This window comes from Phoenix dactylifera, unplaced genomic scaffold, assembly GCF_009389715.1.
Source record: "Phoenix dactylifera cultivar Barhee BC4 unplaced genomic scaffold, palm_55x_up_171113_PBpolish2nd_filt_p 000113F, whole genome shotgun sequence".
NCBI classification, from domain to species: domain Eukaryota; kingdom Viridiplantae; phylum Streptophyta; class Magnoliopsida; order Arecales; family Arecaceae; genus Phoenix; species Phoenix dactylifera.
In genome coordinates, this window is record NW_024067685.1 from 556,476 (window position 1) to 628,564 (window position 72,089).

At 37.9% G+C, this 72,089-nt stretch overlaps 1 non-coding gene across 1 annotated transcript; it reads left to right on the forward strand.

Moving 5' to 3' along the window:
- The first annotated feature begins 27,169 nt into the window (after positions 1-27,169).
- On the forward strand, positions 27,170-27,275 carry LOC120104811. The gene has a single exon (XR_005507175.1). It is a non-coding gene; the product is annotated as a small nucleolar RNA R71 (small nucleolar RNA).
- The last annotated feature ends 44,814 nt before the right edge of the window (positions 27,276-72,089 follow it).

Genomic DNA, 72,089 nt, shown 5'->3' on the forward strand with positions numbered 1-72,089 from the left:
TGATGAGAGAGGGATCTTTTCCTCTCTCTCTCTCTCTCGTTCACCCTTTTGGTCTTTTCACCGGGACCGGCCATCGTCATCGGCATGGCGGCGGCCACGGCTGGCGACGACATAGGCCGGTGGTACAAGGATGGGAGTCGGGCCACCCCGACTGCCCTAGATTTGGAGGGATTAAGATGTTTGGAGATCTGATGATGGACCCCATAGTAGATGTGAATTATGGTTTAGAATATTTAAATATTAAATAATTTATTTTGTAATTTATAATTGATGTTGTAGGGGAAGAGTCAGTGGTGCCAGAAGATTTAGATCAGGGGACTCAGCACCCCCAGCGCGTAGGTTGTGATTCGGATCCGTGTTTGAGTCACTCTACAATTTCTTGTAAGAATCACTACATCTGAGCACCTCTATGCATATATTTGATTTATCGTTGGATTTATTTTATAATTATGCTGTTATTTATTTTATGAGTTGATATGACACATATGAGGTGTGTATTTTGTTTAATATGAAAATATTGAAATAATTAAATTGGGAAGAAATAACATATTTTTGAGAATTTATAAAAATATATGATGTGATTGGAATTTGATTAAACATGTAAAACTAGACATGTAAAATGGGTTGGACTAACCTTGTCACGAGATAGCCTCTACGAGCTTATGCGTAGGATAGCTGTCACGAGCTGATGCGTGGGATAGCCTCCACAGGCTTACGCGTGGGATAGCCTCTACGAGCTTATGCGTAAGATAGCCTCCATGGGCTAACGCGTGGGATAGCTGCCACGAGCTTATGCGTGGGATTTGTGCAGTCTTGGATTAGGTTATGATCTTGGTTTGTCCAAAGCCAGAAGTGAAAAATTTTAAAACTTGAAAATCAGAGTAATACGAGAATGGATCACATAATGTGAAAAAAAGATTTATGTATATGTACTGGTTATATATACTTGTTGTTTGTTGAGCTTTTTGAATGATGAAATGATATTTATTTGTTGCTTTGATTATTTTATTATTATTAGTGTGTGTGGCTGTTGGGATTCTTACTGGGTTGGAAAAGCTCATACTACACTTACTTTCTTTTTTAGAGGCACTAAATTTGTAGAGTCCATCGGGTGGGACGAGAAGTGAGATTGATATGGAGTCAGACTGCTAGATAGTTAGAAGTTAATTTATCTTTTGCTTATAGATATTTAAAATTATGTAATCAATCAGTACATTTTAGTTGGATTGATTTAATTTCATTAATCATTAATTTTGGCATTTTTGTGACTATTGTACCTTTTTAGGCCTTACATGATCTCTAGGGTTTTACTTTAGGGATTATGTGGCCGTATCACGTGGTCGACCCGAGTGATGGGTTTGGGGCGTGACAACTAATAAATTGATTTGTATTGATTTGAACTCTTAGTTTGACAAGGACGTCAAAGCTTAAATGGAGAGAATATATAAGAGCTCATTCGGGCATGCGATAAGTTTTACATCAGTTATGCATTAGAATGAGATTCTAGATTGTAATAGAACGAGATTATAAAAAAAAAGGAGAAAAATTCGGAGGATAGGAAGGACTTTATTATGTTAATAGTAAGTCTTTAAACCAGCCAAACCGGTTAAAATTTAATATTCTATTTTGTCATATCAATAAAATAAAAAAAATGAATTGAATTTTGATTAACTAGTTGATATTGCTAAAATTTTTTGTTGGCCTGAATTGTTACATATAAATATAATTTGACGTACTACTTCGGCTACATCAATTGAACATTAGGATCTTGATGATGGACCTTAAGATAAGACATTTCTAACGATATTCTTCTTTTAAGTTCATTTATACTGAGTCTTGGAATTGGCTTGGTAGAAAAGACCAGTTTTGAGGTGCAACACCAAAAGTGGCGCTTCTCTCAACTAAATTAGGATACATCTTAATTTTGTGTCCAAAAAAAAATCATACTGGGGAAAAGATGCTTATTTTTTCAAAATATTAAAATATATTATTTGAAAACAATAAGATATCTTCGAGAAGCACAAAATAAATCTTTCCATTTTTTTTTTTGGCTAGTATTATCAGATTTAGGTTTCTTGTTGTACTCTTGAATATCTTCTTTCTCATTGTAGCACAATTTTTTTGTCGGGAATCTATTTACATTTAAAGCGAAAATTCTTTGTTATAACCTAAAAGTATTTTTGGTTCAAAGATGGCGGAGGGAGATTGGAGAGAGGAGAGGAGAGGAGATTGTTTCAATAATCTCTCCTATGAGATGGTTAGGAAAGTTTTGGAAAGCTTATGAGAGTTACTAAAACTATACCAAGTAATTATCATTCTATAATAACTCTCGCATGAATCATGGCTAGAATCGGTATGGTCATGCCCTTATGGGCATCCAACCTTGGTTGCTAATATATTCTATGCAATTTGGATTATAATATACTTTTATGTTCACCCTTAAGGCACTTGGGATGCTTACTTCTAGTAGTGGTGTTCTATCAAATTGCCAACATGTAGCCTTGAAAACTATTGTGTCAAAATGTCAATTTGCTATGTATCAAATTAATTAGTTGGATGCCACAGGCATCATAGGAATTTTTTTCTTTTATGTTTTACTAAACCAAAACAAAAAGAAAATATTGATTTCAAATGATAATTTCATTTTGGCATATCTAGAAACTTTTTTTTTTCATTTTTAATAGCTAAGAATTATCCCAAAAGAAGCTTATTTGATCTCAAAAGATACTTTAAGATTGATTTAAATATCATTGTCTATGAAAGAAGTTCCATCTATAACAACTTGAATATCAATGGTTAATGTAGCTAAGAAAATTTTTTCTTCTTTAATCTTGGAAGCATCTAATGTGTTTTAAAAAAAAAAAAATTGAATTCAAGCAATCTTTCTATGTCTCTGTGGTTTTCTTGAATCCTGAAATTATTTTTTAAAAATAAATAATGCAATTATGACATTGAAAAATAATTTTAAATATCAATGATTTAAAAAAGTAAAAACTGATCAATGTGATGCAGTCATGGATTCCAATATCTACTAGTTTTTGAACCAAGGATCTGGATGCCTAGAATGAGGTCTCAGTAGGGTAGCCCATGGAGGATCATCAAAGTTTAAAAGAAAAGCATGGCTATATCAAAAGTTGTGTTTGAACAAGCTTTAATGGTGATCCTTTGAGATCCGTGCTAAGTAAGATGATGGGATGGAGCGTACTTTGGAAGACCTCTAGAATGATATACACTCCTTCAAAGAAGAACAAAAGGTGCTCCTTTACTCAGAGGTGTCTAGTAGCTTTAAATTCTAAAGTTCATGTCCAGTGGTATTAAGAAAAGTAGTCCAGCACACATCAATCTAAAAGTAAGCTTCCCCCGAGTTATCTTTCTAATACATCTTAAATCACCCAAAATAAAGGTCCTATGTGCAAGTTATTGATGTTTTATAGAAGAGATATTAGTGCTGATGAACTTCCCGAAAAGTACGAAAATACTATTTTGTGGTCCATAACTTTTGCCCAAATTTCTTTTTTTTTAAGAAACTAATTCTTGATGAATTACAAGTGTATAAGAAGTTACAAGTCTATTTTTACTATTTATTTAAAATTTATCTCTTTATTTTTTAGAAAATCTATATTCCTATGAGAGCTAGGAAAACCTATTGACTTTAGGAGATCTCACCTATAAATTGATCCTAGCTATGCTCTCTTGACATTAAGTAACTATCAAAATAATTTTGAAGTTCTTCTTTAATTTCTTTTTGGAATGATTCCTTGCTTGTCGTGGTGTGAGATTGCGATCATGTGAGAGCTGATTAGTACGAGGCTCGAAGCTTTTAGCATTTCTTGAAGAGATTAGAGAAGTGAGCCCAAAGATCTTCAAGGAGTTATTATGATACTATTAGTTATCCCATTTTTAGGTTTGTTTCCATGATTTCCATACACTAGTGCGTGCTTTCCAGAATCAGATTTGGCATCAAAGCAAGACTAGGGGCTCTTTGTAGTATTTTCAATTGAACTATGACTCTTTCTGTCATAGCCAGTTGCTCTTGACCATACATGCAACCTGTGAAGTGGATGAATATTTCGTATAACATGAGAAACCAAACAGGAGTTAGTTTCAATCCTAGGGCAGATTCATGGGAATAGTAAATGCAAGAACTCTGAGAATGAACCAAACAACTAAAACTAATAGCACAATTTCATTCGAAGTAGAAAACTTCTACAGAGACCTAGCTCCAGATGTCTTTCTTAACTGGCTCTTTTCCGTTAAATATTACTTTTCCTACTATCACAAGAACGGATGAATTTCTGTGGAATTTATTAAGAGCAAGTTCAACTGTGAAGCCAAGATTGTGTGAAGATAGTTAAAGACTATAATCGGTGCTACACTATAATATTAGAACATGGGCTATGATCATAAGTGAAATAATAAATAAAAAAACACTTCGGGAAGCTGCAATATCTAAACTTAAAAAAAGCTCCTCTAAGTAAGGTGTTAATCCTAAAGGATGGATTTTTGATGTTCACAAAAATAATTGAGTTAAATATGTACTCTGTTGGCTTAAGTATGAAGGGTTAGATCTCCAGACGAAAATTGCACCAAAGAATCAAGAAAAACAAAATCAAGAAACTTGGAAATTCTGTCTGTAACTGAGTGAGCCGACCCTTGTATTAAGGAGTTGACCCCTATGTAGTTCAAGAGAAAACAGAGAAGAATCACCGCCTGAGACTAACTAGATGAAGCCGACTCTGTGTTTAAGGAGGGCGACCCATTATCAACATGAGTCGACCCCAATATTATCAAGTCGACCCTTGAGGCCAGCATAGGAACTTATATGCACTAAAAAAATGAGGGCGGACCTTTGTGTTTAAAAAGCCGACCCCCATTATCTACACGAGTCGAACTCCCGACTTTGACGAGTCGACCCTTAGGCAAGCGTTAGGAACTTTGTATGGATTGAAAGAAAAAGAGCCGACTCTTATGACTTAGTGAGCCGTCTCCCTTAGTACATGAGACGACCCCGGAAACCTGGTTGATTGAGTCGACCCCTGTTATCCTGACAGCTCCATGACTACTTTCAATGGTTACTTCTTCTGGGGCCAACGGATATTCCTTTGGTGTGGACGGCTATTCTGGTAACTTCCTGAAAAAGTATGTTTGCCTATAATTCAAAGAAATACCAAGAGAAAAAAAAAGACAAGGAGAGGATCAAGTGAGAAATCATATCACTCAAAATCCAAGCTTCGAAAGATAAAATCCTCACAAAAGAGCTTTCCAGAAAAAATCATATTGTGAGAAAATCAATTGAAATATTTCAATAGAGGAGTTGTAGCCGTGCTATCAAGATCTTCGACTGCAGCCAACAAACCATCTTCAAATCTTCCGATCCATATTTATATTTCATTTACTTTGAAGCTTTGTTTACATAGTTATAGCATTATTACGTATTCTTTAAACTTTATTGGTAATAGTTTTATTTGCTCTAAAACTGATAAAGGTCTTCCAAACTTAATTGGAAGTTGTTGATCAGAAAATTCAATAAGGTTTAAAGGTTTTGGTGGTGAGCCTGTGAAAACCAACTGGACTGTTTGTGAACCCGAAAAACAATCGTGTAAAGGTTTCGGTTGGTGAGCTATGAAAACCGACTGGGTTGTTTTGTGAGCCCCAAAAAACAAACGGGTTAAGGTTGTGGTTGGTGATCCTGAAAAAATTCGACCAGGTTCGTTGTGATTCCGGAAAAAATAGCGAGTTGGGATGTGAGCTATGTTGGGAGGAAAACAAAACCAGGGAGGGGTAAAGGACGCTTGCGTGAAGTCCCAGAACCGGACAATATCTGGCAGGGGAGCCTTGTTTCCTCCTCAGTGGCCCCCATGTGGGCACTGGGTGCCTCACGTGCCCCGCGCAGGCAGGGGCGTGACAAGCTCGAAAAATAATCATACTGTAAATCAGGATGATTATAGTGAAATTGTTCAAAAGTCTTGGAAGTGGATGTAGGTGTGGGTTACACCGAAGCCAGAAGTAAAAAATTTTAAAACTTGGAAATAAGAGTAATACGAGAATGGATCACATAATGTGAAAAAAAGATTATGTATATTGACTGGTTATATATGACTTATTGTTTGTTGAGCTTTTTGAATAATGAAATGATATTTAATTTGTGCTTTGATTATTTATTATTATTAGTGTATGGCTTGGATTTTATGGGCTGGAAAAGCTCATACTACACTTAACTTTTCTTTTTCAAAGGCACTTGAATTTGTAGAGTCCATCTGGTGGGACGAGAAGTGAGATTGATATGGAGTCAAGACTGTTAGATAGCTAGAAGTTTTAATTTATCTTTTGCTTATGAACATTTGAAATTATTAATCAATCAGTACATTTTAGTTAGATTTGATTTAATTTTATTATTCATTAATTTTGGCATTTTTGTGACTATTGTACCTTTTAGGCCTTACATGATCTCTAGGGTTTTACTTTGGGGATTATGTGGCCGTGTCCGTGGTCGACCGACTGATGGGTTTGGGGCATGACCAGATTTGGTATCAGAGCTAAGGTTTAGGAATCCATGATTTTAGGCTCGAGTAAGCCTAAGTGTGGGAAAATCACTAAACACGTTGTTGTTCCCAGTAGATACAACCCAAGAGTGGGGGGGGGGGGTGGGTGAATGATCTTTTTAAAACTTTTAGAAACTACTTCTAGTACTTTTTGATTAATTATGCTAAGTTGTATATATGCGCCAGTGAAAGTTAAACTTAGCAACAGTTTGATGTATAGAATGTGACTTGATTAATATTGCTTGCAACTAAAGGATGTCCAGATAAAGAGTTAAGCAAGCAGTTTATCTAAGTAAGTGAGTGTGTTAGTTAGACAATAAGCAGAAGCATTACAAACACAACAAACATATAGTGGTTCGGTGCACCCCAGCACCTACATCCACTCCCCAAGAACTTCTTGGAATTTCACTATAATCCTACAGATTACAGCCGGTTGTTTTACAAGCTCACAACCCAACTTGTTGTTTTACGAGGTCACAACGAACTCGGTCGGTTTTCTCAGAGATTCAGGCTCACCGACTAGAACCACTCCGATTGTTTTCCCGGATCACAATCGAACCCTACTCGTTGGTTTTTACCTCGGCTACCAACAAACCTAAACACAGTTGGTTTTCTTTGGCTCACCAACAAACCTTACACAGTTGGTTTTCCCTTTGGCTCACCAACAAACCTTAACCCCTCGATTCAATCCCTTGATTGAATCAAGTTACAAGATATTAAAACAAAGTATAAAAAAAACAAAGCTTCTTAAACAAGCAAATATGACAATATATAAACAAATAGAGTAAAGAGAAGCTCAAACGAGTTTTGAAGATGGAGGAGCTCGGCTTCTTCTTTACTTGATCCTCCTCTGATTTGGCATGAAGTAGAGGATCCCCGAGGCAGCACACGGATGGAGAGGAAGCTTTCGGATTCACTTGGATGCTCTTCTTCTCTCTATTTCGTTTTGGATGGCCCTTTTGTGCTTATGGGAGATTTCCTTTGTAATCTCTTTGAGATCTCTTTCCTAGATGATCTCTCCCACTTCCATTAACATCTCCCCTAGCTCTCTTCTTGTTTTTATAGCTTTAGATAACGTGGAAACAAGAATATAGCCGTTAGAGACAAAAAATAGAGCCGTTGGACACAGTCTGCACTTCCTGACAATATTACCGTTGGGATCGGAGTCGACTCGCGCGATCAGGAGTCGGCTCGCTGTTGCAGGAGTCGGCTCGTGTTTTACGGGAGACGACTCGGCCACTGTTCCAAATTTGAATTAATGTGCTTGCCTCGACTGGGAGTCGACTCGTCTTAACCTGGAGTCGACTCGCCAACTTCTGGAGCTGACTTGGCAATTTCGGAGTCGGCTCATCCACTGAAGTCCGTGGATCCAATTTTGAATTTTGTCCTCTCGAGTCGACTCGACTGTCCTGGGAGTCGACTCGAATCTCAGAGCCCGAACTCCCGATCCTTTGTCTTTTGGCTCGTCCAGTCTTGGAGTCGACTCGAACTTCCTCGGAGTCGACTCGGCTCTCAGAGGCAGTAACTTGGTCTTCTGTCTGTTGATGGTCGCGGAGTCTCGGAGTCGACTCGTGCAATGCGGGAGTCGACTCGAATCTCAGAGTCCCCAAAAATGCTCTCTGACTTTTCTGCCTGTGACTCCTAGGAGTCGACTCATACTCTCCGGAGTCGACTCATACTTCTCCGGAGTCGACTCGAATTCCACTGGAGTCGACTCGAAGACTGTTCTTTTGAATTTTTCCTTTGATTTTACTCCTCCAATTTGAATCCTTTGAACTTTAAACTTGGGCCAATAAATTGTAGCTTTCTTCCAACTTGAGAGCTTTGGAGGCCTTCATGTGTTCTTCCAACTTGCTATGTTCCTTGCAAAATAAATATCTTTCTCCTTGCAACATAAACATTAGTATCTATACTTCAAGGTTTTGTGATCATCAAAATCAATCTGTGAATCAATCTTTGGGTCATCAATCTCCCCCTTTTTGATGATGACAAAACTTGGAGTATATGCCAATATAAAAGATATGTTTTCTAGAAGTAATACATAGCTAAGTTGCATGAAGTAGAAGACATGTATATTTAAAACATACTTCATGATAATGCTTTAGATTAATCAGCTTAACACAATCAACATATTTAAATTTTAAGCTGATTTGTATTCAATTCAAAGTAATAAAGCATTCTGAGGTATATAGCATATACTTAGATATTTCTCCCCCTTTTTGACAACATCAAAAAGATAGTGAAACATTAAGCACAAAGATCAGAGCAGAACACATCGGAGTGTGAATTCAAGAGGTTTTCTAATTTGATACCACAGATAGTTTCTAATCAAGTGTAGGTGGAATCTTCCTTAGGTTAATTCAAGAAGTACTACAAATGATATTCAAGGGAAAAACATGAGTGGAAATCTAACCTCTCTTCACTGAGTATGAAAGCTTGTTCATTTAAGACCTTTTGCCCAATCTATTAAGTATTTTATCAACCATGAGAGCAATTTAATTAATTTTCTTAATGACTTCAAAGTTCTTTTATGATAATAGGAGCATTGGGGCACAAATATCAAAATATACATTCATGCCAATTTTTGATACATCTTAGAGCTCTTTTAAAGACTTTCTTTTATTTCTTTAGAAAATAAGCACAATTTGATACATAAAATAATGAATTTGCACAAAATTGAAGTTCCAAAAAGCAAGCCAATTAGAGCTCATTTAGTGAAGTTCCAAAAATAGATTTTCTAAGAGATACTCAAGAAAATTTAACACATTATTCTCCCCCTTTTTCATTAAATTAGAGGCTCTTACGATTTGCAATTTGGTTCAAGAGTGATGCATGAGATATACTAACCAAATAACACGCCTCAAGGTGTATCATACAGATTTTCAGATTTAAATTTCAGATGATACATATTGGAGAGTATTAGAATCACTTTTCATTTAGTGTTCTTTCTCTCTCCTTTAGTTATAGATTTATGCGATTAAGTTCCATAAGACCTCTCCTTCTGGAATTTTCTTTCTCCCCCTCAATTGATCATTCCATTTAAGAGTTTAGAATCCTAAGATAATGTTCAATAAGATTGTCAATCTCAAAATATATTTCAGCTTATTTTCATAAGACTCAAGGTTTGAGATAAGACAACCTTTATAGAACTCATCTCAAGGAAATTAAAGCATGTCTTGCAATATAAGGAGGTTCATCAAAATCAATCCATAAAATTCAAAGTATGCATCAAAATAAAGTGTCTTTGGGATAGGATATTGAATATCTAAAGCTCCCCCTCAAAAGATGCATTCTTCTTTAATCATTTTAATTGTTGAATTTCAGATTTTAGTGATAAACGTGAATAACACTGAAATTCTGTAATATCAAGAATGTAGAGTAATCTAGTATTATTCCAAAATTTGTAGTAATTACTCTTTCTAATCCTTTACGAACAAATTATGCTTTCTCATAATCTTAGAGAAAATGTATAGAAATATTAATCAGAAAATGATTCATTTGAAGCTTAGTTTCTTTCAACCGCATTTACATTTTCTTTCTTTTAGAATCATTTGAGTGAGCTGAAATATTTCTAGCTTTAAGATCATTCACTCTATTGATAGAAGTGTTTAATAATGTAGGAGAGAAAAACATATAGATGATCATTGAAATATATATATTTTTAGAACTCAATTTCTTAATCATAGTTTTTCATGAAGCACAATAAATCTTTTTAATATCAAAATAAAATCATATATTTAGAAATTTTTGTTTGCAATCAAGATCATCGAAAGACACATCATTTGAACCGATATTAGTATACTTTGAAGATAAGAAATGATATGTTTCGGATGCGTATCGGAGCAATCACCAAAGGCATCAAATTAATTCTGTTTTTCTTAAAGTAAGACTTTATTTAAAAATCACATTTAGTTTAAGCTTTTATACAAAATCAGATTCTGAATTACATAGGATTTCAATAGAGGCTCTCAAACTCATACTTTGAGATATGTATCTTCCACATTATAGCTCATCTTAAATGATTACGATTGAAAATACATATTTCAAACATATAAGAGCATATTCAGAATCTTTGTATTAAATGTTGAGTTTGGTACGAATTTGAACATTATATACCAAATTTAGGCAAGTTGAAGGATAGAATAAAATTTATTTTCCCTAAATAGAGATATCCTTCTCTTCTTCTTTATTCAACTTCAGATTTTAGAGATGATTGCTAACAACAAATCTGAAATTTCTTTTCAATAAAACTAAGCAAAAATGTTATGTAGTATTTCAAACATTCAATCAAGTTGTCCAAGTATGGGGTACTACAAAAGATATTGAGAACCCATAATTTAAAATATCATGCCACATGCAAAAAATATAGTGTGTGTTAAGTCATACATTAAAATATTAAGAACAAGCATGTCAAGTATCAAAATCAATTCTTTTCAAATAAACTCCCCTATTTAAATATAATTTTGCAACTGATTTCATCCTTAAAGTGTGTTTCCATGTGACTAAAATTGAATTGATTCTTTCTTGTATACTTTCATTTACTTTGTCTTTCATTTTTACTTTCTTATGCTCTATACTCTATTTACTCCCTATCCGGTGGAGTTGTGAAGGGGCACGAGGTACTACCACTAGCCTCCCTCTTGTGCCGTCCCTAATATGCCCTACACCGAATAGTTGGGTCAAATAGTGCCGGGTACTACCACTAGCCTCCCCATTGGCACCATCCCTATGATGAGCAATATAGAAAGGTTAAAATGTTCACTCCAAACTCTCCCTGTTTGAGTGTAATTAATTATAGATTTTATCCCTTCCAAATGTGCCGAATATATTATGCTTGTTTTGCTTTTCCTTAAGATTGAAGTACTTGCCTTTGCTCAGTTTTTTCATCTCTTGAACAATGTCCATTTTCTTTTCTTTATCTCTCTCTCTTTTTGTTATTCTCAAGTAATCTACATGAAAGAGCTGAATAAAGAAATAATGAAATGTATCGTATAGAGGTATATCATGCAAACACTATTTTCATTATGCCCAAGAATTCGTAGCTTCTCACAAGTCATTCTAAATCAGAGTTTTAATCATATACTTGTGTATTTCATGGTTATGATACAGCCATAGAAATATTTTAGATTGAGCAAACCATGAAACAATTTCTAAAAGTATAAGTCAGTCAATACACATATAGACATAATATCAAAAATTAATAATTAAAGAATTTAATCATGCCATAATAGGATTTAAGTTATTGACTTTGCTCAATTAATTTGTGAGAAAGGTATCTAAAATTACCTATTCATTATATGTTCTTCAAGCCAAACTAGATTTCTTATGTGTGAACTTTTGGCTGAAGAAGATCCTCTCTCTTGTTTGCATGTGAATGTTTAGTGTATCTTACATGAAGATATCCTTCAAGTTGAAATTTCTCATTTTTCTTTCTTGAAGAAAGGTCATTAGTTTCTTTAAGATACAAAGCATTCATCCAACATATATATATTTTTTTTTTAACTAGATGACTCAATATAAGATATGACAATAGTTGCATGTTGAGTCACTTTACTCAAGAGATTACCTAAATATAAGCAAGCACATATCATTTGAACTAAAGAGATAGATTCATTAACCAAGATAGTTTAAGTCAATTTAGTTTAGATTCTATTTGCTTAAGATAATTATCAATAAGATATGTTAACTATGTTTTAATCAATTTATCTTAAACATTTGTTTCTATCAAAATTCAGATTATGATTTATTTGTTATCAATAAAATATGATTAATTAAAGTTAGATTGAAGTCTTGCACAAGGTCACATAATGAGCATACAATCTGGTCTACTAGCTGTATGATAAAATAATTATTCTATCATGCTTCAATACAGCTTTAACACAATAGATCTACTTTGCTCATCCTTTTCAAATTCTACAAGATGGTCATAGATACCTTCTATCGCCAATCTTCTATACAAAGAGTTTTCTTGTGGACAACTACGTTGGTCATGAAGATCCCCTTTCCTGTTTGTCTTAATTTGGAGTTTGAGAGAAGATGTTAATTCATTCATCATATTTCAAACTCACTTTGCAATATAACTCTTCATTAGTAGAACCAAAAATGATGTCATCAATGCATACTTTGAGCAAATAAGATATCACAAATTCATCTTTTTGATGCATAGATTTATCACTATTACTTTCTATCAAAAAGGTTGCTTAAGCTTTTATATATCATGCTTTTGATGCTTGTTCTAAATCACATATTGCTTTATCATATATGTAATGTGTATTTTTAAATATGGTGGTTATTTTTCATAGATCTCCTTTTTAATAAGTAACTACATAGGAGTGAATTCTACACATTCATTTGACAGAATATAAAGCTCATGAAGCAAGCACATGATAATGATGATCTTTACTTCTAATCATGCAAGAATCTTTATCAAGATCTATTTCCTCTTTTCTTGATTTAGTCTTTTAGTAGTCATCAATTTTTCTTCATTAAGTGCATATGTAAAAGATTAACCATATAATTTGATTTTAGTATTTTGATAATAAATCATTAGTCTCATAAAGAATAAAATGAATTGATACTTCTACAACTAGAATTTTTCATGAATATTCTATATGTATTGCTTGATGAATGATATCCAAGGATAGAAGTATCTTTATCAGATTTGGCATTATTTTCATAATAACATGTACGACTGAAAAATATGAAAGATATGCAATGGTTCATTTTCCATTTTTCAGAAGATCAAAATTTTCATCAAAAATAGAAATCATATGTATGACAAGCAGTGATGATAGTCTTTTAAAAATTATTTAAGTAGATGACTATCATACATAATTGTCTTTTTCATTTCTTCAAGAATTCTATTAATCCTATTTGCTTATGGTGTCCTTGGTGCTGAAATCATTGGATTTAATATTATTTTCTGTATAACCTTTATCAGGATTTTGGTTTTCAACACTGTGCCATGATACTCTTTATCTTCACAGTTTGGAAACCTTTATCATTTGAACCACTTTTACAAGATTTAGTAAATACAGAAAAATACTTCAGTTTTATTTTTCAAGAATAAATTCAATGTAAGCTTTTGAAAAACTTGGAGATGGAAACAACATCTTTAGATTTAGAAATGATTTTTGTTTGTTTCCTTAGTTAGCATGCATAGCAAAACTTTGACCTTTAAGTAGATAATCTAAGTAAGCCTATGGCAAGGTCTTTTGAGATTAAGTACATACTAGCATGAGTTGATTTTATATGCCAAGGATGGTTTCTTGGTATTCATAGTGCATATATTCAAAAGCATACCAAGTACACATTATCATATCTATGATCAATAAACAATAATGCCATGGATAATAACTCTCAATCAAGCATATAGAGAATTCATAGAGTTATTCTTAATAAATTGATTAATCATTTAGCAACTTATCCAATAGTGAGTAAAGTATACTAAAAAATGAAGAGATTTGATTATATTTCCAAAAGTATTTTCTATATCACAAAATTGGTCACTAATAGCAAATCATATCAGATACTAAAGGACAAATAATGATGAGATGCAAGAATTACTGATTTCATTATTTTTTTTTTAATAACTTTTTAAGTTTCTTTATGTTCCATGGGTACCTTGGTACACCTATGTGTACATCCTCATTTTCTCATTTTGGGTACCCAAGCTTGCTTGAGTCCTTGAGAGTTAGGACATATGGTTCTTTTGGAACCCATATCTGTTTAATATTAATAACTTTACCATTTGATTTAATTATACTAGAACGATAGGTAAAGTTGTTATTCCCATCCTTTTCATTTTTGAAATAAGTTATCTTATTTAATGGTTTGCTTGATGAATTGATAACCTTTTTCTCTAGAGATTATTGTTAAGTAAAGGAATCAAGCCAAGTTTTGATTTATCACAAGCAACATATTGGCTTTCAAACATCATTTTTAATCGTTCTGAACTTACGGTGAATTTGTTAATAAAAGATTTTAATTGATTAATTTCTTACTTAAGTTTTGATTTTCTTTAATTTAAGCTATGATTTTTCTGAATCAATTTTTCTGAAAATGACCTTAAACTTTTATTTCAGAATTTAGTTTGTCTTGTATTTCAGTAATAGAATTTCTTTCTTGTGAAATTTCCAAATTAGCTTTTTAAGATTTTTATTTTCCTAGCTAATTTTCTACATTCACTATACAAATCATGAAAGCATTTAAAAGTTCATCATAAGAATATTTTTCATGAAAGTCATTTGGTGTAAGATAGATTCAGATTCTACTTTATCTTCTTGTACCATAAGACATAAGTTAGTTACCTCTTGTAGTTCATTGTTGCTCCTAACTTTCAATTCCTTGTCTGACTTTCTCTTGGTCAAGGCTTTCTTGCGCTTTACCTCTTTCTTCCTTTCTTTTGCTTCCTCTTTTCTTTGTCTTTAGGAAGCTGATTTGCCTCGGAGTCGACTCGGACCTTATTGGAGTCGACTCGACTAACTTGGGAGTCGACTCTGAGCTACTTGGAGTCGACTCGACTGAGGGAGATTCATCACCTTTTCTGCAGTCTCATTGTTAGTATATAATTGAAGCATATGAGAGCTAATCTGAGATTTATCATAAATATTTCTAAAGTATCCCAGATCTCCTTAGCAGATAAGCATGCAGAAATTTCATTAAACTTTGTTTCTTGAATAGCACAATATAATATGTTCATAGCATTAGCATTTAATTGTGCTAAGTCCTTCTCATTAATATGAGAGAGTGTGTGAAGGTCATTTATTATGATTTTCCATAGATAATAGTTTTGTGATTGAATGAAAATGCGCATGCGTATTTTCCAATGTGGGTAGTTTATACCATTAAACAGTGGAGGTGTATCAATTGATTGTCCTTCTCCTAGAAAACTATCTATTTGAGTTGTCATGATCTTTGGCTCTAGTCGGTTAAGACTACAAATAATATTTGAGCACCTGCTCTGATACCACTTCTTGCCCAGTAGATACAACCCAAGAGGGGGGGGGGTGAATTGGGTCTTTTAAAACTTTTAAACTACTTCTAGTACTTTTTGATTAATTATGCTAAGTTGTATATATGCGCAGTGAAAGTTAAACTTAGCAACAGTTTGATGTATAGAATGTGACTTGATTAAATATGCTTGCAACTAAAGGATGTCCAGATAAGAGTTAAGCAAGCAGTTTATCTAAGTAAGTGAGTGTGTTAGTTAGACAATAAGCAGAAGCATTACAAACACAACAAACATATAGTGGTTCGGTGCACCCCAGCACCTACATCCACTCCCCAAGACTTCTTGGGAATTTCACTATAATCCTACAGATTACAGCCGGTTGTTTTACAAGCTCACAACCCAACTTGTTGTTTTACGAGGTCACAACGAACTCGGTCGGTTTTCTCAGGCTCACCGACTAGAACCACTCCGATTGTTTTCCCGGGATCACAATCGAACCCTACTCGTTGGTTTTACCCTCGGCTCACCAACAAACCTAACACAGTTGGTTTTTCCCTTTGGCTCACCAACAAACCTTACACAGTTGGTTTTCCCTTTGGCTCACCAACAAACCTTAACCCCTCGATTCAATCCCTTGATTGAATCAAGTTACAAGATATTAAAACAAAGTATAAAACAAAACAAAGCTTCTTAAACAAGCAAATATGACAATATAAACAAATAGAGTAAAGAGAAGCCCTCAAACGAGTTTTGAAGATGGAGGAGCTCGGCTTCTTCTTTACTTGATCCTCCTCTGATTTGGCATGAAGTAGAGGATCCCCGAGGCAGCACACGGATGGAGAGGAAGCTTTCGGATTCACTGGATGCTCTTCTTCTCTCTATTTCGTTTTGGATGGCCCTTTTGTGCTTATGGGAGATTTCCTTTGTAATCTCTTTGAGATCTCTTCCTAGATGATCTCTCCCACTTCCATTAACATCTCCCCTAGCTCTCTTCTTGTTTTTATAGCTTTAGATAACGTGGAAACAAGAATATAGCCGTTAGAGACAAAAAATAGAGCCGTTGGACACAGTCTGCACTTCCTGACAATATTACCGTTGGGATCGGAGTCGACTCGCGCGATCAGGAGTCGGCTCGCTGTTGCAGGAGTCGGCTCGTGTTTTACGGGAGACGACTCGGCCACTGTTCCAAATTTGAATTAATGTGCTTGCCTCGACTGGGAGTCGACTCGTCTTAACCTGGAGTCGACTCGCCAACTTCTGGAGCTGACTTGGCAATTTCGGAGTCGGCTCATCCACTGAAGTCCGTGGATCCAATTTTGAATTTTGTCCTCTCGAGTCGACTCGACTGTCCTGGGAGTCGACTCGAATCTCAGAGCCCGAACTCCCGATCCTTTGTCTTTTGGCTCGTCCAGTCTTGGAGTCGACTCGAACTTCCTCGGAGTCGACTCGGCTCTCAGAGGCAGTAACTTGGTCTTCTGTCTGTTGATGGTCGCGGAGTCTCGGAGTCGACTCGTGCAATGCGGGAGTCGACTCGAATCTCAGAGTCCCAAAAATGCTCTCTGACTTTTCTGCCTGTGACTCCTAGGAGTCGACTCATACTTCTCCGAAGTCGACTCATACTTCTCCGGAGTCGACTCGAATTCCACTGGAGTCGACTCGAAGACTGTTCTTTTGAATTTTTCCTTTGATTTACTCCTCCAATTTGAATCCTTTGAACTTTAAACTTGGGCCAATAAATTGTAGCTTTCTTCCAACTTGAGAGCTTTGGAGGCCTTCATGTGTTCTTCCAACTTGCTATGTTCCTTGCAAAATAAATATCTTTCTCCTTGCAACATAAACATTAGTATCTATACTTCAAGGTTTTGTGATCATCAAAATCAATCTATGAATCAATCTTTGGGTCATCAACGTAAGATATTAAAATGGTGTGATTAGCATATTAAGGATGCAAAATTATCTCAATCTGATAATCTTGATGCTGGAAAAATTGTGTAAGTTGATATGGCGCGAGGGATGGTCGAGGGCGTGCTAGAAGGCCAACCCGATTTGCCGACGGCTCCACGGCTTGGGCACCCTCTGGACAGTAGAAAGGTACCTTATCCACGCCGACTCGAGGTGTGCAACAGCAGGAGCACACTATCGACCCTACTGGCAGTACTCCAGAGATGGGAGCTCCGGAGATTGGGACATCCGAGGGACCAAGTATTCAGCTCAGGGAGACGATAAGTGCTTCACAGTTGATGCAAATGATGGTGCAACAGCAAGCTGCTGCTAGGGCAGACATGATGAGGATGGTAGAGGTACATCAGCAGTTTTACAGCAATAGTTGCAACAGCAGCAAGCAATGTATGAACAACAGCAGCAGCAGCATCAACAGTTTCAAGGCACTACAGCTCAGCCGGAGCACCGGATCAGTTTGTTGGATTTTCAGAGATATGCATCCCAGCTTTTAAAGGTACGGCTGATTGATGGAGGCTGAGAGCTGGTTGAAATAGATAGAGAAAGTCTTTCAAGCCTTGAGGTGCCCTGATGAGGAGAAAGTTTTTTTGCCACCTTCATGTACAGGATGAGGCAGCTGACTGGTGGGAGATGGAGAAAGGGAAGCTTAGTCCGAATGATCCCCCTTCATTTGGGAAGAATTTAAAAAAGATTTCTATGAGAATATTTTTTCCAAGGTATCCGATTCCAGAAATATAGGAAGTTTGACTGACTGAGCAGATGATATGACAGTTGCCCAGTATGCAGCAAAGTTTGAAGAGATGTTGCGATATGCTCCGACCTTGATATCAGAGGATGGTAACCGAGCAAAAAAATTTGAAAATGGACTCAGGGGATGGATTCAGCAACAAGTTACTGCTTTTGAACTGTCTAGTTATAAAGATGTGGTTAACAAAGCCTTAGTGATAGAAAAAGGACTTGATAATGCCAAGCTACCAGAGAAAAGAATGTGAAAAAAAGGTTTCGACCCACTGATTCTCCGAGCCAAAATAGTAAACCTTTCAAGTCAAAGGATCAGAGACCGAATCAAGTTGTCACCAGAGATAGAGGTCAAGCCCGAGGTGCTATTAGATGCTACCGCTGTGGAGGACCTCATCTCAAGCGAGATTGCATTTGGGTTGGAGGGACAATGTTTTCTGTGGTCAAGAAGGGCATAAGGCTATTGTTTGTCCTAATGGAAAAGAATCGCAGAGGCGACAGGCACCTCAGTCCTCTCAGAGAGCCCCTGTAAACCGAGCACCACAGGAAGGACAGCAACAAGAGGGCCCTGCTGCAGAGGCCTAGGACCTAGGGCGGGTCTATGTACTCACCGAGCAGGATGCCAAGCTTCTAATTCAGTGGTGACAAGTAATAAATCCATCCCTAGCACTCTCTCTTGTTTAGCATGTCATAAATTTGTTAGATTATATATGTTTGTGCATGTATGGTTAAAGATTGTGATTAGTGCCTTGTGACTATGTGATCGGTTCTTTCAATTTCAAAAATAAACCACGCAATAGCACGTATCCTGTAGGATAGTGATTACGGATGTCGGTCCACAGGATTGAAGAATAATTATTTTTTTTTAAAAATAACTCAAGAAGAAGAATTTGCTAATTTGATTTAACTAAATTAAACTATGAGTGCGAATTAGAATTTATCAGAATAAATGGATCTAGGGTTTGGAGTCCACCACATAGCATTGCATCAGGGTTTGTATTCTTTATTTTTTTATCTTTTGGGAGGCATGCAATATGGCTACAACCTTTTAAAATAAAACATAAAGAGTTTTAAGAAAATCCATCTTCGGTATAGGCAAAAGTGTCTACCTAATTATGCTAACCTAGGGTGCAGTACACCTCATCTTCCTAGGCATGGATCATCTTAGACTACTTTAGCAAACATGAATAATAAATAGCATGCTCAAGTTTAAACATCATAAAAGATTTTCATTGATAATAAGAATTTAAACCAAGCTCCAAAATAATAAAGAAAATAAGAACTACAATGCCCTGTAACATTGCTAGGGCTTCATCCGGCCCTAGACTAGATGTTTAGCCGAGCATGGCTTCCGGACGACCCCCCATCTTCAAATGAAATTGATCAACTCCCATTATTCCCCAAAATATCAAAACTATTCTCTTTCCCCCTCCTTTCTCTCTTTTTTTTTAATTTCTTTTTCCTTTCTTCCCTCTCGGCTCTCTTCTTCTTTTCACCGAAACAGAGGGTCTCCCCTGTTTTCTCAACCGAGCTCCCCCTTCCATCGAACGCCTCAGCCCCCTCCTTTTATAGCTGTCCGGAGTGCTCGCTCGGGAAGGAAGAAGAGATCACGGCCGGCTGATTTCGGGGCGTGATGCCGGAAGGCAGATCGCGGACGAAGAGGATGAAGGGCCGCGGGATCAGCGGAATGGAGATGGGGGGAATCTGGTCGCCGGCTGCACCGCGGGATGAGAGGGGATCTGGGAGATAGCTGGGTGCACGGAAGGCAGCTTGGTTCATCGCGTGATACGCTGGGAGCATGCGTAGCTTGTCTCGGACGCCCGGAATGGCAGCTGTGCGGAGGTGGGGATGCAGGCGGATGAAGAGGCGGAGGATCTGGTCGTCGACTGCACCGCGTGGAGGATTGGAGCGTCGGCTGTGACGCGTGGCTGGAACGGGCAGGGGGGAGGGGGAACGGGATAGAGAACGGGAGAAGGAGATAAACAGTGAAACAGTTTTAATAAATTCTTTCTTTTTTTATTATATTATTTCTCACTGTTCATATGAACAGTGTTTTTACGGGACACTGTTCATATGAACAGTGAATAAGTGATTCTCCTCGAAATTAATTTTATTTATTTTATTATATTCATTATTTTCTTTTTTTTTGTTGTTTTAAATTTATAAATTTTATATGAAGGCAAGTAAGGAATTGGTTGGGAATTGACTTTGGGTTTGAGGTGGGTCATGATGGTTGACTTGTCCTTGAGCCCATTGTCATTTAAATTTAATTCTTGCTAAGCTGCTTCAGATCGAACTCGACCAACCAAGACTAAAAACAGGACCGTGACCTAATAAAAAGGGTTAATCAAACCTCTGCCCCATACAAAATTAATTATAACTTTTGATCGAATCAGGACCAAAACCCATTTAATTATAATCTTAGCTTGACTACAATTCTATCAGGTTACCAAACCGGATCAACACAATCTCCTCCTTATATGTTTTGCTGTAATTTTCATGAAAGATTGCAAACAAGAGAGAGACAAGTTCAGAGTCTGATTTAAGAAAAGAATTATTTGCTTTTTACCATATTTTAAATTTATTTCAATGATCATTCAATTTCATGGTAAAATACGTATTTATCAGTTTAAGAATATTGATAAGTGCTATGGAAAGATAACTAAATTATAGATTATCAAGCACTTATCACACCCCCAAACCTATATTTTGCTAGTCCTCTAGCAAAATAAAACTAGAAAAGAAGAATTTAACTCACTTTCGCAGGCATTGCGGTTACATTTACCATATGTACAAGGCTTTAAACCCCTAGGTTATCCTAGTGGACGAGTTATAGTCTCGTGAGGGTTTTCAGTGAAGATACCCATAAACTTAAATAAATCATTTATTATTGTTGTTATTATATATATATATTTTTTTAAATCGATTGATCTATGAAGTGAAAATCAAATTCCAAATGCATACTAGTAAAGAATTTCAAAAACTCTCTTTTTTATTATTATTAAAATCTAATTTAAGATACATAAATGATAAGAGTTTCAAAGCACACACGGTTTTATTTACTAAGTCAGCCCAAATCCTAGGTCAAATGCAATTCAAGTTGAAGTCATTAAGTTTCCGTTAGGAGTTGTAAGACTTATTTATACTGGAGTGCTCAGTGAAATCTGGACCGTACACAAGCTAAGGGATCGGATCTCCAAAATATTGCTAATACTAGTAGTTTCCAAGATTGGTCGAAAGGACCTACTCACTGATTCAAAATCATCTTATCTGCAGGATTTCGAGAGTTGTGGATGTTTACTTTAGTACCTCACGGGCTTTATCTGTAATATTCCAGTTTACTCGAATTTCACAACGACGGCTTTCACACTATTGTCTCAATACAGTTTTTTTTTTTTAATAAAAGATGTATAAATTGTGCACTTTTACTCTTGTGGTGATTTCTCCGTGTAACGAGCAATCAGTCGACAACTCTCACACAGTTGGCACAAGGTGTCGGGCATCAAGACTCCCCTACGGACTTATGCTCAGAGTCCTCATCACAAGCCCACCTGACCTTTGACAATAGGTAGCCCTTTTCGATGTTCTGACTAAATCCTTTTTATTGATGATTTTTTTTTTGGATTAGATAAGTATGATTCATCAGGGTCCAAGGTTGCTACTATACTATCAACATAATGTCGAGCCTAGACCTTAGAAGTGTCGGCCAGTGTGTAGTGAAATTCCAAAGTATTAATTAGCTTACAACTCCCTAAGAGAGACTTAATGAAAAGAACTTAAATTTGTATTACTTCCGACTAGTCATTGGGCTTTTTAGATTTTATATACCTTGTGTGTTTATCATTCTCGCATAATGTATAGAAATTAGGTTTTTTTTTAAAAAACAAAAACTTTTTTTATTTAATTTTTTTATTATTATTATTTATTTATAAAAATGAAAATGAACACATTTTTTTAAAAGATATTTTTATTTTTTATTTTTTATTTTTTGATAAACCTGACATTATAAGTGAAAACGAATGCAAGAGATGCAAAAAAAAAAATACTTAAAAATACCCCCAAACCTAAACCTAACATTGTCCTCAATGTTAAAGAAATCTAAGAGAATTGGGTTGCCTCCCAACAAGCGCTAAGTTTATTGTCTTTAGCCAGACACAGTGCATCCTTAATTATTTTGATAAACAGGGTTCGTCAAATTAAGGGATTCGATCAATTGCCCATCGGTAACACAGTCCACATAAGGTTTTAACCTTTGACCATTGACTTTTAAAACATGTCCACCATTGAGGTGTTGGATCTCTACTGCACCATAAGAAAAACCTTTTTCACTACGAATGGTCCATCCCACCTAGAGCGAAGTTTACCCGGGAAGAGTCGCAACTTTGAATTGAATAGCCAAACCTTTTGACCAGGTTCGAAGGACTTACGGTTAATATTTTTATCATGAAAAGCCTTAGTCCTTGCTTTATAAATTTTAGCATTTTCATAAGCCTCATTGCGCAATTCTTCAAGTTCACTTAGTTGGAGTTTTCGGTGAGGACCAGCTACTGCCATATCTAAGTTAAACTTTTTGATAGCCCAGAAAGCTCTATGTTCAAGTTCTACCGGTAAGTGACAAGCTTTCCAAAAACTAATCGATAGGGAACATGCCAATAGATTTGTAGGCAGTACGATAGCCCAGAGGCATCATTTATCCTTTGAGACCAATCTTTCCTATCGGACGTACCGTTTTTCTAAGATGTGTTTTAACTCCCTATTGGATACCTCGACTTGTCCACTCGTTTGGGGATGGTATGGGGGTAGCAACTTTGTAGGTGATGTTATATTGCGAGCCAAAGCCTCGAAAGACTGTTGCAAAAATGAGATCCCCCATCACTGATGATGGCTTGGGTGCCAAAACGACAAAAGATGTTTTCATGTAAAAATTTAATCACAACCTTGTGGTCATTAGTTTTAGTGGCGACAGCTTCTACCCATTTTGAAACATAATCAACCCCTACAAGAATATATTCGAAACCAAAGGATGGTGGGAAAGGGCCCATAAAGTCAATACCCCAGACATCAAATATTTCTACAATTAAAATAGGATTGAGAGGCATCATATCTCTACGGGAGATGGTACCCATCCGTTGGCACCGTTCACAAGTTTGGCAAAAGTTATGGGCATCTTTGAAAAGAGTGGGCCAATAAAATCCACTTTATAAAACTTTTGGCTGCAGTTTTCTACCCCAAAAGTCCCCCACAAGCTTGTAATGCAAGAATGAAAGAATACTTTGAAATTCGCATTCGGGACACATCGACGGATTACTTGATCGGGACAATACTTGAATAGATCGGGATCATCCCAATAATAGAACTTTACTTGTGAAAGAAATCGTTCTTGTCTTGAGTTGACCAATCATCAGGAATTCATCCTATGGCAAGGTAATTACTATGTTTGCAAACCATGGCGTTTTCATTCCTTGTACCCCAAATAATTGTTCATCTGGGAAAGCATCATGTAAGGGTGAGGTATTCTTAGAGGGCTCAAAGAATCTAGATAAGTGGTCTGCTACGACATTTGCAGTTCCTTTCTTGTCACGAATTTCTAGTCAAATTCTTGTAGAAAAGAATCCATCGAATCAGACGGGTTTGGTGTCCTTCTTTGCAAGAAGGTGTCAAGGCAGCATGATCAGTGAATACGGTAACCTTGGATCCTAATAGGTAAGATCGAAACTTGTCTAGCGCGAATACTACAGCTAGCAATTCTTTCTCAGTGGTGTGTAGTTCAATTGTGCATCTGAGAGTGCTTTACTACGTAGTAGATGACATGAGGTACCTTATCTAGCCGTTGCCCTAAAACTGCCCCAATGGCATAGTCGGATGCGTCACACATCAGTTCAAATGGAAGGTCCAATTAGGAGGCGTATGATAGGTGCAGTGGTCAATTTCGAGCGAAGATTTTCAAATGCTTCTTTGCATGCTTCATTAAAGACAAAGGGAGTGTCCTTGGCAAGAAAATTGCACAAAGGGTTTGGGAAATTTTACTGAAATCCTGGAATGAAGCGCGGTAGAACCAGCATGGCCAAGGATGATCGGATTTGTTTCACAGTTTTGGGTGGAGGGAGATTGGAAATAAGATCGACTTTGGCTTTATCTACTTCAATGCCCCTCTTGGACACGACGTGTCCTAAAACTATGCTTCTTGACCATGAAATGGCTCTTTTCCCCAACTTAATACTAGGTTGGTCCCTTACATCTTTTCAAAACTAGGTCAATTGTCCAGAACAATCGTCAAAAGATAAGGCCAAAAACTGAGAAATCATCAATAAACACTTCTAGAAAGTTTTTCACCATATCTGAAAAAATGGCTATCATGCATCGTTGAAAAGTTGCGGGTGCATTGCATAGTCCAAAAGGCATCCTCCTATATGCAAATGTCCCAAATGGGCACGTAAAAGTGGTTTTGTCTTGATCATCCGGGTAAAATAGGTATTGATTATATCCAGAATAACCATCTAAGAAGCAGTAGAACCTTGACCAGCCAACCGTTCAAAATTTGATCTATGAAAGGTAGAGAAAAATGGTCCTTCTAGTCATTGAATTAAGTTTTCTGTAGTCATGCACACGCGCCAACCCGTGGTTGTGCGTGTTTGTATCAATTCTCCTTCCGTATTTTCAACCACAGTGATACCAGATTTTTTTGGTACCACTTGTGTCGGACTTACCCACTTACTATCAGAAATCGGGTAGATGATTCCGGCATCTAGTAATTTCACCACTTCTTTCTTGACTACCTCCCTTCATGTTAGGATTGAGTCTTCTTTGCATTTCTCGGGGTGGGCTTTACATCATCTTCGAGGTGAATTCGATGCATGCATATGGAGGGGGTCACAACCCTTTCAAATCGGCTACAGACATCCTATGGCATGTTTATTCTCTTCTAGCATCCTTAAAAGTTTAACTTCCTGTTCCGTAGATAAGTTGGCCGCATGATTATAGGGAGAGTAATCTCTGGTCTTAGAAAAGCATACTTAAGAGTTGTCGGAAGTGCCTTCAACTCGAGTTTAGGTGGAGAATCAATGGAAGGACAAAGTGGTGCGCTAGCAATGGGGGGAAGAGGTTCAGGTCGGATCTTCCAAGAAAGGGAACTCATGGAAGATTGATTGTCGAGTAAGATGTTGACTTCTTCTATGGCCTTATCTATGTCAAAAGTTTGTCAATGTCAAAATGGGCCAAGCATGCCTCTAGGGGGTCATCTGCTAAGATATAGGGGAAGGGCTATCTCTACAAGATCATCTATTTCGTCAATTAGGCAACACTCATCTTCCCTCACATGTTGGTCGGCGGCATGAAACACATTCAACTTAATTTTCATGTTCCCAAATGATATGTCCATTGCCTCAGTTCTACAGTTGATTACATGCATTGGGCTGTTGCTAAAAGGGACGACCAAGGATCACAGGGATTTATTTTTTTAGGTTGGGCACATGTTCCATATCAAGGACGATAAAATCTACTGAAAAATAGAATTTGTCTCCCTTGACAAGAACATCTTCAATCATCCCCCATGGTATCTTCACAGATCGATCAGCCAATTGTAAGGACACCGAGGTAGGTTTTAATTCACCTAACCCAAATTTTTCATAAACTGAATAGGGTAGAAGATTCACACTTGCCCCTAGATCTAAAAGTGCTCGGTCGATGGAGTTATTTCCTATGACACAAGAAATAGTGGGAGCACCAGGATCTTTGAACTTTGGAGGGGTGTTGTGTTGGAGAATGGAACTTACCTGCTCAGTTAGGAGGATCTTTTTAGGCACATGTGTTCTAGATTTCCGCTTTTGGATGCAAAGGTCTTTGAGGAATTTGGCATAGGAGGGAACTTGTTTGATGGCATGGAGTGGGGAGGTTGATTTTAACTTGTTTGAAGACCTCCATCATCTCTTCTAATGAAGTTTCCTTCTTGCCAAAAGGGAGAGGGTGCATTAAGTGCTTCAGGGAATGGAGCCTTTGGAATGTGGGTTGTGGCAGATGGTGCACTAGCTGAAGAAGGTTTTGGATTTTCATGTGATACATTCCTCTCCTCTTCTTCACCTTCCTTATTGTTACCCTCCCCAACCTTATTATCTATTATACGTCCACTCCTTAGGGTAGTCAAAGCATTGGCTTGCTCATGATTTAGTCGAGTTTCTTGAGCCACGTATTGTCCCCTAGGATTACTCATTGGTTGACTTGGAAGCTTACCTTCCTCTCGCTTGTTTAATGCATTGGCTAGTTGACCCATTTGGGATTCTAGCTTAGCAATTGATTGCGTGTGAGAGTGCAATAGTTGTGTGTTTGCCTCCAAACCTTGAAGGGCAGTCAACACCTTCTCCTCAAAGGCTGTATTTCTTTGGGTTGGAGGAGGAGGGTGTTGAAATTGATTTGAGGGACGGTAGAGATGAAAATTCTGAGGATTTGAAAATTTTGGGAGTAGGGTTGGGTAGTATTCGAGGCTTGCTGCCTCCAAGAAAAATTTGGATGATTCCGCCATTCCGGATTATATGTATTGGAAAATGGATCATTACCCGGTCTGGGTTGTGTTTGAGCAGCATTGATGTGTTCTTGCACGAGTTCAGGAAATTGGGGTGCTGAGGGGCACTCATGAATAGGATGCGATGGGCTAGAACAGATAGCACATACTTGTGCTTGGAAAGAGCTAACGACATGTCCTCCTATCATTAGTTGGTCAATCTTATGGGACAATGCATCTACCTTGCTAGACAGGTCCATAGAACGACTTATTTCACAAATGGCCCCTTTTCTTTGAAAACTCGGGGGTGCTTGACGAGAACATGAAGTATGGTGGAGGGAGTTTTTATTAAGATTTTCAAATAGTTGCCATGCTTCATGCTCATTTCGAAGCATGAAAGTCCCCCCGCATGCAGCATCAATCATCTGATGGTTTCGTTCAGTCAAACCGTCATAAAAATATTGCACTAGCTGCCACTTAGGTATTTGATGATGAGGGCATTTACGGATTAGGTCCCGAAATCTCTCCCAAGTTTCATGAAATTCTTCTCCCTCGGTTTGGGAGAAGCTTGTAATGGCACGTCTAAACTGGTTCGTTCTTCCTATAGGAAAGTATTTTTTAAGGAATTCTTGTTGCATTTGATCCCAAGAACGAATCGAGTTAGCTTCTAAAGAATTCAGCTATTGTTTGGCTCTATCTTTAAGGGAGAAGGGAAATAATCTAAGTTTCAGAGCATCATCAGTGAAGTTCTGAATCTTGACAGTGGTGCAAATCTCAAGAAATTCATCTAAGTATTTATATGGGTCTTCGTTGGTGAGCCCATAAAAAGATGGGAGTATTTTGATCACACTAGACTTTATTTCATATTGCACTGCTGCTACTTCAGGTAATCGAATGCAAGATGGAGAAGTGTAAATGGTGGGAGTAAAGTACTCCCTCAGGAGTTTGGGTTGTTCTTCAGCCATCTTAGGAGGTGGGGATGATCCTAATGTTTTGATCTTAGCTCGAATGTTCCTAAGGGTTCGTTCTATTTCAGGGTCAAAAAGTAATAGGTTTCGTACTCTAGAACGACTACCTTGCATACACTAGTACTCGATCAATCAAGCATGCAATAAAAGAGAAAAGCATATCAATCCTAGTCTTTGTCCTAAAATCGCTAGACAGCTCCTAACTGGTTTGAAGAGGGCACCTAAGCCTCCAATCCGGTCTAATGAACCGAGTTGACCAGGTAAGCTCCCAGGTAAGTGGAGGGGTCACGATGCGTTCGCAAAGGTCCCACTTAAAACCCACTTGCCTCGAACAGATGAACTGTCTCCCTTATAGGGACAAAGCTTGCCTAGACATCAACTAAGCCACAGAGCGAAATTGGTGCAACTTTCGGTGATCTTCGTCCTATTGAGCTCGAATGTCCCTAGGGGCCAATGTCTAATTGATTTTAATTAAAGTGACACTATGTGAGATTGAGTTCACCTAAATTGGGCAAGAGTCCGGTGATGAAATCCGGCTCTTATCTTGTTGGGGTGATTGCCCTTACTAAGTGCAGATTAATTGGTGTATGTGTATCAGGCATGCATTCACACTTTTGCTGAAATTAAAATCAAACAATCACCACAAAATTTCAAGCTAATAATTAATTTAAATAAGAAAGGTTTAGAGGTTACCAAAGGAAATTTCTCCAGCAATTTTTGTTTTTTTTTTGGCAAACCTCTACAGCATTCCTTTTCCAGCAGTTCTCTTTTTGATCATCCCAGATTTTTCCTTCGATTCCTGATCAAATAAGATCAAAAGAAAATTTTAAAAAAAATTAGTAGATGAGAAAAAAGAGATAAGAAAAGTAACAATAATAGAAAATAATTTTTATTTTATTTTAGACATATATATATTTTTTTAAAGTTTTTTTAATTAATTAATTTTTTTAATGATAGGAAAAATAACTATGCTAGCAATCTCCGGCAACGGCGCCAAAAATTGATCGGTTCTTTTAATTTTAAAAATAAACCACGCAATAGCACGTATCCTGTAGGATAGTGATTATGGGTGTCGGTTCACAGGGATTGAAGAATAAATTATTTTTCTTTTAAAAATAACTCAAGAAGAAGAATTTGCTAATTTGATTTAACTAAATTAAACTATGAGTGCGAATTAGAATTTATCAGAATAAATGGATCTAGGGTTTGGAGTCCACCACATAGCATTGCATCAGGGTTTGTATTCTTTATTTTTTTATCTTTTGGAGAGGCATGCAATATTGGCTACAAGCCTTTTAAAATAAAAGCATAAAGAGTTTTAAGAAAATCCATCTTCGGTATAGCAAGAAGTGTCTACCTAATTATGCTAACCTAGGGTGCAGTACACCTCATCTTCCTAGGCATGGATCATCTTAGACTACTTTAGCAAACATGAATAATAAATAGCATGCTCAAAGTTTAAACATCATAAAAGGATTTTTCATTGATAATAAGAATTTAAACAAGCTCCAAAATAATAAAGAAAATAAGAACTACAATGCCCTGTAATATTGCTAGGGCTTCATCCGGCCCTAGACTAGATGTTTAGCCGAGCATGGCTTCCGGACGACCTCCCATCTTCAAATGAAATTGATCAACTCCCATTATTCCCAAAATATCAAAACTATTCTCTTTCCCCCTCCTTTCTCTCTTTTTATTTTATTTCTTTTTCCTTTCTTCCCTCTCGGCTCTCTTCTTCTTTTCACCGAAACAGAGGGTCTCCCCTGTTTTCTCAACCGAGCTCCCCCCTTCCCACCAAACGCCTCAGCCCCCTCCTTTTATAGCTGTCCGGAGTGCTCGTTCGGGAAGGAAGAAGAGATCACGGCCGGCTGATTCCGGGGCGTGATGCCGGAAGGCAAATCGCGGACGAAGAGGATAAAGGGCCGCGGGATCAACGGAATGGAGCTTGGGGGAATCTGGTTGCCGGCTGCACCGCGGGATGAGAGGGGATCTGGGAGATAGCTGGGTGCACGGAAGGCGGCCTGGTTCATCGCGTGATATGCTGGGAGCATGCGTAGCTTGTCTCGGACGCCCGGAATGGCAGCTGTGCGGAGGCGAGGATGCAGGCGGATGAAGAGGCGGAGGATCTGGTCGCCGGCTGCACTGCGTGGAGGATTGGAGCGTCGGCTGTGACGCGTGGCTGGAACGGGCAGGGGGGCGCTCTGTGAGGCGGGATCACGGGAAGGATAGAGAACGGGAGGAAGGAGATAAATAGTGAAACCGTTTTAATAAATTCTTTCTTTTTTTTATTATATTATTTCTCACTGTTCATATGAACAGTGTTTTTACGGGACACTGTTCATATGAACAGTGAATAAGTGATTCTCCCCGAAATTATTTTTATTTATTTTATTATATTCATTATTTCCTTTTTTTTGTTGTTTTAAATTTATAAATTTTATATGAAGGCAGGTAAGGAATTGGTTGGGAATTGACTTTGGGTTTGAGGTGGGTCATGATGGTTGACTTGTCTTTGAGCCCATTGTCATTTAAATTTAATTCTTGCTAAGCTGCTTCAGATCAAACTCGACCAGACAAGACTAAAAACAGGACCGTGACCTAATAAAAAGGGTTAATCAAATCTCTGCCCCATACAAAATTAATTATAACTTTCGATCGAATCAGGACCAAAATCCATTTAATTATAACCTTAGCTTGACTACAATTCTATCAGGTTACCAAACCGGGTCAACACAATCTCCTCCTTATATGTTTTCCTGTAATTTTCATGAAAGATTGCAAACAAGAGAGAGACAAGTTCAGAGTCTGATTTAAGAAAAAAATTATTTGCTTTTTACCATATTTTAAATTTATTTCAATGATCATTCAATTTCATGGTAAAATACGTATTTATCAGTTTAAGAACATTGATAAGTGCTATGGAAAGATAACTAAATTATAGATTATCAAGCACTTATCACTATGTTTACAGAAATGACTAGGTTATTGTCATATGATGTGAATGTTTTATTTGACTCTGGTTCTATCCATTCCTTCATATCGGCCAATTTTGTTAGAAAGAATACTGAAATATCACCTATGCCATTAGAATTTGATCTCTGTGTCTCAACGCCAAGTGGAGATGTTATATTAGTTAATTCAGTTTGCAAGAACTATATTTTGGACATTGAGGACAGAAAAATGAATGCAGACTTGCTGGTCCTAGAGATGAATGATTTTGATTTGATTCTTGGAATGGACTGGTTGGCAGCATACCATGCTACTGTTGATTGTTTTGAGAAAACGATTAAGTTTCAGATCCCTGGTTAGCCAGTGTTTGGTTTGGTGGGTAGCAAGTCACCTCATCAAATGAAGTTAATCTCGGCTCTACAGGCTAGGAAGCTTCTTGCAAAAGGTTGTGAAGGATTCTTAGCTGCTGTGTTAGACACCCAAAAAAAGGAGCCCAAGTTAGAGGATATTCCTGTGGTGACAGAATTTCTAGATGTGTTTCCAGATGAATTGCCAGAATTACCCCCTGATAGGAAGATTGAGTTCTCCATTGACATGATTCCTGGCACTGGTCCAATTTCAAAAGCTCCATATCGAATGGCTCCAGTTGAATTGAAAGAGCTGAAGGAACAACTACAGGAGTTACTAGATAAGAATTTTATCAGACCTAGTGTTTCTCCTTGGGGCGCTCCTGTATTATTTGTGAAAAAGAAAGACGGTAGCTTCCGACTCTGTATAGACTACCGAGAATTTAACAGGATGACAGTACAGAATAAATACCCACTATCAAGAATTGATGACTTGTTTGATCAGCTGCAAAGGGCTCAGGTTTTCTCGAAGATTGATCTTCGTTCTGGCTATCACCAATAAAGATAAGAATCTTCGTAAACTGGGCTATCTTTATAGCATGTCTCTTTAAAGTGAAAGTGGAATTCCCCCTTTGTTTTTTCCTTTCCATTCACTCGGATCTCTTCCGTTTCATCTATTTTTTCCGGATCTTCCTGTTCTTCCGAACAAAGGGAAGGGTCTTCTTCGGCGGATCCCTCTTGTTCCTGTTTAGTCTCCTTCGTTTCGGAAGTTGTTTCTACATCGCTTTCTTCCTCACTTTCTCCCCTTTCTTCCATTTCTGAGGTTTCTTTCAGTTTCTTAGTGACAATAGGCGACGGCATTCTGCCTAAATAGTAGACACAGGTGATAAATAAGAGAATACTAAAGATTCGAGCCATAGAATTTCTCAATTCTGACACAAGGTACTTATTAGATCGAATAGAATGTGCCCAAGACAGCTTTCAGGACCAGATATGGACATTATGAATTTTTGGTCATGCCTTTTAGTTTGACAAATGCACCGGCTGCCTTCATGGATCTTATGAATTGGATATTTAAACCTTATCTGGATCAGTTTGTAGTAGTGTTCATTGTGTTAGATGTATGCCCTAGAAGCCAATTTGCCTGACACATTGTTGATTCTAGGGACATAATTTTGTACTTGACTGTTTATTATTGAATAAATAAAAGGCATCTTTTCATTCATATTATTTATGTGTCTATGAATCGTCCAAGGAATTAATAAGATGATGATACATATTCTCACGAGTTGAGAATTTGAGCCATGTATCATTGGTGATTAATTTCTAAATGCTCCTGATCAATGAATCATCACGAGGACGGTGATCGATCCGATCAGTGCACAGATCACTTTCCTTCTGGATGGACGAGACTTGAGTCCACAGTGTAGGGACACTGAAGTGATAGTGCAGGTGCTTGTTAGAGAACAAGGGTACTGAGCGTGACCAAGACAAGAAGTCACTTGGATGTCTATCCACTCATCAGTGACTTGCTTGATGTTGCAGTAGTGTGACTGGTCCTTTGACCTGCGGTGCTTCGGCTACTCACAGTGAGGTTATTGTAGTTTGACTGCACACATACATGGTCTCTAGCCATATGGGTCCATGCAGTGTAGATTGGCTGCAGTAGGTTCACTGTAGGAGTAGGGTATGCACCTATAAGGAATCTATCGACCTTGATAGAAGAGGAGTGATCCTATGTGATTTGTTAGACTGAGTTCTAAGACCTTGGCCAGGGCAGTAATATAAAGTGGAAAAAGAGTTTTCCACTATCGAACTCGAGTCGAATAAATCTTGACATATGACAGACGATGGGGTTTGACGAGTTGTCCATGACCTCCGTCCTGTAGGGATCCACGATAGTAGGACTGTATCACATGTTAACTGCACCTAGAGGTTCATCATTCCATTCTGCTGGGTAGCCACTACATGCTGCTAGGTGTCACTGGTGGATGGTGGGACTCATAGGGATTATCTTGATGATCGATAAACCCTAATGAGTTGAGTTGGAATCGTTCCAACCCATTGAAAGGAGTTTTCAATGATATAGTGATAGAGATCACAATATATCTCACTACCAGTCAGAATAGAACCTATGGGGTCACACACACTAGAAGTATTGACCGATCCGATGGTTGAAATCGTGATTAGGAATCACAAGAAATCAATTTGATTGATAAGAAGTTGAAGAAGGAACAAAGGGAATTAATTAATTGGACTTAAACACAAATCCGACTTCGGGTAGGATTCCTAGAGTCCTAATTGGATTAGGACTAGGAATCCTAGTTGGAGTAGGACTGGGATTCCTATTTGGAATAGGATTCCTACAATCCTAATGAGATTAGGAATTTTGAATTGGATTCCTACTTGGAGTAGGATTCCTAGAAATCCTAATTGGATTAGGACTTCGGATTCAAATGGAGTCCTAATTGGATTAGGACTAAAATTAAACAAATCCTAATTGGATTAGGATTCCTTAAGTCTAAATTAATTAATAATCTAATGAATCAACATGACTCCTAATTGGATTAGGATTGAAGAGTTCAATTGAGTCATGGTTCATTCAAGTCCTAATTGGATTAGGACTAGCGTAGATTGAACCCAATATGGTCAATCCTAATTAGATTAGGACTTAACCATAAGAGAGGCACCCAATCCTCTTTGGAAGAGGATTAGGGCAACACAAGAAGGAGGGATCACGCCCCTCCTCCTCTCCTTGTGTGCGGCATGAAGAGAGGGGCCGGCGCCCCCCTTCCCTCTTTGGAAGATTGTCTTGGAGCTCCTAATTGTTAGGAGCTCCACTCCTTATAAAAGGAGGACTAGGGCCGGCCCCAAGGTAGAAGAGCCCTCTTCCTCCAAGCCGTGGCCACCCTCTCCCTCTCCACCCTTGGTTCAGCCGCCATCAGCAAAGGAAAAGAAGAGGAGGCGTCTCCCTCCTCTTGGTCTTCTTCCTTGGCTTCAGCGCGTGTGAAGAGAAGAAGGCTGCGAAGGGATTTGATCTTCTTCTTCTTCTTCAAGATCCTTCTTCTCCCTCCTCTCTAGTGCAATTAAGAGTTGATTGAAAGAGAGGACATCAGCCATCAAAGCTATCTTTGCAAGGGAGCTAGCACCCCGGTGAGATAGAAAGCTTGGATCGGATCCTGCTTCGTGTGGATACCCGTAGAGGCCGGACGTTTGAACGGCTTCAAGCGAATCCTCTTCCAAAACCACGAATTCAGATTTGTGGTGATCATCTACCCGCGCAAGGTGAAGATTTGATCTTCCTAATAGTTTTAAAAGTTTTAATTCTTACCTAATTACGAAAGGTCTCGAAACAACGTTCATGCGATGAACGTCGAACCCGTGCATGCCGATTCCGCCGCCATCTGAAAAATTTTTGAAATATCAGCGGCATGGGCGGGTTCCCAACAGTGGTATCAGAGCCTAGGCTTCGTAGATTAAGGTAAGAATTAAATATCTAAAGGCATATTAGATCTGAAAATTGAATGATCATGCATGCTGAAAAATTCTGCATGCAGATTTTTCAGGGGTGCTGATTTTTTGCATGCTGATTTTTATGTGATAAAAAGATGATTCTAAATGCATTGTTAATGGGATTACAAAGTTTAGAATCATGATTAGCATGATCAGCGACCTATGTCATGATACAATCAGTTAGTTTTCAGATCTGAAAATTATAATTGTTGCATACGGTGATGATCATAGGATTCAACCCCTTTTGGTATCAAATGTAATGACCTGCGATGTGATCTGCGATGTCATGTAATTTTTCAGATGCTTGCATGCATCTTATTTGATGTTTTGAGAGGCCTGCGTGCCTCCTAAAAGGAGATGTAATTTATTTTTATTTTTATTTTACATCTGGTTGTATTTCTGTGATGTGATGTACATCAACGATCAAGTTGAAGCAAAGACATGAGATGAAAGGTGATCTAAGCGATTGATGGCGATGGGATTAAGAGTTGATCAAGGATCGAATCAAGGAGGCTTAGAACCAATTCAAGAGTTGAAGACCACTTGATCGATTGATGTGCATGTGCTTGTAATACGACCTAATTAGAATCCATGATCATCACCTATTTAAAGTTTAACTTTATTTGATGCTGCGATTATAACTGCCTGTGATGTGCCGTTTGCATGTGATGTAAATGCGAGTCGGGTAGATAGGTTTACATGTGATGTAGCAAACCCAATTGAGACCTAAATCAAAACCTCCTCAATCAAGTCGAGAGTGAACCGACATGAGCAAGTCATATTAGATTAATTGATCTAATTGGTGTCTAGGAAAGCATGAAAGGTGGTTACTTAATTAGGACCTTACTCTCTGAGTAAGGGGAGCCTCCCACCTGCTTACCTGGCCAATTGTTCGATTACCTCTTATGAAGGGCTCAAGTTGCAAACACTAAGACCTGATTAACCAATATTAAGTCTATAGGTCTTCCACTGTAGTAGAGCTGCTAAGGCCTTTCTGATGTTGATTTGTCTCGGCTGGACACAGTGGTCAAGTTGCATCGGGGGGCTGGACCTCTCTATAGACATAAGATGTTGTAGGGTAAAGGTGGGGTTGGGCACCAATAACTGTTAGGTGAGGACCCAATGACGACTTTATTCCTACGGTTATACGGTGGGTCTGACTTAACTAAGAAATGGGACCAATAACTGTTAGGTGAGGTCTTCATGGCTTAGAGACCAAGTTACACTGCAACATGCTTGAGAAGCATTGTACAAGAGTTGTACACTCATCCATCTATGTGTCACCAATAACTGTTAGGTGAGGTGGCATGTAAATCGGTGGGACCGCAGTACCCACTAGAAACCCTAGTCGTGTGGGATTTCCGTTTCCCTACCAGGGGAGTGTGAGGGATTCGAGAAAATAGTGGGAGTTACATTTGTTCTAAAAGACCTTAGAATAGATTAGGATCAAGTACAAAAGTCTAACTAGAATCTTTACTCTCTGCAGATACAATGTCAACTTCAAACCCTTTGACCCGTATTCTTGAGACCAACCGACTGACTGGAACCAATTACAAAGACTGGCTTAGAAATCTCAAAATTATTTTGGACTGTGAGAAGATAGGCTACATACTCGATTCAGATATCCCCACACTACCAGCACGTCCTACTGATATTCAGCGTGAAATGCATAAAAAGTGGTTGGATGATGACATTAGAGTAAAATGCTATATGATGGCATCCATGTCTAATGAACTCCAATGCCAGCATGAAAATATAAAGACTGCTAGGGACATACTGGCACACCTGCAAGAGTTGTATGGTGAGCAGAGTCGCACAGCTCGTTTTGAAGTGTCCAAGAGGCTTTTCAAAGCGAAGATGCGCGAGGGGCAGTCTGTCCATGATCACGGTCTGACCATGATCAAGGACCTAGAGGAGCTTGAGAAGCTCGGTATGGACATGCACAAGGAATTACAAGTGGATTTGATCCTACAGTCACTTCCTGATTCATTTGGTCAGTTTATAGTAAACTACCACATGAATAAGATTGAATACACTAAGACTGAACTAATCAACATGTTGGTAACTGCTGAGGGAGCCTTGAAAGGTTCAAGGGGCAATGTCCTTGCTGCTGAGTTGACTTCTGGTTCCAAGAGAAAGTCTACTTGGAAGAAAAAGAAGCCTGCAAAGAAGCAGAAGAAAGACAAGAAGCCAAAGAAGGAAGTTCAAAAGAAAAAGGCTAATGACAAAGGAAAATGTTTTCACTGCAATGTCGACGGCCACTGGAAAAGGAACTGTCCTTCATACCTCGAGAGCCTGAAGAACAAAAAGGCTGACACACCTTCAGAAGGTATAGACTTGCTCATAATTGAAACTAATCTAACGGTTTCTTCTACTTCTAGTTGGGTTATAGATTCTGGTTCTAGTGCTCATTTGTGCACTACCATGCAGGGTCTAAAGGAAAGTAGAAGGCTGGCGGAAGGTGCGGTAACCCTTCGGGTTGGCAACGGGGCAAAAGTTGCTGCTGTGGCTGTGGGCACCTACCATCTGCGACTACCGTCTGGATTTAGTTTAATACTTAGATACTGCTATTATGTACCTGTTGCTAGCAGAAATTTGATTTCTGTTTCATGTCTAGCACAGGAAGGTCATGTTTTTACATTTGACAAAGACTGCTGTTCTATTTATTTGAGAAATAAAATAGTCGCACGTGGTTTCATGATTGACAGTCTCTATCATTTACATATGGATGTATCTGTGAATGTTACCGAGCAAGATGTGAGTGCCAAAGGATCCAAAAGATCCAGAGATGAGATAAACCAAAGATATTTGTGGCACCTCAGGCTTGGCCATATTGGAGAAGATAGAATGAACAAAATAGATAAAGATGGGCTTTTAGGCTCATTGACTTCCGAGTCATATCCAGTTTGCGAGTCCTGTCTTCAAGGAAAAATGGCTAGACTGCCCTTTGTAGGACATGGGGAGAGGACCACTGAATTACTTGCCCTAGTACATACAGATGTATGTGGCCCATTCGATGTGCTAGCCGGAGGACGTTATTCTTACTTCATTACCTTTACCGATGATTACTCACGGTATGGGTATGTGTATCTTATGAGATACAAGTCTGAATCTTTTGAAAAGTTCAAAGAGTTCAAGAATGAAGTAGAAAAACAAACTAGAAAACCTCTTAAGGCACTTCGATCAGATCGAGGAGGAGAATACCTTAGTGGGGAAGTCCGGGACTATCTCAAAGAAAACGGCATAGTCTCACAATGGACACCTCCGGGTACACCTCAACTCAACGGGATGTCAGAGAGGAGGAATCGGACCCTATTGGATATGGTCAGGTCCATGATGAGCTTCACTGATTTACCTATGTTCCTTTGGGGAGATGCCTTACTCACAGCGATTTATTTATTGAATAGAGTTCCCTCTAAATCCGTTCCTACCACACCGTATGAGATATGGCATGGTAAGAAACTAAGTCTGGGTCATCTCAAGATTTGGGGATGTCCGGCCCACGTCAAAAGACTACAGGCAGACAAGTTAGAGGCTAGGACCATAAGTGCTCGTTTTATAGGATATCCTAAAGAGTCATTAGGATACAATTTCTACATCTCAGAGGATCACAATGTGTTTGTGAGCCGTCATGCCATCTTCTTGGAAAATCAGTTTATCCTTGATAGAGGCAGTGGGAGGAAAATTGAGCTTGAAGAGAAAGTCTCTGAAAAGCAACGAGTCATGGATCCTATTGAACCCATTCATACAGAGCCAGTACACGATGTCCCTCGACCACCTCGTAGATCTAGTAGGGTCTCCCATCCTCCCGATAGATACTTAGGTATACTAGAAGAGGATACCGAGGAAATGTTCCTGGTGGGAGATAGGGATCACATATGTTGACCCTCTAATGGATTTTGATGAATACAAAACACTAGAGCATAATTCCCTTTATCTTAACAAGTTATTTGAGGATTTCAGTTGGTTAATTAAGAATATTGTTAAGAAATGTCAGGCAAGTTCCCATGATTTTTAAGAACTTATTGAAGAATTTTTGAGATGAAAGAAAAAGTTCAGGGACAGCCGAGACGTCTCCGGGTTGTCTCCGAGACGTCTCTGGCACAAACAGGAAGAACTGGCACGTCTGGAGACGTCCCCGGTACCTGCGGAGTCGTCCCCGCAAGTAAAAAGCAGACCAGCGGAGTCGTCCCCTAGATAGCGGAGACGACTCTCTCAGAGAATTCCAGAAGACTTGTTTTTCGGAGATATAACGGCGGAGACGTCCCGTAAAGCGCGGAGACGTCCCCGGAGCGCGGAGACGTCCCCTGAAAAAGCGGAGTCGACTCTCTTAGAGAATTCCAGAAGACTTGTTTTTCGGAGATATAATGGCGGAGACGTCCCCGTAAAGCGCGGAGACGTCCCCGGAGCGCGGAGTCGTCCCCGAAGAAGCGGAGTCGTCCCCATGCAAAAAGCGCAAACAAGCGGAGACGTCCCCGTAAAGCGCGGAGACGTCCCCGGAGCGCCTGGGACGCGACTAACAACTTTTTCAGGTTTGATTTGAATTTCAAACGTCTCTTTTTTGTGTCTAACGGCTATATTTGCTTTTGGGGCTATAAAAGGGACCTCTTAAGTGCTTCTCAACATCTTCTTACCAACCCAATACAAGATCATTCAAGAGAGAAGAGAGAAAAAGAGGTTCAAGAGAGTTAGTGCATTCAAGTGAAGAAATCAAGCGCCTTCAAGTTTTCCAACAGATTTCGTGCTCAACTACTCTCTCCCATTTGGCATTCAAAGCTCACATTCAAGCCAACGCGATCCACATCGGAAGAACCATCATCTCCCACGCTTCCAACGGCTAAAAGGGTTCTTGCGGGTTCTATTGTTTATATTGTTATATTTGCTTGTTTAAGAAGCTTTGATTTGTTTTAAACCTTTATTCTAATATCTTGTAACTTGATTCAATCAAGGGATTGAATCAAGGGGTTAAGGTTTGTTGGTGAGCCAAAGGGAAAAACCAACGTTGTAAGGTTGTGGTTGGTGAGCCTTTGGGAAAACCAACCGGGTTGGATTGTGAGCCCGTGAAAACAATCGGTTGGTTCGAGTCGGTGAGCCTGTGAAAACCGACCGAGTTCGTTGTGATCTCGTAAAACAACAAGTTGGGTTGTGAGCTTGTAAAACAACCGGCTGTAATCTGTAGGATTATAGTGAAATTCCCAAGAGGTCTTGGGGAGTGGATGTAGGTGCTGGGGTGCACCGAATCAATATATGTTTGTTGTGTTTGTGATGCTTTTTGTCATTGTCTAACTTGCTCACCTACTTACTTAGATAAATTGCTTGCTTAACTCTTATCCGTGCATCCTTTAGTTGCAAGCATATTCAATTTACGTAATCAAGTCTCATTCAATAAATCAAACTGTTGCTAAGTTTAAATTCCACTGTGCATCTATACAACTTAGCATAATTAATCAAAAAGTTTCAAAAGAAGCTTAAAAGTTTTAAAAGACCCAATTCACCCCCCCCCCCTCTTGGGTTGTATTTACTGGGCAACAAGTGGTATCAGAGCAGGTGCTCTAAGATTAATTATTGATCTCACGATCAAGAGCCAAAGATCATGACAACTCAAATAGATAGTTTTCTAGGAGAAGGACAATCAATTGATACACCTCCACTATTTAATGGCATAAACTATACACATTGGAAAGCACGCATGCGCATTTTCATACAATCACTTGATTATAATTTATGGAGAATTATAGTCAATGGAACACACACAAACACTAGTCATAATGAGAAAATGGTGCAACAAAACTCAAAAGCCATGAACCTATTATATTGTGCATTAGATAGGAATGAGTTTAATTGCATATCTTCTTGCATGACTGCTAAAGAAATATGGAATATGCTTGAAGACAAATATGAATGCACTAACAAATCTGAAACATCATGTGTAGAAGAAGAGCAGTATCATATTGCAAATCCATGCTTCGTGGCACAAGAGGTTCATGCTGAAACTGAAAGCAATTTTACATTTAATGAACTCCATGATGCCTTTTCTGATTTGTATTTAGAATATAAGGAACTTATTTGTAAGAACAAGAACTTGAAGAATGAAAATCAAATTCTAATAGATGAAAAACTGAAACTAACTAGTAAAACTGAAATCTTAATTAAAGAGAATCAAGAACTAAATCAAAGAGATCAACTTCTCACTGAAAGTCATGATAAACTTAAGAAAAACAATGAATTACTTTTAGAAGATAACAGAAGATTAACTAAAGAAGTTGACAAATTAAAACCTATTGTTGAAAGATTTACCTTCAGCTCAGAAAAATTGAACCTAATGATAAATAATCAAAGAGCTGGATTTGATAAAGTTGGATTAGGATATCAACCTTGGTATACCCAAAAATCTTTCAAGAATATGTTTGTTAAAACAGTTTTTAATTATTCTAAAACAGATTCTTATAATACTGATAAACAGGAACAAAAGCTAAGTAAAATCTCTTCTATTGTTCCTAAATCTATACATTACAAATTTGATGAACCTAAAAGGCAAAAACAGAAAACTAAAAGTTTATCTACTACTTATGTTAGATCTATGTTTGTTAAATTCAACAGGAGGATACAGAAATACATCCCTTGTAATCCTAAAATCTGTAAATTTATGGACAAAATAGCTATTAAGAAAATATGGGTTCCAAAAGGAACAATTATAGCTAACCTACAAGGACCCAAAAGAGCTTGGGTTCCTAAGTTGAAAATATGATTATTTTTCAGCAAGAATGTCTAGCTATCCAAGGTTCTAATAAAAGATGTCATCTAAACAACGGGTGCTCTAGACATGTGTTAAAGAATTGAATTTAAAATGTAATTAAGAAGAATGATTTAAATGAAAGAAATAATGAAATAAGCAATTCTTGCATCCTCTCGTATTGAAATTACTTTATTAGTTGACTAAAACATAACTTGCAAGTATTAATCATTTTTGTGATATAAGTGATATTTTTGGTATGAAAAGAAAATATATCCAAATCACTCCATCTTTCTATGTTATACTTTACCTATTGTTGAATAAGTTGCTAAATGATTAATCAATTTATTAAGAATAACTCTATGAATTCTCTATATGCTCGATTGAGAGTTTTTATCCATGGCATTATTTTTATTGATCATAGACATAATAATGTGTACTTGGTATACTTTTGAATATATGCACTATGAATGCCAAGATTAAAACCATCTTTGGCCTATAAAATCAACTCATGCTAGTATGTACTTAATCTCAAAAGATCTTGCCATTGGCTTACTTAGATTATCTTCTGAAAGGTCAAAGTTTGCTATGCATGTTAACTAAGAAAATAAATAAGAATCAATTTCTAAATCTAAGGATATTGTTTCCATCACTAAGTTTTTCAAAAGCTTACATTGGATTTGTTCTTGGCAAATAAAATTGAAGTATTTTCTGTATTTGCTAAATCTTGTAAAAGTGTTTCAAATGAAAAAAGTTTCCAAACCGTGAAGATAAAGAGTCATGGCACAGTGTTGAAAACCAAAATTCTGATAAAGTTTATACAGAAAATAATATTAAATTCAATTATTTCAGCACCAAGGACACCTTAAGTAAAATAGTGTTAATGGAATCATTGAAGAAATGATGAAGGCAATGTTGTATGATAGTCATCTACTTAAATGATTTTTTTTTGTTAAAAGCTATCATCATTGCTTGTCATACATATAGTTTCTATTAGATTTATTTTTGATGAAAACTCCATTTGATCTTCTGAAAAATAGAAAATGATCTATTGCATATCTTTCATATTTTTCAGTAGTATATGTTATGCTTGATATGGTCTTTTGAAAATAATGCCAAATCTGATAAAGATATTTCTATCTTTGGATATCATTCATCAAGCAATGCATATAGAACATTCAACGAAAAGATTCTAGTTGTAGAAATATCAATTTATTCTATATGAGACTAATGATTTATTATCAAGATACTAAAGTCAAATTATATATATATATGGTTAATCTTTTACATATAACAATCTGAAAACTTGTTAATAATTAGAACCAAATTGAGTCTCTCAGAAATGCACTTAATGAAGAAAGATTGACGACTACTAAAAGACTAAATCAAGAAAAGATGAAATAGATCTTGATGAAATTATGGCATGATTAAAAGTAAAGATCACCATTATCATTTGCTTGCTTTATGAGCTTTATATTTTGTCAAATGAATATGTAGAATGCACTCCTATGTGGTTATTTCATTAAAAAAGGATCTATGCAGAATAACCCCCTTATTTGAAAACACTCATTACAAATATGATAAAGCAATATATGATTTGGAACAAGCATCAAAAGCATAATATAAAAGCTTGAGTAACTTTTTTGATAAAAAGTAATAAATCTATACATTAAAAAGAAGAATTTATGATATCTTGCTTGCTCAAAGCATACATTGATGGCATCCTTTTTGGTTCTACTAATGAAGATTTATATGGAAATTTTACTAAGCTCATGCAAAGTGATTTCGAAATATGTATAATGAATGAATTAACATTTTTTCTTGAACTCCAAATTATGACAAACAAGAAAAGGGGATCTTCATTGACCAAAGTTAGTCCACAAGAAAACTCTTATAGAAGATTGGCGTGAAGAAGGTATGTCTATGACCCTATCTTGTAGAATTTGAAAAGGATGAGCAAAGTAGATCTATTGTTCTAAAGCTGTATTAAAGCATAATAGAATAATTATTTTATCATACAGCTAGTAGACCAGATTGTATGCTCATTATGTGCACTTGTGCAAGACCTCAATCTAACTCTAATGAATCATATTTTATTGATAACAAATAAATCATAATCTGAATTTTGATAGAAACAACTGTTTAAGATAAGTTGATTAAAACTTAGCTAGCGTGTCTTATTGATAATTATCTTAAGCAAATAAAATCTAAACTAAATTGATTTTGAAAATAAGAAATTGATTTGACCTTGATGAATCTTCCTATTACCTCATATGCTTGTCCTTGAACCATCTTAGTTAATGAAACTATCTCTTTAAATTCAAGTGACATATGCTTGCTTATATTTAGACAATCTCTTGAGTAAAATGACTCAACACTCAATTATTGTCATATCATACGTTGAGTCATCTAGTTAAGAAATATAAGGTATGAATGTTTTGTATCTTGAAGAAACTAATGATTTTCCTTCAAGAAAGAAAAGAATTTTGTCAATAATGCAGGATCTTTAAGCAAGAAAATGAGAGATTTCAACTTGAAGGACACCTCCACATAAGATACAATAAACATTCACATGCAAACAAGAGAGAGGATCTTCTTCAGCCAAAAGTTCACACATAAGAAATCTAGTTTGGCTTGAAGAATATAGAATGAATAGGTAATTTAGATACCTCTCTCATAAATTAATTGAGCAAAGTCAATAACTTAAATCTTATTAGGGCATGATTAAATTCTTTAATTATTAATTTTTTATATCATGTCTATATATGTATTGACTGACTTATACTCTTAGGAATTGTTTCATGGTTTGCCCAAACTAAATTATTTCTTTGCCTATATCATTACCATGAAATACACAAGTATATGCTTAAAATTTTGATGTAAAATAACTTGTGAGAAGTTATGAATCCTTGAGCACAATGAAAATGTTGTTTGCATGATATACATCTATATGATACATAAGATTATTTCTTTATTCTGCTCTTTCATGTAAATTACTTGAGAATAACAAAAAGAGAGAGAGATAAAGAAAAGAAAATGGATATTATTCAAGAGATGAAAAATCTAAGCAAAGGCAAGTACTCCAATCTCAAGAAAAAGCAAAACAAGCATAATATATTCGGCACATTTAGAAGGGATAAAATCCATAATTAATTACACTTAAACATGGAGAGTTTGGAGTGAACATTTTAACCTTTCTATATTGCTCATCATAGGGATGGTGCCAATGGGGAGGCTAGTGGTAGTACCCGGCACTATTTGACCCAACTATTCGGTGTAGGGTATATTAGGGACGGCACAAGAGGGAGGCTAGTGGTAGTACCTCGTGCCCCTTCCAACTCCACCGGATAGGGAGCAAATAGAGTATAAAGCATAAGAAAGTAAAAACAAAAAACAATAACAAAATGTTCGTTAATTGATTAAGAAAAAAAATTCAAAAAAAAAATGAGTGACAAAGTAAATGAAAGTATATAAGAAGAATCAAGTCAAGTTTTAGTCACTTGGAAACACACCTTAAGGATGAAATCAGTGCAAGATTATATTTAAATAGGGGAGTTCATTTAAGAATTGATTTTGATCCTTGACATGCTTACTCTTAATATTTTAATGCATGACTTAACACCTAATATATTTTGCATGTGGCATGATGTTTTGAATTATGGGTTCTCAATATTTGTAATGCTCCATGCTTGGATAAGTTGATTGAAATAGGTCTTAACTTGGAATATGTCTTAACTTTGCTCACAAGTCTTTGCTTCACCCTTGCTTCAAACTAACTTGTGTTCCAATGCTTGAATGTTTAAAATACTACATAAAGTTTTTTTTAAAAAAAAAATTTAGTTTTATCATTCACGATTATCTTTGAAAGTTAAATAGATTTACAAAAAGAAGAAGAGAAGGATATTTCTATTTAGGCAAAATGAATTGATCTTGATCTATCTTTCTACTTGCCTAACTTTGATACATAATGTCCTAATACTTGTTAAATATCCTCCATTTTGTATCGAAACTCAATATTAAATACAAAGATTCTGAAAGTGATCTAATGTTATTGAAATATGTGTTTTCAATCTTGGTAATTTAAGATGAGCTACAATGTAGAAGATACATGTCTCAAATTATAATTTGAGATCCTTCTTGGAAATTCTTATGAAAATTCAGAATCTGATTTTGTATAAAAGCTTAAACTTAACTTAAAAAAGCTTATATCGTTACATCTTTGTAACCTTAGTCATATGCTTCAATGATCGTGTCATTTAGGAGAATAACTCCATATGATTTCTAAATGAAACTTTAACATAAGAAAAACAGAATTAATTTTGATGCCTTGGTTGATTGCTCCGATACGCATCCGAAACATATTATTTCTTATCTTTAAAATGTACTAAAATTGGTTTAAGTGATGTAATTTCAACGATCCTTGATTGCGAACAAGTGTTTCTAAATATATGATTTTATCTAGATATTAAAAAGATTTGTTATGTTTCATGTATACTTTGCTGTAAAATCATTGAATTCTATAAATATATTATACTTGAATGATTCTTCTATATGTTTTAGTCTTGTGCTTCTATCATTAAAAGAAAAAGCTAATTTTTAAAGTAGAATAAATGCTCCTAAAGCTAGAAACATTTCAGCTCACTCAAATGATTCTTAAAAGAAAGAAAATGTAAATGCTTTTGAAAGAATTTGAGCTTCAAATGAATCATTTTCTGATTAATATTTCAGTACATTTTCTCAAAGATTAAGAGGAAGCATAACTTGTTCTTGAAAGATTAAAAAGAGTGATTGCTATAAATTTTGAATAATTCTAGATCACTCTACATTCTTGATATCATAAAGTTTCAGTTTTATTCACGTTTATCATTAAAATCTGAAATTCAACCAAAGAAAAAGAATGATGCATCTTTTGAGGGGGAGCTTTAGATATTCAGTATCCTATCCTAAAGTTACTTTAATTTGAAGCCCTACCTTGATTTTTTATGGATTGATTTTGATGAACCTCCTTATATTGCAAGACTTGCTTTAATTATATAATAAGTTTATACTTGAGATGAGTTCTATAAAGGTTGTCTTATCTCAAACCTTGAGTCTCATGAAAATAAGCTGAAACTTATAGAAATATATTTTTGAGATTGACAATTTTATTGAACATTATCTTCAAATTCTAAACTCTTAAATGGAATGATCAATTAAGGGGGAGAAAGAAAATTTCAGAAGGAAAGATCTTATGGAACTTAATCGCATAAATCTATAACTAAGGAGAGGGAAAGAATACTAAATGAAAAGTGATCCTAATACTCTCCAATATGTATCATCTGAAATTTAAATCTGAAAATCTTATGATACACCTTGAGGCGTGTTATTTGGTTAGTATATCTCATGCATCACTCTTGAACCAAATTGCAAATTTTAAGAGCCTCTAATTTAATGAAAAAGGGGAGAATAATGTGTTAAATTTTCTTGAGTATCTCTTTAGAAATCTATTTTTGAACTTCACTAATGAGTCCTAATTGGCTTGCTCTTTAGAACTTCAATTTTGTGCCAATTCATTATTTTATGTATCAAATTGTGCTTATTCTCTAAAGAAATAAAGAAAGTCTTTAAAAGAGCTCTAAGATGTATCAAAAATTGCATGAATTCATATTTGGTATTTGTGCCCCAATGCTCTTATTATCATAAAAGAACTTTGAAGTCATTAAGAATTAATGATCCAACAGGATGATATGTCTTTCAAATATATAAGTTTTGATTCTTTTACTCTGAAAATCAATTGAATTGCTCTCCTATTGATAAAATACTTAATAGATTGGGCAAAAGGTCTAAATGAACAAGCTTTCCCACTTATTATTGAAGAGAGGTCAGATTTCCATTCGTGCTTTCCTTAAATATCATTTGTGGTACTTCTTGAATTAACCTAAGGAAGATTCCACCTACACTTGATTAGAAAACTATCGTGTGGTATCAAATTAGAAAATTTCTTGAAATCACATTCGATGTGTTCTGCTCTGGAATTATCTTAATTGGCTCTGATCTGATGCTCATTAATCTTTTTCTAACATTATTGCCTTGAGTTATATGATTCATATCTTGCAATAACTTGACATGCAAATCAGAGTACAATAAGAAAAAGAAATATTTGAGTATTCTTATCTTTGTGCTTAATGTTCCACTATCTTTTTGCTGTTGTCAAAAAGGGGAAGAAATATCTAAGTATATGCTCATAATGCTTTGTATTTATATTGAATACCAACTCAGCTTAAACTGAAATAGGTTGATTGTGTTAAGCTGATTAAATCTAAAGCATTATCATGAAGTATGTTTTAAATATTTATGTTTTCTACTTCATGCAACTTAGCTATGTATTAGTCCTAGAACACAATATATTTTATATTGCACATACTCCAAGTTTTGTCATCATCAAAAAGGGGGAGATTGTTGACCCTCTAATGGATTTTGATGGAATACCAAAACACTAGAGCATAATTCCCTTTATCTTAACAAGTTATTTGAGGATTTCAGTTGGTTAATTAAGAATATTGTTAAAGAAATGTCTAGGCAAGGTTCCCATGGATTTTAAGAACTTATTGAAGAATTTTTGAGATGAAAGAAAAGTTCAGGGACAGCCGAGACGTCTCCGGGTTGTCTCCGAGACGTCTCTGGCACAAACAGGAAGAACTGGCACGTCTGGAGACGTCCCCGGTACCTGCGGAGTCGTCCCCGCAAGTAAAAAGCAGACCAGCGGAGTCGTCCCCTAGATAGCGGAGACGACTCTCTTAGAGAATTCCAGAAGACTTGTTTTTCGGAGATATAACGGCGGAGACGTCCCCGTAAAGCGCGGAGACGTCCCCGGAGCGCGGAGACGTCCCCTGAAAAAGCGGAGTCGACTCTCTCAGAGAATTCCAGAAGACTTGTTTTTCGGAGATATAACGGCGGAGACGTCCCCGTAAAGCGCGGAGACGTCCCCGGAGCGCGGAGTCGTCCCCGAAGAAGGAGTCGTCCCCATGCAAAAAGCGCAAACAAGCGGAGACGTCCCCGTAAAGCGCGGAGACGTCCCCGGAGCGCCTGGGACGCGTTCTAACAACTTTTTCAGGTTTGATTTGAATTTCAAACGTCTCTTTTTTGTGTCTAACGGCTATATTTGCTTTTGGGGGCTATAAAAGGGACCTCTTAATTGCTTCTCAACATCTTCTTACCAACCCAATACAAGATCATTCAAGAGAGAAGAGAGAAAAAGAGGTTCAAGAGAGTTAGTGCATTCAAGTGAAGAAATCAAGCGCCTTCAAGTTTTCCAACAGATTTTCGTGCTCAACTACTCTCTCCCGTTTGGCGTTCAAAGCTCACATTCAAGCCAACGCGATCCACATCGGAAGAACCATCATCTCCCACGCTTTCCAACGGCTAAAAGGGTTCTTGCGGGTTCTATTGTTATATTGTTATATTTGCTTGTTTAAGAAGCTTTGATTTGTTTTAAACCTTTATTCTAATATCTTGTAACTTGATTCAATCAAATTGAATCAAGGGTTAAGGTTTGTTGGTGAGCCAAAGGGAAAAACCAACGTTGTAAGTTGTGGTTGGTGAGCCTTTGGGAAAACCAACCGGGTTGGATTGTGAGCCCGTGAAAACAATCGGTTGGTTCGAGTCGGTGAGCCTGTGAAAACCGACCGAGTTCGTTGTGATCTCGTAAAAACAACAAGTTGGGTTGTGAGCTTGTAAAACAACCGGCTGTAATCTGTAGGATTATAGTGAAATTCCCAAGAGGTCTTGGGGAGTGGATGTAGGTGCTGGGGTGCACCGAACCACTATATGTTTGTTGTGTTTGTGATGCTTTTTGTCATTGTCTAACTTGCTCACCTACTTACTTAGATAAATTGCTTGCTTAACTCTTATCCGTGCATCCTTTAGTTGCAAGCATATTCAATTTACGTAATCAAGTCTCATTCAATAAATCAAACTGTTGCTAAGTTTAAATTCCACTGTGCATCTATACAACTTAGCATAATTAATCAAAAAGTTCCAAAAGAAGCTTAAAAGTTTTAAAAGACCCAATTCACCCCCCCTCTTGGGTTGTATTTACTGGGCAACAACATACAGGATCCCAAAACCTACAACGAGGCAATATCTGATGTCGATTCCGAGAAATGGCTGGAAGTTATGAAGTCAGAGTTAGACTCCATGCGTTCCAACCAAGTCTGGACCTTAGTAGATCCACCAGAAGGTATTGTACCTATTGGATACAAATGGATCTACAAAAGGAAGATAGGTTCGGATGGAGAGGTAGAGACCTATAAGGCAAGGCTTGTGGGGAAAGGGTATAGTCAGCGCGAAGGCATTGACTATCAGGAGACCTTTTCACCTGTAGCCATGCTAAAATCCATCCGAACATTGCTTGCCATTGCAGCATTTCATGATTATGAAATCTGGCAGATGGATGTGAAAACTGCTTTCCTGAATGGACATCTTGATGAAGATATCTATATGGAACAGCCTTTGGGTTTCACTTCCAGTGATGGAGATCACAAGGTCTGCAAGCTGCAAAGGTCCATCTATGGACTAAAGCAAGTATCTCGGAGTTGGAACACTCGTTTCGATGACGCAATCAAACGTTTGATTTCATCAAAAACGAAGAGGAACCGTGTGTTTACAAAAAGGTTAGTGGGAGTGGCTGTCATTTTTTCTCGTACTGTACGTAGATGACATTCTCCTAATAGGGAATGATATTCCCATGCTAACCTCGATTAAGGTCTGGTTGTCAAAAGAATTCTCCATGAAAGACCTTGGGGAAGCATCCTATATTTTGGGAATAAAGGTCTATAGAGATAGATCTAAAAGGATGCTTGGCCTTTCACAGAAGATGTACATAGAGGAGGTGCTGAAGAGGTTCAGCATGGAAAACTCCAAGAGGGGTCTCTTACCCCTAAGGCATGGAATTCATCTCTCCATGAAGATGTGCCCCAACACATCTGAAGAGATTCAACGCATGAGCAAGATTCCCTATGCATCGGCAATAGGAAGCCTCATGTATGCCATGCTGTGTACACGACCCTGATATAGCTCTTACTGTGAGTGTCACAAGCAGATATCAGTCGGATCCAGGCAAGAAGCACTGGATAGCTGTGAAGAACAGTCTTAAGTACTTGAGAAGAACTAAGGACATGTTCTTGGTCTTTGGGAGAAGATCAGAGTTGAAGGTAGAAGGATGCACACATATTGATGATAGAAAGTCTACATCAGAATATGTGCAATTGTGGTTCAGTAAATTGGAAGAGTTCCAAACAACCGATCATTATAGATCTACCTTAGAAGCTGAATGTTAAGCCGTATCTAAGGGTGCAGTGGAAACCTTCTGATTAAAAGTTAATTGCAGAGTTAGGTGTAATGTCATTAGATGCCATAACACTTTACTGCGATAACATTGGCACCATAGCACTAGCTATGGAGCCATGGTCTCATCAGAAGTCCAAGCACATAGAGCGGCGCTTCCATTTCATACGCGACTATGATGTAGAGGTGCAGAGAGTAAGACTCCGCGGATAACGTGGCAGACCCGTTCACTAAGCAGCTGAGTCAGCAAAAGACTGAAGCCCACCTTGAGAAGATGGGCCTAAGATATATGACCAATTGGCTTTAGTGCAAGTGGGAGATTGTTAGATGTATGCCCTAGAAGCCAATTTGGCTGACACATTATTGATTCTAGGGACATAATTTTGTACTTGACTGTTTATTATTGAATAAATAAAAGGCATCTTTTCATTCATATTATTTATGTGTCTATGAATCGTCCAAGGAATAATAAGATGATGATACATATTCTCAAGAGTTGAGAATTTGAGCCATGTATCATTGGTGATTAATTTCTAAATGCTCCTGATCAATGAATCATCACGAGGACGGTGATCGATCCGATCAGTGCACAGATCACTTTCCTTCTGGATGGACGAGACTTGAGTCCACAGTGTAGGGACACTGAAGTGATAGTGCAGGTGCTTGTTAGAGAACAAGGGTACTGAGCGTGACCAAGACAAGAAGTCACTTGGATGTCTATCCACTCGTCAGTGACTTGCTTGATGTTGCAGTAGTGTGACTGGTCCTTTGACCTGCGGTGCTTCGGCTACTCACAGTGAGGTTATTGTAGTTTGACTGCACACATACATGGTCTCTAGCCATATGGGTCCATGCAGTGTAGATTGGCTGCAGTAGGTTCACTGTAGGAGTAGGGTATGCACCTATAAGGAATCTATCGACCTTGATAGAAGAGGAGTGATCCTATGTGATTTGTTAGACTGAGTTCTAAGACCTTGGCCAGGGCAGTAATATAAAGTGGAAAAAGAGTTTTCCACTATCGAACTCGAGTCGAATAAATCTTGACATATGACAGACGATGGGGTTTGACGAGTTGTCCATGACCTCCGTCCTGTAGGGATCCACGATAGTAGGACTGTATCACATGTTAACTGCACCTAGAGGTTCATCATTCCATTCTGCTGGGTAGCCACTACATGCTGCTAGGTGTCACTGGTGGATGGTGGGACTCATAGGGATTATCTTGATGATCGATAAACCCTAATGAGTTGAGTTGGAATCGTTCCAACCCATTGAAAGGAGTTTTCAATGATATAGTGATAGAGATCACAATATATCTCACTACCAGTCAGAATAGAACCTATGGGGTCACACACACTAGAAGTATTGACCGATCCGATGGTTGAAATCGTGATTAGGAATCACAAGAAATCAATTTGATTGATAAGAAGTTGAAGAAGGAACAAAGGGAATTAATTAATTGGACTTAAACACAAATCCTACTTCGGGTAGGATTCCTAGAGTCCTAATTGGATTAGGACTAGGAATCCTAGTTGGAGTAGGACTGGGATTCTATTTGGAATAGGATTCCTACAATCCTAATGAGATTAGGAATTTTGAATTGGATTCCTACTTGGAGTAGGATTCCTAGAAATCCTAATTGGATTAGGACTTCGGATTCAAATGGAGTCCTAATTGGATTAGGACTAAAATTAAACAAATCCTAATTGGATTAGGATTCCTTAAGTCTAAATTAATTAATAATCTAATGAATCAACATGACTCCTAATTGGATTAGGATTGAAGAGTTCAATTGAGTCATGGTTCATTCAAGTCCTAATTGGATGAGGACTAGCGTAGATTGAACCCAATATGGTCAATCCTAATTAGATTAGGACTTAACCATAAGAGAGGCACCCAATCCTCTTTGGAAGAGGATTAGGGCAACACAATAAGGAGGGATCACGCCCCTCCTCCTCTCCTTGTGTGCGGCATGAAGAGAGGGGCCGGCGCCCCCCTTCCCTCTTTGGAAGATTGTCTTGGAGCTCCTAATTGTTAGGAGCTCCACTCCTTATAAAAGGAGGACTAGGGCCGGCCCCAAGGTAGAAGAGCCCTCTTCCTCCAAGCCGTGGCCACCCTCTCCCTCTCCACCCTTGGTTCAGCCGCCATCAGCAAAGGAAAGAAGAGGAGGCATCTCCCTCCTCTTGGTCTTCTTCCTTGGCTTCAGCGCGTGTGAAGAGAAGAAGGCTGCGAAGGGATTTGATCTTCTCTTCTTCTTCAAGATCCTTCTTCTTCCTCCTCTCTAGTGCAATCAAGAGTTGATAGAAAGAGAGGACATCAGCCATCAAAGCTATCTTTGCAAGGGAGCTAGCACCCCGGTGAGATAGAAAGCTTGGATCGGATCCTGCTTCGTGTGGATACCCGTAGAGGCCGGACGTTTGAACGGCTTCAAGCGAACCCTCTTCCAAAAACCACGAATTCAGATTTGCGGTGATCATCTACCCGCGCAAGGTGAAGATTTGATCTTCCTAATAGTTTTTAAAAGTTTTAATTCTTACCTAATTACGAAAGGTCTCGAAACAACGTTCATGCGATGAACGTCGAACACGTGCATGCCGATTCCGCTGCCATCTGAAAAAATTTTTGAAATATCAGCGGCATGGCGGGTTCCCAACACATTGATGACATTTTGGTGTATTCAAAGAGCTCACAGGAACATGAAGAACATCTAAGGATAGTATTGCAAACTCTTAGAGTAAAGAAGCTTTATGCTAAACTATCAAAGTGTGAGTTCTGGTTGGATAGTTTTTCCTTTCTCGGGCACGTAATCTCCAAGGAAGGTGTTTCTATTGATCCAATGAAAGTGGGGGCAGTAGTTGGGTAGAGTAGACCTACCAATGTGACTGAAGTGCGCAGCTTCTTAGGATTGGCTGGGTATTATAGAAGATTTGTTGAGGGATTCTTCTGTATTGCCATGCCTCTAAGTCGCTTGACTCAAAGGCGAGTAAAGTTCGAATGGACAGATGACTGTGAACAGAGTTTCCAAGAGCTAAAAAAGCATCTGGTGACAGCTCCAGTGCTAGCTATTCCATCTGGAACAGAAGGTTTCACCATCTACAGTGATGCATCTCGTAAAGGACTTGGGTGTGTCTGATGCAGAACGGAAAGGTGATAGCTTATGCCTCTAAACAGTTAAAATCATATGAACAGAATTACCCTACACATGATTTGGAGTTGGCAGCGGTAGTTTTTGCTTTGAAGATATGGAGGCATTACTTGTATGGAGAACACTGTGAGGTTTTCACAGACCATAAGAGTTTGAAATATATCTTCCCACAGAAGGAGTTGAATTTGAGGCAAAGAAGGAGGCTAGAGCTACTGAAGGACTATAACCTGACTATCAGTTACTATCCAGGGAAAGCAAATGTAGTGGCTGATGCTTTGAGCAGAAAATCCTCAAATGGGCTGGCAGCATTGATCACTACGCAGAAATAGATTTTACTAGATTTGGAGAGATCAGGGATCGAGATACGGCTACATGATCCTAAGGTACAATTGGCTACCCTCACAGGCCAATTAACTTAGCCTAATGCTAGCAAAATAATGATAAATAATAGTTGTTAACATTTATATGATTAAATATTTTATCCTTAGCACTTATTATAATTTTTATCATTATAAATTTATCTCTTTCCAGCTGCAGAACAGAGCCCACATCAGCCCTCTTAAGGCCCGTCCGCATCTCAGGATCCGTGATCGAATCATGCCGCGATCAGGTCTTTCTCCCATGCGTCCACGAAGCATCCAGCATCATGCGTCTCCCAGCTTCTCCCAATGTTCGCGTGTGATCAGCTCCTAGCCCCTGTGTTCATTCCGCGCATCATCCGGATTTGCAACCCCAAGGAACCATTTTCGTCTTTCTCCCTGCGCCCCCGACCTCATCCAATGCAACCGTCATCCTGCATCTTCCTCCTTCCCCGTTTCAAAGGCTTTTGGAGTTCGTGATTCATTCATCCCAGCTGTCTGTGGCGCTTCTTCCACGAGTGCAAAGCCCTGCTCCCAACTTCCATCCATGATCCAGCTTCCAGATCTCAGTTCCACGCGTCTTCCGGATTTGTTCCCAGATCTCTCCTTGCGTCCCGACTTCAGCCATCTGAGATCGCATCCAAGATTCCAGCATTCCCCCAACGATTTCATCTCCCATTCGCGTCCGCAGCCTCCGCCGTTCCTGGAGTCTACGCGCATCCGGATGTTTGCCATATAGCCGTTCGCGAGCAACTCCATCCAAGCGCCAGCAGTCCGATCCTCCTGCGACCAGCCATCCGCATCCAAAATCCACTCTCACGCGTTTTCTGGATCTTTCTCCCCCACCGGCGTGTCATCGAATCCCAAGCTCAACCATCCGTGAGCCAGCTCCATCTCTGCATTCCGTTTGCGAGATCTCAGCCTTCTGCGATCAGATCTCCCAAGCTTCCACGTTCACAGCGCATCTCAGCCCCAAGCGAAGATTCTTTTCTTCTGCCCAGCTCTCCCGAGATCCCAACTCCTCTCGGATCTCCAACGATCCAGCATCTCCACGTATCCTGTGGGATCAGGGACCAATCGTGTTAGATGTATGCCCTAGAAGCCAATCTGGCTGACACATTGTTAATTCTAGGGACATAATTTTGTACTTGACTATTTATTATTGAATAAATAAAAGGCATCTTTCATTTATATTATTTATGTGTCTATGAATCGTCCAAGAAATTAATAAGATGATGATGCATATTCTCAAGAGTTGAGAATTTGAGCCATGTATCATTGGTGATTAATTTCTAAATGCTCCTGATCAATGGATCATCACGAGGACGGTGATCGATCCGATCAGTGCACAGATCACTTTCCTTCTGGATGGACGAGACTTGAGTCCATAGTGTAGGGACACTGAAGTGATAGTGCAGGTGCTTGTTAGAGAACAAGGGTACTGAGCGTGACCAAGACAAGAAGTCACTTGGATGTCTATCCACTCGTCAGTGACTTACTTGATATTGCAGTAGTATGACTGGTCCTTTGACCTGCGGTGCTTCAGCTACTCACAATGAGGTTATTGTAGTTTGACTACACGTATACATGGTCTCTAGTCATATGGGTCCTTGTAGTGTAGATTGGCTGCAGTAAGTTCACTGTAGGAGTAGGGTATGCACTTACATGGAATCTATCGACCTTGATAGAAGAGGAGTGATCCTATGTGATTTGTTAGACTGAGTTCTAAGACCTTGGCCAGGGCAGTAATATAAAGTGGAGAAAGAGTTTTCCATAACGAACTCGAGTCGAATAAATCTTGACATATGACAGACGAAGGGGTTTGACGAGTTATCCATGACCTCCGTCCTGTAGAGATCCACGATAGTAGGACTGTATCACATGATAACTGCACCTAGAGGTTCATCATTCTATTCTACTGGGTAGCTACTACATGCTGCTAGGTGTCACTGGCGGATGGTGGGACTCACAGGGATTATCTTGATGATCGATAAATCCTAATGAGTAGAGTTAGAATCGTTCCAATCCATTGAAAGGAGTTTTCAATGATATTTTGATAGAGATCATAATATATCTCACTACCAGTCAGAATAGAACCTATGGGGTCACACACACTAGAAGTATTGACCGATCCGATGGTTGAATCGTGGTTAGGAATCACAAGTAATCAATTCGATTGATATTCAGTTGAAGAAGGAACAAAGGGAATTAATTGAACTTAAACACAAATCCTACTTCGAGTAGGATTCCTAGAGTCCTAATTGGATTAGAACTGGGAATCCTAGTTGGAGTAGGACTGGGATTTCTACTTGGAATAGGATTCCTACTTGGAGTAGGATTCCTAGAGTCCTAATCGGATTAGGACTTCGGATTCAAATTAGAGTCCTAATTGGATTAGGACTAAAATTAAATAAGTCCTAATTGGATTAGGATTTCTTAAGTCCTAATTAATTATTAATCTCATGAATCAACATGACTTCTAATTGGGTTAGGATTGAAGAGTTCAATTGAGTCATGGTTCATTCAAGTTCTAATTGGATTAGGACTAACAAAGATTGAACCCGATTGATTCATGATTTGGTTAAACCCTAATTAGATTAGGGCTAAACCATGAGAGGGACACCTAATCCTCCTTGGAGGAGGATTAGGTTAACCAAGTAAGAGGGGCATGAGCCCCTCTCATCTTCATGGGTGCGGCAACACAAGAGGGTCGGCGCCCCTTTTGGAAAAGATTTAGGGCTCCTAATTTGTAGGAGCCCTAGGTACTTTAAAAGGAGGTGAAAGGGGGCGGCGCCCTAGGATTGATGCTCTCCTCCTTGCAGCCGTGGCCTCCCTCTCCTCCTTCTCCATCTTCAGCCGCAAGCAAAGGAAAGCAAGGGAAGATTGTTTGGTGGCCTCTTCCTCCTCCCTTCTCCCTTCCAACGCAAGGAAAAGAAAGAAGGTTGCAGGGGCTTTGATCTTCTTCCTCTCTTCATCCTTCTTCTTCCTCCTCTCAAGCACAATCAAGGGTTGATTGAAAGAGAGGAGATTAGCCATCAAAAGTTATCTCTGCAAGGGAGCTAGCACCCCGGGGAGATAGAAAGCTTGGATTGGTCCTCTGCTTCATGTGGATACCCGTAGAGGTCGGGCACTTGAACGGCTTCAAGCGAACCTTCATCCTAAACCACGAATTTCAGTTTGCGGTGATCATCTACCCGCACAAGGTGAAGATCTGATCTTCTAAAGATTTTAAAAGTTTTTAATCCTTATCTATCTACGAACGGTTTTGAACAATGTTCATGCGATGAACGGTTGATCCCGCGCATGCCTCTTCCGCTGCATCTGAATTTTATAAAATTTCAGCAGTATGATTGGGGTTTTCTAACAAATCGCAGCATATAAGAGGGTTCTTTCTCGGCTGGAGGGAGGGTGGATTCGAAGGAAAAAAAAACAGAGCCTCAGCCGTATTCAAAGAAAAGAAAAAAAAGGGAAGAAACAGGGGAGGCCCTGTTTTTCCGAAAAAGAAAAAGAAAAAAATGGTGAGAGGGAGGATAATGTTTTTAATGGAAGGCTAAAGTCCTAGGTGATGGGAGAAAGGAAGATCCTTTGATGTACCGAGTTCATGATGTAAATTCTAATCCTTTGCTTATACGATTTATCTTTTGATTATGTCATGATTCTTATATATTGAAAATTCTTTTATGATTTATGCTTATTGATACATGTCTTCCTCAATTATTTGATTCATCGTTGACGTTATAAGGCACGTTGAATATTTAGAAAGAGAATTCATGTTATCAAGAACATACTCCATAATTAAATTTTATCTGCTTATAATTCTTAAAGAAAACAAAAGAATCATAGAATTTATCGCATGAATTTGATATTATCAAAGGGGAATCTAGATCCCTACACCATCTTAATCTATCCAAACTTCGATTCTATGTTTACTGATTTATTTTCTATTTGCCAAACATCGTCTTAATCCACAAATTTATTGAATTAATTAATCTGAAACTATACCAAATAATCTTATATAAATTTCGTTCCCTGAGGATTCGACCTCGGACTCCCGAGATTTTACTACTTGTACGATTCTCCTATACTTGGGAGATTAGTTTCGCGAAAACATTTTTGCGAGCGCATCACCAACTAAAGCAGGTTTTCTGAAGATAAATTTCAAATTTTGAATGAAAATTCGGAGGCCATTAAAAGGGGTCCAACATGGGCACCGAAAATATCCATTGCAGCCTTCTTCCTCACACGCCTCCTCCTTCTCCTCTTCTCCATTTTAGATAGGGTTTTTAGGGTGAATATCTCGAAGATTCAAGATCAGATCTGAGTCCTCTACTTTTCTTACAAACCTCATCTCCATCTGCTTCAAGATGATTGATCAAGAGTTGATTGAATCCCGGCGAGCAGATTTCAGCTTTCAAGTATTCTGCAACTGCTAGCACTGTTGCGGAAGAAGATCCTTCAGGGCTTTGCGTGTACTTCTCGTAGAGGCCATTCGTGTGCGTGGCTGCGAAGTCAAGAATCAGATTCACAACTTTCATCCATCATAAAAGGTATTAATCTAGCATTAATCATTTATTATGGTGTCAAGGTCTAGGTCTGATTCTCCGAGGTTTTACCCTCTTTTAGGGCTCCTCACGGAGATATCTTCAGAATCCATTCGATGGATATTCGGATATTAATTAGAATAGAGTTCTTAAGTTTTAGATCTGATAGTTAATCATGCATAAAAGTTTTAGCATAATTATTTAAACGATTCCGGCATAATCCTGTGTTCTTAATGTGCTGATTTCTAGATTTGATCTTGTAAGCATGCATGAATTAAATAGTTTGATTCATTTTTCCGCTGTATTTTTGAGACTTAAAAAGAACTACATATGGCTTGATCCTCCTTGTGAAGGGGTACGTAGGCAACCCGATCAGGTTCAGCCATGATTTTCAAAAAAAAAAAAAAATTCAGCATGCTAAACACCGAAGAACCTAGGATGCACTTTCAGTGGTATCAGAGCCAGTTTTATGTTTAAACTTTTATGTTTTAATTCTTGCAATTAAATATGAAATCATTAACATGTTTAGATTAGATCTAAAGTGCTTTTTATGATTAATTTAATTGCTGATTATGCATGATTAAGTAGATCTGAAATTTTGGATGCATATGATGCATGTTTGTGTTACGATTTGTAACATGAATAAATCTGAAATCATAATATTATTTAGATTAGATCTAAATAAAGTTTATGATTCATATGATCTCTGATTTTAATGAACAAATCAGATCCGAAAATAAAAGTGAAAAAATAAATATATAAGATGTATGTTGTTTGTATTAATTCATGTTGTTATGTATATGTGATGCATGAACATAAAATATAATGACTTAAACATGAATTAAATTTGATTACATGTGATTAATTACAAAAACTCAGATCTAAAAATATATTTTAAGAACTGAAAGATTGAAATTAATATGTAATTAAAAAGAAATATGCAATGATCAAAACTTTCGTAAGTCTAAACTTAATTAAGAATTAAGTGTTATGAAATAGAATTGTAACTCAATTAATTGACATTGCATAATTCTTTGGGCATATGGGTTAGCTTGAATCAAGTTCTTAGGATTGGGTTAGACTTAAGGTTAGAATCATACATGCACTAATAGAATTAATTGATCAAATCTAATTAAGTAGTAACTAGATTAGGTCAAGAAAATTCTAGGCCAATTTACAATAGTTGTAGATGGATCAAGTCCATGTCTTTGATTAGACCAAGATGAACCTTGATTTAGGCTCAGTCGTGTAGTCCGAGTCATTTGAGTAATCAAATCGAAATTGATTAACCAGTCGGTGTCTAAGGTAAGTTTGGCAGACTCGACCGGTGGTTTTTAATTGGGAGCTATTCGCACTGATTCGTCTTTGTCGAGTTAATGGCATATCCCTTCCACCGATCTCGCTTACCTGGCCGACATGGACAATCACATTTTGATTGGATCACTTAATGATTCGAGTTAGCCCATACCTTAAGGAAAATTAGTATGACTAATTTAGGTGTCTCTTTAACCAGTTTCAGTCTAATCTGATTTGATGAAGTCAGTGGGAGAAATTAGACTAACCGGATCTTCTCATTTATCCTAATTATGAAATCCTCTAAAATTATTAGGTCCTTCAAATGAAATAGTTATGGGGATAACTAGGTCATAGCTTCCCATTAAGTTGGGTGATAATGGGTCCAATATTTTGATAATTATTGGAGGCGCGACACGCCTGGTACTTATCAAGCATTGGAATTGTCATTCAATATATGATGAGTTAAGTGTACCTTCAATAGGCGGTCAGGTGAGCCGAGCCACACTCGGGCTTGATCGTCTATTAGTTGATTAGACTTAACCCTATCATTTAATGGTTGGACCTGACTAGGATATTCGGTGGAGGCGCCACACGCCTGCCGAAGAACCTAGGGCAAAATTATCACTAGAAGTTGCTTGGTGAAGCAATTGGTTAAGAACCTACCAATAGGTGCATATGGGTTGGCCGAGCCTGATAAGTGCTTAATAATTTATAATTTATTTATCTTTCCATAGCACTTATCAATGTTCTTAAACTGATAAATACATATTTTACCATAAAATTGAATAAACATTGAAATAAATTTAAAATATGGTAAGAAGTAAATAATTCTTTTCTTAAAATACACTCTGAACTTGTCTCTCTTCTGGTTGCGATCTTTCATGAAAACATATAAGGAGGAGATTGTGTTGACCCGGTTTAGTAACCTGATGGAGTTGTAATCAAGCTCATGCTATGATTAAATAGGTTTTGGTCCTGATTAGATAATTATTTTTGTATGAGGAAAAAAGTTTGATTAACCCTTTTTATTAAGTCACGGTCCTGTTTTTAGTCTTGTCGAGTCCGGTCTGAAGCAGTTTAGCAAGAATTAAATTTAAATGACATTGGGCTCGAGAATAAGTTCAAGCAAATCAACGATCATGACCCACCTCAAATCCAAAGCCAATTCCTAACCAATTCCTTACCTGCCTTCATATAAAATTTATAATTTTAAAACAAAAAAATAATAATAATTAAATATCCACAGTAATTTCGGAAAAATTACTGGATTCACTGTTCATATGAACAGTGTTCCATGAAAACACTGTTCATATGAACAGTGTTACAAAAAAAAATATAATAAAATAAATAAAAACTCCACTGTTCATCTTCTTCCCCCCCACAGTGCATTACGGCCGAGATTCGCGTCCTCCCTCCCGTTCTAGCCACGAGTCCCACGCGGTGCAGCCAGCGACCAGCTCCTCCGCGATCATCGCGCGTGCAGCCAGCATCCCAACCGCGTCATTGCCATCCTCTTCATCCGGATCGATTCCCAGCTCCAATCCTTGAGATTCAGCCTTCTCCGCAATCATCGTCCGCCCAGCATCCAAGCATCTGCGACGTCTCCCTTTCCGGATTGATTCCTAGCACCAAGCTGTGATCGGCTCCCAGCAGCCGGTAACCCAGCTCGGCATCCATCTCCAGCTCTGTCCCCGTCTTCTCCGAGATCCAGACATTCCGCATCAGCCTCCCAACGATCCCACGGCCATCTTGTCTTCTTCCGTCCACCTCCCATCAATCCAGCGGCCAGCTTCATTTTCGGCCATCTACAATCAATCCGGTGCTCCACAGATCATGTATTCCTCCCAAGATCCAGCCATTCTTCCACGGATTGACGCCCTTCATCCTCTTCGTCCGCGATCTGCCCTCCGACATCACGCCCCAGAATCAGCCGCCTGTGATCTATTCTCCCTTCTCGAATGAGCACTCCGGGCCAAAAATTGATAGTCAACTTTAAAAAGCACGCAATAGCACGTATCTGGTAGGATAGTGATTACGGGTATCGATCCACAGAGATTGGGGTACAGTTATTTTTTTAAAAAATATTTAAAAAGAAAAGTTTGTGAAAAAAGTTAAACTAACAAATTTTAAAAGAAATGCAATTAAAATGATATCAGTTAGGAGAACCTAGGGCAAGGAATTCACTACTAACATCGGAACAAGGATTAATTGTATTTTAATTTATTCTTGGATTAACATGCAAATTGGCTACAAGCCTAATAAGCATTTAAATAGAAATTCACAAAAGTAATTTGGAAATAATCCATCTTCAGTTGGCATGAAATGTCTACCCTAAACTAATGTGGCAGGACACCGCATCTTTCCTAAGCATGGACTATCTTATATTTACTTAGTGATTATGAAGAACAGTTGTATAAACGTCATACTTAAAATCACAGAAATTAAATATGAGATGAAATAAAATATTCATTAGGAGCAAAATAAAGTTTATACAACTCCAAGAATAAAAATAAAACAAATACAAAATTCTTGGCCCTTTGTTAGGGCTGCATCCTGAAAGTTATTCCTAGGTTCTTCAGTGTTTAGCATGCTGAATTTTTTTTTTTTTTGAAAACCATGGCTGAACTTGATCGGGTTGCCTACGTACCCCTTCACAAGGAAAATCAAGCCACACGTAGTTCTTTTAAAATTTTAAAAATACAGCAGAAAAATGAATCAAACAATTTAATTCATGCACGCTTACAAGATCAAATCTAGAAATCAGCACATTAAGAACACATAGGATTATGCCGGAATCGTTTAAACAATTATGCTAAAACTTTTATGCATGATTAACTATCAGATCTGAAACTTAAGAACTCTATTCCAATTAATCTCCGAATATCCATCGAATGGATTCTGGAGATATCTCCGTGAGGAGCAATGGTACCCAACGTCCGGATAGGCCGAATATATGCGAAGCAAATATTCTGGAACCCTGAACTATGGTTACTGTATAATTCAATCCCTTTGACTCCTAATGCCAGGATGACTTAGAGCTCACTGTCAACCCTATAATTAGTATATCCATTATGTGATTAACTTTAGATATCCCGTGACTCCTCACTGGGATTACCCTGGCCAAGGTTTTGCTAAATTAATCACAAGACATTATCTCCTGTTTTCAGGAGGGGTCAATTCCATCTTGACTCACAACTGACTACGCAAGTACTTGACTGCACCCAGTGACCTTCCGTCACTGAATTAGAAATTCAGGTAGTTCGGTACCAAAGTACAGTGAGTTGCTTGCTAGTCATAGGTTGCGGTCTTATGTCAGAGGGCCAAACTTATACCCATATCCACTCGGAACATCTCTCGACAGTAGAGCATTCCGGAATTGGTCGCATTCAGTGAAATGTACTCCTACACTTCACCTGTGTGGTATACCAGTGTCTCCATACTTCTTGGTTAAGAGGACAACCAACGTATATGTCACACAATGACCTAATCTCGATAATGCTGTCGTCCTAGTAACAACATTTCATTTGGTCGCGAACAAGTTTAAGGACTCAAAGATAAATCCTCCTTTATCATAACATAGGTCCTAAGGACTTCATCATATAAGAGTTCATTTGAAGATGAAATGATGAATAATGCCAAATAACACTTTATTAATTTGTCAATTCATTTACAAAATTCAATCATCAATATGCTGACGATTGACATTTAGGATACAAATCCCAACAACTCCCACTTAGCCTAATGCCAATCGGCACAGTATCTAATACCCATCTTCGACTTGTGTTCGTCGAACTCTTTGATGCCGAGGACTTTGATAAATGGGCCAGCCAGATTTTCTTTTGTGTCAATCTTCTGAAGATCAATATCACCTCGATCGATAATCTCTCGAACCAGGTGGTAACGATGTAGAATATACTTGGTCCGCTGATGTGCTTTAGGTTCCCTTGCTTGAGCTATGGCCCAAGTATTGTCACAAAATACAGGCACTGGACCATCAATGGAGGGTGTCACTCCAAGCTCGGTGATGAACTTCCGCAACCATACAGCTTTCTTGGCGGCATCAGATGCTGCGATATATTCTGCTTCACATGTAGAATCTGCCACTGTATGCTGCTTGGAACTCTTCCAGCAGATGGCCCCACCCTTAAGAGTGAAGATATATCCTGACACGCTCTTGCTATCATCTTGATCTGACTGAAAACTTGAATCAGTATATCCCTCAAGTTCTAAGTCAGAATCACCATAGACAAGCCACTGATCTTTAGTATTTCTCAAATACTTAAGGATGGTTTTTACAACCTTCCAGTGGTTGCTACCTGGATCAGACTGGTATCTGCTCACTACTCCTAGTGAGTATGCCACGTCTGGTCTAGTACATGTCATCGCATACATTATAGATCCCACTGCCGAAGCATATGGAATTCTATCCATACTCTCTCTTTCTTGAGGGGTTGTCGGACAATCCCTTTTAGAGAGGTTAATTCCATGGCCCATCGGAAGATAGCCTTTCTTGGAATTAATCATACTGAACCTCTTTAGTATAGTATCAATGTATGTGGATTGGGATAATCCAAGCAATCTTCTAGATCTATCTCTATAAATCTTCATCCCTAGGATGTAAGATGCTTCTCCCAAATCCTTCATAGCAAATTCAGATGATAGCCAAACCTTTATTCCTTGTAATGCAGGAATGTCATTCCCGATTAAAAGAATGTCATCCACATACAAAATAAGGAATATAATAGCTGAACCATTTGCCCATTTATAAATGCAAGGTTCCTCTTCATTCTTAATGAAGCCATATGTTTTGATTACCTTATCAAAACGTATATTCCAACTCCGTGAAGCTTGTTTTAATCCATAAATGGATTTTTGAAGCTTGCACACTTTAGACTCATCTGCAGATGTAAAACCTTCAGGTTGTATCATATACACTTCTTCTTCTAAATCTCCATTTAGAAATGCGGTCTTTACATCCATTTGCCAGATTTCATAGTCTAAATGTGCTGCTATCGCAAGCACAATCCGAATGGACTTGAGCATTGCCACAGGAGAAAACGTCTCGTCATAGTCAATACCATAACGTTGACGATAACCCTTGGCAACCAGACGGGCTTTATAGGTCTCTACCTTTCCGTTTGCGCCTCGTTTCCTTTTGAATATCCACTTACACCCTATGGGTTTAATTCCTTCGGGTGGGTCAACTAATGTCCAAATATCATTGACCTTCATAGATTTCATTTCGGATTGCATGGCTCCAAGCCATCAGAGTCATACCTCTGCATTGCATCCATATATGTGATCGGATCCTCATCATTTTCATCAAGTTCGATAGGATCCCCATCCCGGACCAAGAAACCGTAGTATCTGTCCGGCTGACGTGGTACTCTATCCGATCGCCTTAATGGTGCATCTAATATGGGTTCTGGATCTGATCTAATCAAATCCGACTCAACTGGTTCAGTAGATGGTGTCGGATCTTCTACATGTTGAACTTCTTTAAGCTCAACATTAGAGCTATTTGTTCCTTCCCCAAGGAATTTCTTTTCTAAGAAAATTGCTCTATTGCTTACGAACAATTTTTGTTCTTCAGCAAAGTAGAAGTAATATCCTTTAGTTTCTCTAGGGTAACCAACAAAGAAACATTTGTCAGACTTGGGTTCAAGTTCGTCTGTCTTCAAACGTTTGACGTATGCCGGACACCCCCAAATCCTAAGGTGAGAGAGCATCGGCTTGCGTCCAGTCTACATCTCATGTGGTGTTTTATTTACAGACTTACTTGGAACCTTATTTATCATATAGCAGGCTGACTCAAGAGCATATCCCCAAAAGGATATGGGCAGATTAGCAAACCCCATCATGGATCGAACCATGTCCAACAGAGTTCGATTTCTCCTTTCTGACACACCATTATATTGTGGTGTACCAGGAGGAGTCCATTGAGAGAGAATTCCATTTTCTCCTAGATATGTCAAAAATTCACTGGAGAGGTATTCACCTCCTCGATCTGATCGAAGAGTTTTAATACTCTTTCCAGTTTGTTTTTCTACTTCATTACGATATAATTTGAACATTTCAAATGATTCAGATTTATGTCTCATTAATAGACATAACCATACCTTGAAAGGTCGTCTGTAAACGTAATGAAATATGAATACCCACCTCTAGCATCTGTGCTCATTGGCCCACATACATCAGAATGTACAAGGGTCAATAAATCACTGGCTCGTTCACCATTTCCGGTAAAAGGTGATTTGGTCATTTTACCAAGAAGACATGATTCACAGGTTGTCAATGATTCACAATCATTAACATCAAGGATTCCTTCTTTACTTAACCTGTTCATCCTGTTCTTGTTAATATGACCTAGCCTATGATGCCAAAGGTAGACATCCGTGATATTATCTATTCTAGGGCGCTTATTGGATTTATACATTACATGAACAGGCTGTGACAAAATGTAAATGCCATTACTCAGAATTCCATTCATTTCAACAACACCATTCCAAATAACATTGCAATAATCCTTTTTTATTGATATTTCATAACCGTTTTTGGCCAAAAGGCCTACAGAAATGATATTTAATAGAAAACTTGGACAATAGTGACAATCACTAAGGACATTTACATGAGAGCTGAATTTAAGTTTAAAAATTTCTAAAGCTAGAACTGGAACTGGTCTTCCATCTCCAACATTCAGGAACCTTTCTCCTTTTTCAAATCTCTTACTGACTTGTAGCCCCTGCAACAAATTACAAATATTAAAAGGACTACCGGTATCCAATACCCGGTCGAATTATCACAAATAGAAAAATTGCAAGGTGTTATCATATAAGTACCTTGATTGGCAACTGATTGCCCACTTTTCTTAGGCCGGTTCGGATCGAGGAATGCAATGTAAAGAGGACAGTTCCTCTTCCAATGTCCTTGCTTCTTGCAGAAGAAGCACTCCGCCTTTCTCTGATCAGCCTTTTTATTATTTTTCTGACTAGGCTGAGCATGGTGCACCTGTTTCTTTTGGATTTTATTTTTCTTTTTCCCTTTCTTAAAGGAGCGACCCTTGGATGAACCTCCCACTAAGTTCACCGTCTTCTTAAGAAGTTGGTGATCATTCTCAAACGTCTGTAGTAACCCCAACAATTGGTGATAATTCACTACAGGTTTCGTCATACGAAAATGAGTGAGAAAAGGACGGTATGATCCAGGCAATGAGTTTAGTATGGCATCCTTTCCCAATTGATTATGAAGGAAAAAGCCAAGAGAGCTTAGACGCTCGATCAACTCAATCATGTACAGTACATGATCAGTTACCGAGGTCCCATCTTTCATTCGGGCGCTGAAGATGGCACAACTAGTTTTGTGCCTCTCAACGTCGTCAGGAACACCGAATGATTCATTCAACACTTGAATGATATCTTCCGGCTGCGTATTCTCAAAACGCCTACTAAACTCATCACTCATTGCTGCCAACATGATGCATCGAACAGTGATCCGGTCACTGAGCCACTTCTGATAAGTGTCTCTGGCCGATCTTGATGCATTAGCAGCGGGCTGCTCAGGTGCTTGATCCGTTATCACATAAAGGATCCTCTCATGCTCTAGCACTATTTTCGGTTTCCTATGCCAATTATTGAAATTTGGGCCAGTCAACTTGTCATTGTCCAACAATGAGCGAAGTGACAAATTAGTGGCCATTTCTGCATAAAAAGAAAATTTGGCTATTAGTATATGAATTGACTAAACCAATAGACTTGGACTTTAGTCTAAAGGTATTTCCACTATTTTATACAAATTGGTAGCCTCTACCTCTAATTCGAAAAATTACTCCTAATTTTTTAGTGGACACTAGAACCCAATAGATCACATATAGGCCCGAGTGTGGCTCGGCCAACCCATATGCACCTATTGGTAGGTTCTTAACCAATTGCTTCACCAAGCAACTTCTAGTGATGATTTTGCCCTAGGTTTTCCGGCAGGCGTGTGGCGCCTCCACCGAATACCCCAGTCAGGTCCAACCATTAAATGATAGGGTTAAGTCTAATCAACTAATAGACGACCAAGCCCGAGTGTGGCTCGGCTCACCTGACCGCCTATTGAAGGTACACTAAACTCATCATATATTGAATGACAATTCCAATGCTTGATAAGTACTAGGCGTGTGGCGCCTCCAATAATTATCAAAACATTGGACCCATTATCACCCAACTTAATGGGAGGCTATGACCTAGTTATTCCCATAACCATTTCATTTTAAGGACCTAATAATTTAGAGAATTTCATAATTAGGATAGATGAGAAGATCCGGTTAGTCTAATTTCTCCCACTGACTTCACCAAATCAGATTAGACTCAAACCGGTTAAGGAGGCACCTAAATCAGTCAAACTGATTTATCTTATAGGCATGGGCTAACTGGAATCATTAAGTGATCCAATCAAAATGTGATTGACCATGTCGGCCAGGTAAGTGAGATCGGTGGAAGGGATATGCCATTAACTCGACAAAGACGAATCAGTGCGAGTAGCTCCCAATTAAAAACCACCGGTCAAAACTGCCAAACTTACCTTAGACACCGACTGGTTAATCAATTTCGATTTGATTACTCAAATGACTCGGGCTACACCTCTGAGCCTAAATCAAGTTCCATCTTGGTCTAATCAAAGACATTGAATTGATCAATCTACAACTATTGTATTTAACCTAGAGTTTTTTTGACCTAATCTAGTTACTACTTAATTAGATTTGATCAATTAACTCTAATTAGACCATGTTTGATTCTAACCTTAGGTCTAACCCAATCCTAAGAACTTGATTCAAGCTAACCCATATGTCCAAAGAATTATGCAATGTCAATTAATTGAGTTACAATTCTATTTCATAACACTTAATTCTCAATTAAGTTTAGACTTATGAAAGTTTTGATCATTGCATATTTCTTTTTAATTATATATTAATTACAATCTTTCAGTTCTTAAAACATATTTTCAGATCTGAGTTTTTGTAATTAATCACATGTAATCAGATTTAATTCATGTTTAAGTCATTATGTTTTATGTTCATGCATCACATATACATAACATCATGAATTAATACAAACAACATACATCTTATGTATTTGTTTTTTCACTTTTATTTTCAGATCTGATTTGTTCATTAAAATCAGAGATCATATGAATCATAAACTTTATTTAGATCTAATCTAAACAATATTATGATTTCAGATTTATTCATGTTACTAATCCTAACACAAACATGCATCATATGCATCCAAAATTTTAGATCTACTTAATCATGCATAATCAGCAATTAAATTAATCATAAAAAACACTTTAGATCTAATCTAAACATGTTAATGATTTCAAATTTAATTGCAAGAATTAAAACATAAAAGTTTAAACATAAACCTGGCTCTGATACCAATGAAAGTTATTCCTAGGTTCTTCGGTGTTTAGCATGCTTAATTTTTTTTTTTTTTGAAAACCATGGCTGAACTTGATCGGGTTGCCTACGTACCCCTTCACAAGGGGAATCAAGCCACACGTAGTTCTTTTAAAATTTCAAAAATACAGCGGAAAAATGAATCAAACAATTTAATTCATGCATGCTTACAAGATCAAATCTAGAAATCAGCACATTAAGAACACATAGGATTATGCTGGAATCGTTTAAACAATTATGCTAAAACTTTTATGCATGATTAACTATCAGATCTGAAACTTAAGAACTCTATTCCAATTAATCTCCGAATATCCATCGAATGGATTCTGGAGATATCTCCGTGAGGAGCTCCAAAAGAGGGTAAAACCTCGGAGAATCGGACCTAGACCTTGACACTATAATAAATGATTAATGCTAGATTAATACCTTTTATGATGGATGAAAGTTGTGAATCTGATTCTTGACTTCACAGCCATGCACACGAGTGGCCTCTACAAGAAGTACACGCGAAGTCCTGAAGGATCTTCTTCCGCAACAGTGCTAGCAGTTGCAGAACACTTGAAAGCTGAAATCTGCCCGTCGGAATTCAATCAACTCTTGATCAATCGTCTTGAAGTAGATGGAGATGAGGTTTGTAAGGAAAGCAGAGGACTCAGATCTGATCTTGAATCTTCTAGATATTCACCCTGAAAACCCTATCTAAAATGGAGAAGAAGAAGAAGAGGAGGCGGGTGAGGAAGAAGGCTGCAATGGATGTATTTTTGGTGCCCATGTTTGACCCCTTTTCATGGCCTCCGAATTTTCATTCAAAATTCGAAATTTATTTTCAGAAAACCTCTTTTAGTTGGCACATGCAAAGGAATAGGAACAACCCAAATCAGATCTCAACCAAATCTGATTTAAATTCAAATTTTAAACACATGTGCAAGAGGGAAGGAATTTGAAATCCATGCGGCAAGGTAAAACACTTCATAATTTCGAAATCACCTCTTGAAATTCGAATTTAATCCATTCAAAAACTCATACGCCACCTTGGCTGATGGTTTGAGTGATTAAAATAATTTAACACATTGCTTAATGTTTGAATTTAAATTCAAATAACAAACAATGTCGCCATGTGTCAAGCAATGGGTCCATGTGCCATGCAATAATTTTGGTTTATTTAAAATTCACGAAATCCAATTCCATATCACCAATAATTGCCACATCATCTGAGCCTAATTCCCTTGGGTTGTACCTAATCAAATTTGGTCAAACCCGAATTAAAACAAAGCAATTTGGTTGAACCCAATCTAATCAGGTCAGACCCTGATTGAGCTCAAATTGAATCCAATTCAATTTTGGCTCATGCAAACTCAATCAAATTGAATTAATTACTTTGTGTTGGACCTAATCCAATTAGGTCAATCCCCAATTAAGAACAAATTAATTTAAAATTAATTTGATCAGCTTAAGTCCTTTTTGGTTCTAACCTAATCCAATCTGGTCAAAATCCTGATTGAGCCCAAACTTGAATCCAATTCAATTTGGCTCATTCTTTGCACAATTACTCAATCAAATTGAGTTTATTAGTAATTTAATTACTAATTAATCCTTCAATAATTACTTTAATTATTTTATAAGAGAATTTACCAATCAAATTGACCAAATTATTCCTGAATGATTCTTAATCATTCATCAGCTTTCTTGATCAATCAGGAATCTTCTATGCGTGTGACCTCATAGGTTCGAACCTAAGCCGGTAGTATAGGAACAATTTCCTACACTAATTGATGTGACCATCTAGCAATGGTACCCAACGTCCGGATAGGCCGAATATATGCGAAGCAAATATTCTGGAACCCTGAACTATGGTTACTGTATAATTCAATCCCTTTGACTCCTAATGCCAGGATGACTTAGAGCTCACTGTCAACCCTATAATTAGTATATCCATTATGTGATTAACTTTAGATATCCCGTGACTCCTCACTGGGATTACCCTGGCCAAGGTTTTGCTAAATTAATCACAAGACATTATTTCCTGTTTTCAGGAGGGGTCAATTCCATCTTGACACACAACTGACTACGCAAGTACTTGACTGCACCCAGTGACCTTCCGTCACTGAATTAGAAATTCAGGTAGTTCGGTACCAAAGTACAGTGAGTTGCTTGCTAGTCACAGGTTGCGGTCTTAGGTCAGAGGGCCAAACTTATACCCATATCCACTCGGAACATCTCTCGACAGTAGAGCGTTCCGGAATTGGTCGCATTCAGTGAAATGTACTCCTACACTTCACCTGTGTGGTATACCAGTGTCTCCATACTTCTTGGTTAAGAGGACAACCAACGTATATGTCATACAACGACCTAATCTCGATAATGCTGTCGTCCTAGTAACAACATTTCATTTGGTCGCGAACAAGTTTAAGGACTCAAAGATAAATCCTCCTTTATCATAACATAGGTCCTAAGGACTTCATCATATAAGAGTTCATTTGAAGATGAAATGATGAATAATGCCAAATAACACTTTATTAATTTGTCAATTCATTTACAAAATTCAATCATCAATATGCTGACGATTGACATTTAGGATACAAATCCCAACACATCCAGCCCTGGAGAGGAAATCAGCCTTCCATGAAGTTGTGGACGACGGCAGTGAAGAAGGATGAAGATGGCATAGTTGGTGTCTTCAGTCGGAGAAGGAAGCGTGATGAGGCGATGGTAGAAGAAGCTCTGTTTCCCCCTCCCTTCCTTTGTTTCATTTCATTTTTTTCTTTCCATGGGAAGTCTTCCCATAATACCCA